The sequence below is a fragment of the Salvelinus namaycush genome, chromosome 41, assembly GCF_016432855.1.
Source record: "Salvelinus namaycush isolate Seneca chromosome 41, SaNama_1.0, whole genome shotgun sequence".
In the NCBI taxonomy this organism is placed as follows: domain Eukaryota; kingdom Metazoa; phylum Chordata; class Actinopteri; order Salmoniformes; family Salmonidae; genus Salvelinus; species Salvelinus namaycush.
The window spans coordinates 7787368-7848315 of record NC_052347.1 but is presented as its reverse complement, the minus strand read 5'-3'; the positions used below and the strand labels follow the sequence as shown (position 1 = coordinate 7848315).

Sequence of the window (60948 nt, the reverse complement as noted above, 5' to 3'; positions counted from 1 at the left end):
TACTGTGGATATAGATACTTTTGTAATTGTTTCCTCCAGCATCTTCACAAGGTCCTTTGCTGTTGTTTTGGGATTGATTTGTACTTTTCGCACCAAAGTTCGTTCATCTCTTGGAGACAGAAGGCGTCTCCTTCCTGAGCGGTATGACGGCTGCATGGTCCCATAGTGTTTATACTTGCGTATTATTGTTTGTACAGATGAACGTGGTACCTTCAGGCGTTCAGAAATTGCTCCCAAGGATGAACCAGACTTGTGGAAGTCTACAATTTTATTTCTGAGGTCTTGGCTGATTTCTTTTGATTTTCCCATGATGTCAAGCAAAGAGGCACTGAGTTTGAAGGTAGGCCTTGAAATACATCCACAGGTACTCCTCCAATTGACTCAAATTATGTCAATTAGCCTATCAGAAGCTTCTAAAGCCATGACACAATTTTCTGGAATTTTCCAAGCTGTTTAAATGCACAGTCAACTTAGTGTATGTACATTTCTGACCCACTGGAATTGTGATACAGTGAATTATAAGTGAAATAATCGGTCTGTAAACAATTGTTGGAAAAATTACTTGTGTCATGCACAAAGTAGATGTCCTAACCGACTTGCCAAAACTAGTTTGTTAACAAGAAATTTGTGGAGTGGTTGAAAAACGAGTTTTAATGACTCCAACCTAAGTGTGTCAACTTCCGACTTCAACTGTATATAAACTATAGAATAAAAAAATATGCACATCCAACTTATCAGGTGCAGGACAGAAGAACAAGACAAAAGGAATGTGCGCAACTCTGGTATGCTCCCATGGTGATTTAATCAGATGCATAATAAAGACAAAATTTCAATCAGAGTTGGATCTTCGTCAGATTGACCCGAGTTGCAGACATTCCTTTTTTCTTGCATATATGAACTACACACTGACACATCCAGCCCAAAACGGGGGGTTTAAAAAAATACTTACGTAGTGGCCAAAGTTCCGAAACATCTCTTTAATCGTTTATTTTACATGAGTGCAAAATGTGACAAGCAACCAAATAAACCAGGATTCAGTAATAGACACTATAGTTACACTACATCTCAGTGATCACATTATACCCAGCTCTACATCTGTTTCTGCTTTCCCAGTAAGGCAGCAATAATTGGCACATGAAGGTATGGAAAAAGTGATTACACTGCACTTAATTTCCCTGACTTAAATGCAGTTCAAAATGATAGGGTAGATGGTGTCCCTCTATCACAATTTGTCACAAACAGAAACAAAATATATTATATATTTTCTAATGACATGAAACCAACTTAAATATCATGAAATATCAAACTGATCTGCAGAAATCACTGAAAAGCACATTGTTAATACTACATAGCTTATTTACAATATAGCAATTTATCAAACTTTGTCATTAAGCTAAACATAACAGCAGACATGTCTTAACATTTAGAACATTGAGACCAAATTACACTACATAATTCAACATTTAAACCAATCAAACAATTGCTGTACTAATGTTATCTTCAGTGAGTTGAAAGGAACAATAATACGAACCTCAGAAACTATAAAAGGTTCTACTCAAACTATTTACAATACTGCAATTTTTTTTTTTAGGGTTAACATTGTTGAGCTCTGCTGAATTATACACTCTAATCCATGCTGAGAAAAGTAATGAGAATACCACAACCCTCCGAGTTGGTGGGAGTCGGCCTTATCCTCCAATTTGTCTGTGGCATGTCAGATACAAAGGATTTCAAAGCGCCAAAGTCTAGAGTTTGAAGTTCCTGCTCCAAAGTCAGTTGTGTCTTTGAAAAAAATTATTCAGTTTGTCGGGAGACCCAACAGAGGACTGCTGAGCAAATACTTCAAACACGCACGCAAATGCAAGAGATGGTCCTTGAAGTGTCAGAGCCAGCCACGACGGGCACGATTCCTGGGTTCCCTCCTGAAGTCGTACATTAATCAGCTCCTATTTGAAACTCACATGAATCAGAGAGAGCGGAGAACATACTTCAGCGGCCAGAGAAAAGCTCAGTCACTGCTACGATAGAGACCGAATCAGGATCAGGGAAATTACCAAAATAAAAATTGCATCACTACCTGCCTTGTCTGAAACGGTTCAGCAGACAGGCTATTTTCCCATCGTATCATGACTAGCAAGGCAGAAACAAAAATCAACTCATCACATTAGGTCATTAAAATCTTCATTCTGTCCCCTTCTTGATCTTACCTGCAGGAATTATTCATTCAATTAACTGTCCAGTGAAAATCTCACTTTTAAAAGTTCATAATCTGTTAACTCGTACCCAAATAATGTTCTGGTGAAAGCATCAATTGGAGAAAAACACTTCAAAGATCTCACCTCAAACTTGTATTTCAAACAGACCGCTTAAAACATGCTTGCCATTTCCTCAGAGGATGATGTCATCCTCCTCAGCTGGCCAATCAGCTATCTACTCATATTAATATTTTTACCTCACCATTCTATTGTTGGGGTACGCCGACACCATTCCAACACAGAAAAACTGCATACTTAAACATTTTTGGAAGGAAAACTTTCACAAATGTTGTAATTAATTATATATAGATCATATTTCATAGAAATCTGGAAACACTGGACAGTTACTTTAAAACCAGGACTAAAGTAAAGAGTTCATCTTAAAAAATGAAATGAAAGAAGATGAAAATGAACCACACGGACAGATGCTAGGTCTGACAGTGGGATATGCGGTGCCAGTGTTGTCCTGGGTGTGGTGAGGAAACAAAGACATGGATACTCGTGGTGGTGGGCGACTCCTTTAGAATTCGTCATCAGAGATAATCAGCAGGACTTTGTCAGATTTCTTGGAGCTCTTGCTGCTGCCGCCTGTGCCTGCCTTGCCGTTGTTCTGGCTGGGCTGTACCACCTCCTGGGTAGACTGCTGGGTGTACTGCTGGTAGGCTGGGGAGAAGTTGTGGATGGCATCCTGGACCATGTCCCCAGGGTTCATTGTCTCCTTCAGACCACTGGAGATGCTCTGCATGGGGGCGATGTTGTCTAGAAGAACACAACAGACACATTTTGACATGGTCATTTAACTTGTTTATCGGACATAACTTTGATCTGAATATCAAACCGCAGAAAATACAAGATACAACGTGAGAAATACAAGAGTAGTTACGCTTATGACAACTAAATTCATCAATTTTTGAAGACAAGGTGCTAACAGACTCATTAGGAAAAACTCCCTAGTCCAGAATCACAGTTGATACGAATCTCACTAACACAAATTCATTCGTTTTAAGCCTGTGCTCAGTCCTTGTGCCCAGTGTTCCACCACATGAGGACCTCTTGTTAGTGTTCCTCTATTATCAGTGTTGATGGATGAGAGCAGAGAGAGATGACAGGGAGTCTGCAGCAATTCAGTGGGAGTGAGGAAGGTGCTTCCTCTCCTCTGTCTACCTTCCCAGTCACTTCCCCGGCTGAGCTCCTCCAGTTGTGGGCCAGGCTGATACTTGACCCTATAATACCAGGGTGTCTCATCCAACGTCCCGGGAGCGGTCCGGTGCAGACAGAACCAACGCAGCCTTCTGTCTCACCTAGACAGTGCAGTCTAGGCCAGGTCTCTGGAGGGAAGGCGGCACGGCGGAGGGTTCCGCTGTGCTTCAGGGTCAGAGTCGTGGTTAGGCATGCTCTCCTGAGCTTTTCCATCACAGCTGGCCTGTTTTGCAACAAGGGATGGCCTCAGTCAGGGTTGGAGGAGGACAGCCTGGAGGTATATAAGCCTCCCAAACCTCCACAGACACTGAAAACACCTTCACAAATGGATGACCTTCTGACACTTCCCAGCCCAGTGAGGGTTGGATGGGGCTGTGACTCTACAACTCTCAGCAGCTATATCAAAAGGCTAAACTAGTCTTAATGGGAATCCTTCTGGTTCAGGTAATGTTTATGCAGTCCAGTTACATACTATAGCACTGAATTATGACCATTGAATTGGTGCTTTGGTAACAAAGAACAACTCCGTGGGGCATATAAAAAATGTAGCCCCAACACCATGCATCCCTTTGAGAGGGAAAATTTACTTTCAAAACCATACTTTTGGAAACTACTCAGTGAATAGCCTGGCTTCAGCTGCATTTAATTTACACCTTTAGACCACAATAAAAATCTAATTTGCTGCTTAACTTTCTGCAGCTATGTTATCATTAGTTTTAAATGAATATCAACTAGAGCAAATGAATAATACATTTTGTGCACGAGCATGAATGCCGAACATGGGAGAAATCCTCAATTCATTTTGATCACTCGGCAAGATGAAGAGAACACTTCTACCGGTCAAATGAAATGGACATGGAAACATTTCACACTTAATCAGCATTTAGCGATTCCGTTTCTTTCTGCACGTCTGTCTGCTATAGCCCAGGGCCTCAGCAGGATCGCTGTTGCAGGAGGGAACAAGCTGAGATGATTGATATCTCCGCAGAAGGCTTTTCCCTTGGTCTCCATTTGTCTTCTGCTCATGTGAAAGCTATTGACGTCAGAGCGGTACCGCTAGTTCCTGCGATTAAGCGTATCGAGGCTATGAAATGCTCTTTCTATAGTGGTGCTGGGCTAGCAACTTTCCTGTGAGCCGTGAGTAATGATGAACACCCTGAAGACCGTTCCTCTGCTGACCTCAGGCCTGCCTGGTTCACACTGTTCCCTCTGGCCATCTCTCTCTGATGTGTTTCCCATTCCCTGTTTACAGCCAGGGAATGGGACTGAAAACTGCATTGTCACCTACAGGTAACTTCCAAAATAAAGGAAACACTTGAGTAAATGAGGGATACGAAGCATATTGAAAGCAGTTGCTTCCACACAGGTGTGGTTCCTGAGATAATTTATAAATTAACATCCCATTATTTTGTCTACCATGGCTCGGTGACTTTGAAAAAGGGGTCTCAAAGGAGCGTAAAGGGTTTTAAAGTGTGTGGGGTCACTATATCACAACCCAAATTGAACACTTAAGGGAAATTCTGCAGCAGACATAGTGTGAGCCATATGTTTGGAACATCGAATTGCAAAGAAGTTACAGTATCGCGTCGCAATACATACAGAATCGGCACCCAAGTAGGTTGATAATATCGTATCTGGCAATTCTCAGCCCTCCTAATGACAATTTCATCAGCTCCAACAGATACAGTTGAAGTCGGAAGTTTACATAAGCCTTAGCCAAATACATTTAAACTCACTTTTTCACAATTCCTGACATTTAATCCTAGTAAGAATTCCTTGTCTTAGGTAAGTTAGGATCACCACTTTATTTTAAGAATGTGAAATGTCAGAATAATAGTAGAGAGAATGATTTATTTCATCACATTCCCAGTGGGTCAGAAGTTTACGTACACTCAATTAGTATTTGGTAGCATTGCCTTTAAATTGCTTAACTTGGGTCAAACATTTCGGGTAGCCTTCCACAAGCTTCCCACAATAAGTTGGGTGAATTTTGGCCCATTCCTCCTGACAGAGCTGGTGCAACTGAGTCAGGTTGAACCAGACTTGTGGAGGTCTACACATTTTTTTCTGATGTCTTGGCTGATTTCTTTTGATTTTCCCATGATGTCAAGCAAAGAGGCACTGAGTTTGAAGGTAGGCCTTGAAATACATCCACAGGTACACCTCCAATTGACTCAAATTATGCCAATTAGCCTATCAGAAGCTTCTAAAGCCATGACATAATTTTCTGGAATTTCCCAAGCTGTTTAAAGGCACAGTCAACTTAGTGTATGTAAACTTCTGACCCACTGGAATTGTGATACAGTGAATTATAAGTGAAATAATCTGTCTGTAAACAATTGTTGGAAAAATTACTTGTGTCATGCACAAAGTACATGTCCTAACCGACTTTTGCCAAAACTATAGTTTGTTAACAAGAAATTTGCGGAGTGGTTGAAACCTAAGTGCATGTAAACTTCCGACTTCAACTGTACCTCCTCTCTTTTTATTTATTTCACCTTTATTTAACCAGGTAGGCAAGTTGAGAACAAGTTCTCATTTACAATTGCGACCTGGCCAAGATAAAGCAAAGCAGTTCGACACATACAACAACACAGAGTTACACATGGAGATATGGACATGTAGAAGTGCAGTTACCGTGTGTCCCTGGTAGTTCGTTCTTCTTCTCCTGGTACACAGTGCAGGTGAAGGCGTAGCGCAGGGCGATAGCAGCGAAGAACATCTCGATGCAGGTGATGAAGTTCTGCCAGCCTGCTGCCACTGTGCCGGCCCCTACCTCCTGGCCGTCGATAAACAGGGCGTTAGGGATGACCCCACAGCGCTCCAGGATGGCCAGCACCATACCTAAACAACAAAAGACAACACCTTCATGTGCTACTCCAGTCTAATGTATCAATTACAATGTATTTTGTAGACTTTTCCAACCCCATCAGGGTTTGAAACTGTTGATATTAAGTCAAGGTAAGGGACCAACGCACCCTGCCAGAAGGACAGGAAGATGACAGATTTGATGGTGAGGAATTTGAGCACGGGTTCATAAGGCCTCAGCAGGTCACTGGTAGCGAAGAAGAAGAGGAAGAGAGCGTACAGGGCCAGGCTGACAGAGATGTTGTAGATGATGGTGATGTAGAGGTATCCTCCATTCACACTGCAGGGGGGAACAGGATCAACACAGACATGCTAGTGGGGATCTATGTACATTCACTTTCTGAATTTCCATCCAAATGTATTACTCAATACTCGTATTGTAAATATCAACGTCTAATACTTTCATGTGAAATGTAAAAAGCAAAAACACACAATGAGTAGTGTGAGCATGGCGAAGGGAAGTTGAGTGGGTGAAATGGAATGGAAGGTTGTGCTCACTTAAAATCTCCATCATGATATTTGCCAAAGGCCTGCAGGAGGATGGTGATGACGGCCATGATGGGTTTGACGACACAGAACTGAAGAGTGGCCTGCATGACATCAATACAGGATGGGACATGCATTGAACACAGACACAAAACAAGGAACAATGCAGGTGACAACTACTACATGCTGGTTATTGGGTTTGAAAGGTAGCCAACTGTACGTCTACAAACACTGAGTCATCTATGAAATGAATGAACATTTTGTGGAAATTGTGTGTCTATCAATTTGCAATGTATGATATACTATGTTAAAAATCTTGAAAATATGCATATATTGACATTATGCCAAAACAATGTACTGTCTGAAGTAATGTTAAAGTACACTAAGGGACATGTTATTGCGTTTCAAGGGTCAGTAGTTTTCCTTACTGGGGCTACCTGCAGACCTTTAAATGTGAAATGATATAGCAACTTTAGGACAGGCCGGTGCTTTTGGATTAGAGGTGCTCCTCTTGAAACCCGGAGTAATCTCTAAATGCAGTTATTGATCCCATTCCCTCCAACTTGTCATCTCACAGAGCCAGAGCAGATATAGTTCTATCCCTTTCAACTCTGCTACCGGAGGGAAGAGAACAGCAAGGTTGTGCTTTGAAACCAGCCAACATGGGAGTCCAGCCAGAACATGCCGAGTGTTAATCAGCTCTCTTTTCTGGACGTCTATTCACTGTTCTGAGGACATACCTTTCAGATCCAATTGCCATCAGCGTAAGACTCAGAGCACAGACTGCATCCCCAAGACACTATGGGGACAGTCTCAAGCTGACAGCTCATGTTATTTCTCTGTGCTTATTACAAAGCTGCTTTCACCTGTTCTCAGATTGCTTTCATTTTTTTTTTTAACCAGTCAACCTTATCCTCTAAAAAGTGGACAGACAATTATAATGGCTGTCATTTCTCAATAGAAAAGCGATCTTGATTAAAAAAAAGTTTAACGAGGTGACATTAAAATAACAAATCACTATTTCCTATTTCCAGAGTGCTTTCATCCCCCAAGCGGGGAGGGAGATGGAAACTCACCTGTTTACAGAATCTTAAAAAGCCAATAGAGTAGCTTGTTCCACCTAAGCAGCAGGTACCATACATACAGCTCGACCTGGGAATGATAGAAAATGTCTGGTCACAAATGTATCCTTTGAATGTGTACGAGATTTAAAAGACATCATTCTAGTGTCCAAAATACAAGACAGCATTATCCTTGTAGTCTGACTTCCTTAAAACCAGATCAAGACGTTAATTCAAGGAAATTACAGCCAGAACCTGGGTGACTGCAATACAAACTGAAAATCCCCAACATTCTGGGTGGGTTTTTTGAAAGCTACTTGTATAGCGTGTAGTATGGGGGATGGGACTGGGAGCACTCACTCAATGGACTTCCCTCGGATCTCGGACATGATGGCACTCTCTCCCCCGAGGTACTCAAAGGACAGGCTTAGGAAGTTGTAAATCACAAATGCTGTCATGGAGAGAAGGGACAAAGTCACCCACATACATTCCTGTACATTATGATGGAATGTTGTTTACAACACTGATACTAGGTTTTGCAAGTGGGGGTCATTTTCAAAAACAACAATTCGACGTCACGGGTCAGTCCGTTTGAAGATGGAATCCGTAGTAGGGGGAAACAGGACCACTGGCCGCCCCCACCACCACGGTTATTGTTTTTGTTGCTGAGCTGAGGAGCGTCGTGCAGCATGGTAAAACATTTTTGCAGTAGATATTGTGCTCTACCGCGTGTTCAGTGGTGTTGTAATATCACACACGGGTGTGGCTGTTTCACCATTAACTCTCTACACTGGTGGGAATTAGCCTACATGGATAGGGCTACATTTCTTTCAGAAGAAATATGAAATGCATAACCATGGTAGCAACTGAAAGGGAACTGTTTAGAGATAAAGGGGAAATTATTACACCAAAAAGGTGAGGACACAACAGTTCACCTGACAACACTGAATCCAAAACATTACACTGTTGATTTGATGGGCATTTTACATTTACTGTACTTTTCACCGCATCTGTTGATTACGAAATCTGAAAATACTCTTGATATATTCAGTAACACGATGAGAATATTCCTGGAAAATGTAGGGTAGGCGCAACATAATAAGCAAAACAATGACAAGGGTTTGAGTGAGAGGTCCAAGTGGCTACACACCTCTCCAAAGTGTGCACAAGTCATTTCAATGCATTTTTATGACAAAGAGGAGTCTTCCACTGTAAGGTGCTTTTCGCTCTCCTAGCTGTTCCGTTGAGGAATTAGAGCAAGCATACTTTTAGTTGTTTTGTTTGGAACACAACCCTGCCATCACTCAATTACTGATGTCGTTTACACAATTCAAAAACAGACCATTATAAATCACAATCTGCGTCAGGTGGGCATCATTTGAAAGCGTGTTCTATTGCCAACATGACTAGCTAAGTTATAAAATACGATCTTACAGTTTCAGGCGTTCACAATGCAATACAGGGAAACAGATCATCATTTTGGTGCACATAGAAAGAAGTCGTGACTGCATTCAGGTGCGTGTGCCACAGGGGAGTTTCTTCACAGTAGACAAACATAGGCACATTCTGTCCAAAACAACCCAGGGTATGACGCCATGTCACCTTGTAACTGTACAGCCAACATAGGGATCATAAACGTTGACACTGTATATGACATGAGTTTTATGATATGGAAATGTGAAGTGCACATTTGGACTCACAGGTGTTTGGCTGGCTTGTACGACATCAAAGAAGGTATTTATTATAATCCTCAACTTCTTATCTTTCAAAATACATAGAGTTCTCTTAATTTACAGCACTTCCCTCACTCAGACAACAAAAATTGCTAAAGTCATCCAATTAGGGGGAGGGATGGGAGAGACATCTTGTCACGCGTGGTGCTCAAGTTCAGCACGGATGTCAGTCAGAACCCATGCAGCACTGAAGTGCATGTATAGCATGTTACTGTACAGCCAATGCCTTCCAATTTAGCCGTTTATTGGTGCCCAAATCTGCCATTTCAACCCGTATACAGGTACGAGTGTAAAGGCTACCGTTTCCAGCTAATCTCAGTAAATATTCATGTTCTGTCTATATAAATCATTCATGATAAACACGGACTTTAAAGATAATGTGTCAATCTGTGAGCATTCTGTGCTGCAGGTAATATTGTGGGCCAGATTGTGATGATAGCACTGTAGAGATCTTACGTCCTAAATTAGAAGCGGTGGAAACTGAAATTATACTTTTGTGAGAGGGTTTCGCTTTACAATAATCGTATTTTTCACCAATCAATGTTTTCTCCCCACCGCTAAGAGGTTTAGGATGGTTCTCTGTCCTCCAAATCCTTCCTAAGCCTTGGATGCTATTTCAGGAGGGGTTTAAAAAAAAAACGAATGCAGGTTACACTCAAGTATCAGGGGCACAGAGTTTCACACAGCGCTTTAGCCCTGGCCATGCTGACTCAATGCAATAGTTAACCTGCTTTCAGATGCAGTTTTTAAAGAGCAATCTCCACCACCAATCATAAACTTGTCTCAAACACTAAATTAATCTGGTCAATAATGTATGTGAAATACTAATAGTTTTGTCCATATATCAAATTACACTTAAACAATTCTGCATGTGATTCACCTCTGCCATTGTTAAAGTACTACAGTCTTTTCTTATTGCTTCGGTACATAAGGACTATTAAAGAAAAGGTTTTGAGAGTACAATTTATGAGACGTTAATAATTTAATGTGAAGAATAGCTATGAGTAAGATGAACATTTCCTTTGTGTTTGAAGTAAAAAACAACTCTTAACTAGTTTGGATTAGAATGATCTCAACTAAAGTACATCCCTTTTCCACCTTTTGCAAAGAATAGAATACAAAAACCACAAAGCCTAAGAGGAAAAAAGACAGGTCTGAAAGTCTACACGCCCTGGAAACAGAACAACATGAACAATAGGGCATCTCTGCCCATAGGGAAGAACTGACAGGTGAGGAAAAACAGGTTGGGCCAGTCCATTTTTAACTTCAATCCTTATAGCCATCAAATGTTTTTTCAGAACTCATAATAGGTCTACCGTCATTCTAAATGTCATTACTGGCCAGACAGAACCTGCCCGGTGTCGGACTACTACCGCCTGGTACAGGTGCTTATAGAGTAAACCGCCGTCAGGGCGCCGGCTGAGATATGAGGCAACAGCGAATGGGAGGAGACGGGTGGGGTGGTTTGTTTACCGTACCTTCATAACAGTCTCGGACGGAGTCAAAGTAGACATAGTACTGGTCGTTGCTGATGAAGAGCAGGCTGAGCCAGGAGTCAAACGCATAGATTGGCACGATGAAAAGAATGCGAATGATGTAGCGCTGCTCGTTAGGGACTGTGTAGGACCTCAGGTGTGTGTAGATCTGGAAAACACAGAATCAAAACAAAAATAGTTATTAAAATAAACAAGATTACTTACTAGGCAAAAGTGCATTGGAGGTATTCAAATCCCAGTTTCAGCCCCTAGACCAACCATTATGAATAATTGAGCTGAACCTGACGAGCAGTATTAGGGGCCAGTGCTTCAAAGAGATGGGTTCTTATGAATAAACGGCACTTCCTTGGAACCCTCTCCAGGCACGATTTGGCTATCACACAGGGCCCAACAGGCTTTAGAAGGACAGCATTACAGCATTGACTAAAATACATATAAAAAAGGACAGTGTCTGTAGATTTGGGGTCGAGAGGTAAGAAAAAGATAAAGGAGGGTAAAAATGAAAACCCAGAAAGATAACACTGCATAATTGGGGTAGCAAGGTGAGCGGGATGAATTTCTGCTGATCAAGACAAAAGCTTGACTGAAAAGTGAATGTCTGAGTTAAAGGATCAACTCTCCTAGAGATGTGTTACACAGACGTTTTTACACTTGGGAGGGAGAACAGAAAGAAGAGAGGGGTGCACTGCTTCAAAACTTGTGTCTCAGACTGTTGAATTTAATTGAACTCTTCAACTTCACTGAATCATTTTAAAACATAATGCGGAATGTGAATGCTAAACGGTGTGGCATGATTCCCTATTCTAGGAACCAACATTTTTCAGAATTGGAGTTCAGAGCATCCATTACATAATTACGTTTGTGAAGCACATAATCAACTACATATTTCCAGGGGCAAATGCCAAAGGAAACTAAAAGCTCATAACCTAGTGATCCATCGTGTACAGTACACCAGCAATGGTCAGAGTTGAGTATTGCAGTTTGATCCATTTCAAGTGGTGCACCCTGGCATTTCTTGACTTCTGGTCCAACTCACACAGACTCATGCAACATGATTAAATGGCCATTAGAGGTGGCACATTAGAGGCTGGCCAGTGCCAAGGCGTGATGCATGTGGCTCTCCTGAGAAGTGAAGTGAAGCAGGCTGCAGACTGATGTCCTCCATTTCCCCTGAATGGCTGGTGGAAAGACTGTGGTCCTCCAGGCTCCATAATGCTGAGCTGACAGGCAGACAGACAGAGCTGTGCCCTGGGTAATGACTCTGCTCTAGCCTGACTCAGACTCAATACCCTTCTGTCTTAGTTGAGCAGTAGCCCAAGTCCATCCCCCAGCTAATTTCAGTTGGTCTGTGAAAGGCGTATAACTCCACCTCATAACACTCCCCAGCCCGCCCCTGGCACTGACAGCTGTGACACACCAAACGTCCATGTTGGAATGAGAAAGTGTGTGGAGTGTCTCGCGTTCATACCCAGCAGTGTCCGTGAGAAAGTGAGAGGGGCGCGCACTGAGCACGACAGTTCTATACAGAACACCCAGACAGAATGAGAAGACAACACATCACACTGACTATAGTGTGATATTATGACCCTCCTCTCTCCCTGACAAGCTTCCCCGGGAAGTGGGAGGTCTGAACAGTGTAGTGTGTCAGAGAACATCAGTAACACTCCATAGCACTGTAACACCTGGTGCTTTGGATCACAGTGAGCAGACTGGGACATCTAAGGTCAGCATCGGCCAGCATACAGTGTTAGTATGCAGATTGGGAGAGGAAGAGAAGTCTCCAGAGACAGTCTTATGGAGGAAAATCTGATGATACACCAGAATACTAAATAAAACCAATCCTGCCGGGGAGGCTGTTTTTAATCTCCCTGCATGCTTGCCTCATGCAACCCTGCAACTATCTCACGGGCCACATATGTTAATGTTTGGCCTGCTTCGATGGGGAATGGATGGGAAAACAAAGTGTACTCCAGAACTAAACAGATGGACGGAACGGGAGACTCCATAGAACGCCAAATTGACAATTTTTTTTGTGTGTAGTGAAAAAAACGAATCTAATTTAAAAAATGGTATAACTCCTTTTCTGAACAATTTCAATTTTATAAAGACATGTTAAATCTAGTAAAAAAGGGTATTCTTGCTATACCAGAGGTATGCCTACTTCTGCTTGATGTATTTTCAGTAATAAAGTACGAGCTGATGATAATGTGAAACGTATCAGAAATGTTGCAACCAGCGTATAGAAAAGGTCAGCACATAAACCCCGGGGACAATAACACCATCATATTCCTATCTCGAAATATCATGATCATCTAAATCTCCAACCAGAGCCAACACAGTGGGACTCCCTGGGGGCTTCCTGTCTATACAGCCGCTAAAGGTTGGATGGACCCATTCTCAGCAGCGCTCAGGTTTATCGGTTCATCAGCACAATATGAGAAGAGACGGCTCTCGCTCCCCAATGCTGAGCAGCATAAAACACATGGGGCCTCTGCTGATTGCCCTTCGCGAAACGTGATCCTCTCCTTTTATTGCGACGCTGGAAATGTGACCTCGACAACACCTGCACATCTCTGCTGATAATGCATGCCATTCAAATGTACACCCTCTCTGGAGTTGATGAAACCCCAGTCTGATGATAAGGATCACCATTGTCTCTACTGTAGGATTACAGCAAGAGACAGAGCAAATAGCAATAACTGAAGAAAAAACACACTTCAGTAAGCCTATACTGAATGTGAATATAATCATGGTTAGCCATTATTATGCTTGGCTAGTTATACAACTGCTCTGCCCAGCCATTTGATCAATGACGGCTCTGTTTGCATTGTGTCGTTATCAGTGGTAGTCACGGTCAACGGTAACAATTAAGAAACAATGACACACTATGAACAGACCGTCACTTTACAGATAGGAGCCAATTAACTATCACACTCAGTCGTGCCTCTCGATGATGGAGAAAGTAGGTCTGGTCAACAACAGATACTGGATCAAATGTATTGAAAAACAAAATGTATTGTCTGGCCTTTGCCCTCTGGTAAGGGTGTAGACAACCCACAACACCTTCCTAGCTCCCATTACATATTTGCATTTGTTTGCCTAGAAGCTGAGTGCTACTGACAACGCCTGGAGCCATGCTTTTTGTTTTCTAGATTCACATCAAAACAAGTACAGAGGCAGACAACTGATATAATGTAACCTACCTGATGGCAAGTGAGGAGCAGCGCTGACCAGACGAAGATCCCCGACAGAGCTTGAGCAGCGGTCGTATTCAAGAAGATATCGTGTGCCACAATAGTCCTATTCCCCGTTTGAATTATTGTCATGTTGGATATGTCTGACTTGTTAAGAACTGGAGATGCGAAACGTATCAGAGACTCATTTTGGGGGACCTCCAAGTCCATCGCCATCTCCTCTGCTGAGCTGTTCATCTGAAACAATAAAAAGTGTTGTTTGGGTAAATGAGGAAGCTTTAGGCCAGGGATCGACAACTAGCGGGCCGTTTTTTTCTTGAGTGGATAGTCAGCGGGCCGGAATATAATGACAAATCATTTCTAGACTTCAAATTGACCACAAGAAGCCCAAACAGATACAATACTTGATTAAAACATAAATCATTTCAAACCTTGCTAACATTTGAAAATGATCACATACAGTTGAAGTCAGAAGTTTACATACACTTATGTTGGAGTCATTAAAACTAGTTTTTCAACCACTCCACAAATTTCTTGTTAACAAACTATAGTTTTGGCAAGTTGGTTAGGACATCTACTTTGTGCATGACACAAGTAATTTATACAACAATTGTTTACAGACAGATTATTTCACTTATAATTCAGAGTAACACAATTCCGGTGGGTCAAAAGTTTACATACACTAAGTTGACTGTGCCTGATGTCATGGCTTTAGAAGCTTCTGATAAATTATGCAAAGTAGCCTGAGTCAATTGGAGGTGTACCTGTGGATGTATTTCAAGGCCTACCTTCAAACTCAGTGCTTTTTTGCTTGACATCATGGGAAAATCAAAAGAAATCAGCCACAACCTCAGAAAAAATATTGTAGACCTCCACAAGTCTGGTTCATCCTTGGGAGCAATTTCCAAATGCCTGAAAGAACCACGTTCATCTATACAAGCAATAGTATGCAAGTATAAACACCATGGGACCACGCAGCCGTCATACCGCTCAGGAAGGAGAAGCGTTCTGTCTCCTAGAGATGAACGTACGTTGGTGCGAAAAGTGCAAATCAATCCCAGAACAACAGCAATGGACCATGTGAAGATGCTGGAGGAAACAGGTACAAAAGTATCTATATCCACAGTAAAACGAGTCCTATATTGACATAACCTGAATGGCCGCTCAGCAAGGAAGAAGCCACTGCTCCAAAACCACCATAAAAAAGCCAGACTACGGTTTGCAACTGCACATGGGGACAAAGATAGTACTTTTTGGAGAAATGTCCTCTGGTCTGATGAAACAAAAATATAACTGTTTGGCCATAATGACCATCGTTATGTTTTGGAGGAAAAAGGGGGATGCTTGCAAGAACACCATCTGAAGAACACCATCCCAACCGTGAAGCACGGGGGTGGCAGCATCATGTTGTGGGGTACTTTGCTGCAGGAGGGACTGGTGCACTTCACAAAATAGATGGCATCATGAGGCAGGGAAAAGTATGTGGATATATTGAAGCAACATCTCAAGACATCAGTCAGGAAGTTAAAGCTTGGTTGCAAATGGGTCTTCCAAATGGACAATGACCCCAAGCATACTTCCAAAGTGGTGGCAAAATGGCTTAAGGACAACAAAGTCAAGGTATTGGAGTGGCCATCACAAAGCCCTGACCTCAATCCAATAGAACATTTGTGGGCAAAACTGAAAAAGCGTGTGCGAGCAAGGAGTCCTACAAACCTGACTCAGTTACACCAGCTCTGTCAGGAGGAATGGGCCAAAATTCACCCAACTTACTGTGGGAAGCTTGTGGAAGGCTACCCAAAACATTTGACCCAAGTTAAACAATTTAAAGGCAATGCTACCAAATACTAATTGAGTGTATGTAAACTTCTGACCCACTAGGAATGTGATGAAAGAAATTAAAGCTGAAATAAATCATTCTCTCTACTATTATTCTGACATTTCACATTCTTAAAATAAAGTGGTGATCCTAACTGACCTACGACAGGGAATTTTCACTTAGATTAAATGTCAGGAATTGTGAAAAACTGAGTTTAAATGTATTTGGCTAAGGTGTATGTAAACTTCCGACTTCAACTGTATATCACTTGGATCTGATTTGCGGGGTGTTTTTATAGTCTTATGTCCCAAAAAATAAATAACATATATAACTAACTAAATATACACACACACACAGAGAGAAATTATTCAGAACCTCTCCTTCTTCCACATATTGTTACGTTACAGCCGTATTCTAAAATGGATTCAAATAAATAAATCATCAATCTACACACAAAACCCAATAAGGACAATAAGGACAAAGCGAAAACTTATTTTTTTTATGTTTGCAAATGTATTAAATTTTTTAAACTGAATTACCTTATTTAAGTGAGTATTCACTATTCTTTCCTATGAGACTAGAAATTTAACTCAAGTGCATCCTGATTCCATTGATCATCCTTGAAATGTTTCTACAACTTGACTGGAGTCAACCTGTGGTAAATTCAATTGATTGGACATGATTTGGAAAAAAGGCACACACCTATCTATATAAGGTTCACAGTTGACAGTGCATGTCAGAGCAAAAACCAACCCATGAGGTCGAAGGAATGTTCCGTAGAGTGCCGAGACAGGATGTGTTGAGGCATAGATCTGGGGAAGGGTACCAAAATAGCTCTGCAGCATTGAAGGTCCCTAAGAACGCAGTGGCCTCCATCATTCTTAAATAGAAGAAGAGCTGGCCACCGGCCAAACTGAGCAATCAGGGGAGAAAGGTCTTGGTCAGGGAGGTGACCAAGAACCCAATGGTCACTCTGACAGAGCTCCAGAGTTCCTCCGTGGAGATGGGAGAACCTTCCAGAAGGACAACCATCTCTGCAGCACTCCACCAATCAGGCCTTTATGGTAGAGTAGCCAGACGGAAACCACTCCTCAGTAAAAAGGCACATGACAGCCCGCTTGGAGTTTGCCAAAAGGCACCTAAAGACTCTCATACCATGAGAAACAAGTTTCTCTGGTTTGATGAAACTGAGATTGAACTCTTTGGCCTGAATGCCAAGCGTCATGTCTGGAGGAAACCTGGCACCAGGATCGAGGGAAAGATGAACAGAGCAAATTACAGTGAGATCCTTGATGAAAACCTGCTCCAGAGCGCTCAGCACCTCAGGCTGGGGTAAAGGTTTACCTTCCAACAGGACAACAACCCTAAGTACACAGCCAAGACAACACAGGAGTGGCTTCGGGACAAGTCTTTGAACGTCCTTGAGTGGCCCAGCCAGAGCCCGGACTTGAACCCAATCTAACATCTCTGGAGAGACCTGAAAATAGCTGTGCAGCGACAATCCCCATCCAACCTGACAGAGCTTGAGAGCATCTGCAGAAAAGAATGGGAGTAACTCCCCAAATACAGGTGTGCTAAGCTTGTAGTGTCATACCCAAGAAGACTTGCTGTAATTGCTGCCAAAACTGCTTAAACAAAGCACTGAGAAAACAGTCTGAATACTTATGTAAATGTGTTTTCTAATGCTTTGTCATTATGGGGTATATTGTGTAGATTGATGAAAAAAAAAAACTAATAAATTTTAGAATAAGGCTGTAACATAACATTTTTTGGAAAAGGTCAAGGGGTCTGAATACTTTCCGAATGTACTGTATGCATATATATATATATATATATATATATATATATATATATATATATATATATATATATATATATATATATTGTGAAGACAATAAAACTATGAAATAACACATATGGAATCATGTAGTAACCAAAAAAAAGTGTTAAACAAATAAAAATATCTTTTATATTTGAGATTCTTCAAAGAGCCACCCTTTGCCTTGATGACAACTTTGCACACTCTTTGCATTCTCTCAAACAGCTTCACCTGGAATGCTTTTCCAACAGTCCTAAAGGAGTTCCCACATATGCTGAGCACTTGTTGGCTGCTTTTCATTCACTCTGAGGTCCAACTCATCCCAAACCATCTCAATTGGGTTGAGGTCAGGTGCAGCACTCCATCACTGTCCTTCTTGGTCAAATAGCCCTTACACAGCCTGGAGGTGTGTTGGGTCATTGTCCTGTTGAAAAACAGATGATAGTCCTACTAAGCCAAAACCAGATGGCATGGCGTACCACTGCACAATGCTGTGGTAGCCATGCTGGTTAAGTGTGCCTTAAATTCTAAATAAATCACAGACAGTGTCACCAGCAAAGCACCCTCACACCACCTCCTCCATGCTTCACGGTGGGAACCACACATGTGGAAATTATTCGTTCACCTACTCTGCGTCTCACAAAGACATGGCGGTTGGAACCAACAATCTCAAATTTGGACTCATGAGACCAAAGGACAGATTTCCAACGGTCTAATGTCCATTGCTCGTTTTACTTGGCCAAGCAAGTCTTTTCTTATTATTGGTGTCCATTAGTAGTGCTTTCCTTGCAGGAATTCGACCACAGAGGCCTGATTCACGCAGCCTCCTCTGAACAGTTGATGTTGAGATGTGTCTGTTACTTGAACTCTGGGAAGCATTTATTTGGGCTGCAATTTCTGAGGCTGGTAACTCTAATGAACTTATCCTCTGCAGCAGATGTAACTCTGGGTCTTCCTTTCCTGTGGTGGTCCTCATGAGAGCCAGTTTCATCATATCGCTTTATGGTTTTTGCGACAGCACTTGAAGACATTTTTTTAGATTTTCCAGATTGACTGACCTTCATGTCTTAAAGTAATGATGGACTGTCGTTTCTCTTTGCTTATTGGAGCTGTTCTTGCCATAATATGGACTTGGTCTTTTACCAAATAGGGCTATCTTCTGTATACCACCCCTACCTTGTCACAACACAACTGATTGGCTCAAAGGCATTAAGGAAAGAAAATAAATAATTTGGCCAGCAGGTCACCAGTTGGGGAACCCTGGTCTAGGAAAGGTTGTGGAAAAAGTATGTGATTATCATACTTGAGTTAAAGTAAATATACCTCAATAGAAAATGACTCAAGTAAAAGTCACCCAGTAAAATACTACTTGAGTAAAAGTATAAATAATTTCAAATTCCTTCTATTAAGCAAACCAGAAGATACCCCCCAAAACACTACTTAAATTGTACTTTAAACGTATTTTTACACCACTGTCTAGGCTACATACATATAGGAAAATATTTTACATTTCCTTAACATTTGCATGACTGAATCAGGGCTGCTGGTTTATGAAAAAGCACAGGTTCTATGAGCTGCGAACTTCTTAATAACAAAACAAAAACTATAAGATCACAACTACAGTTTAAAATACCATGAAAACACTTGTAGATAAGCTCCATGTGATTTTAATTTGGGAACTCTGTTCCAAAATATTCCCACGCATAATAGAGATATATATTGAATCGTATACAAATGTGGGCGTATACAAATGTGGGCAAGGGTTGAAATGATTATGTTTTAGTCTTCTTGCGGTCAATTTGCTATCTACAAATGATTTGTAATTATGTCCCGGTGTTCTGGCAGAGGGGAGATTTTAGGCACAACACCCGCCCATGACCACCCGCTCAAGAAAAAAAATCGTCCCGCGGCTGAATCTACAGTAGTTGATGATCCCTGTGATAGGCCTATGTGAATTATCAAGAAAAAAACATCCACAGCCTTAATAATCTGTCTGAGAAACCTGTTGCATGGGCAAGTCATAGCCTACACACATTTTGTCCAAACAAATATTTGTAATTACTTAGTTATATGTAGGCTACATAGGTAAAATACTGAGGTTTACCTTAGCGGTCTGTACACTCGATGGCCTTGACCTAGCGTTACTGGTATATCCACATTGAGCGAAATAGACTTCAAATGGAACGGGGTTGGTGAAAATCGTGCCGTTTCTCAAAAATAAATTTGGACTGGAACAATTAATAGAAATAAAGACGATTTAGCTGATGTTATCGAATACCATTACCAGTGAGCTTGCTATGAGAAATGGCTTCCTTTCAAAAGGTACGAACGAAGGATTCAATACTTCCTTGTTGTGAAGACAGGTGTAATGCGAGTTCGACGTCCACAGAGCCGGTGACTCAGTCAGTGTAGGTTATTCGAATAAAGGAGGATATGGGCCTATGTTTTAATTAATGTTCTAATAAAAGCGACACAGATTATACCGAATGTATCCTCTTTGGACTGTTGTCCCTTCTCAATAAACTGCAACATCAGGGATTTATTCATTGCGCTGTTTCTGTTTCAAAACGTTTCGTCGCAACAGAAACCGTTTTAAGCCAAAGGAAAAGGTTTTGCAACGAAAACAAGTTTCAATTGGACAAATTCAGATAGGTCCCTCCCAGTTTCGTTCCGTTCGCTCTGTTTGCTTCCGTTTGGTTCTTAAACGGTAAACGGTTTCCGTTGCCAGACTAATGAATACACCCCAGGTAAACATTCAGGGGAACATGGACGTAGAAGCGGTCATCGTCATGTGACATAACCACAGGCCTAGTGGCATATACACGCTTTGCATTTCCATCTAGTCGTGTGTGTATGTAATAAGTGAGAACTATGTGGTTACACGTGGTCTGTGATTTTGAGGCCAGTTGGACATACAAAATTCTCAGGGATTTTTTTAATTTCAGCTCAAGAAACAACACTTTACACTGAAAAAATATATAAACGCAACATGTAAAGTGTTGGTACCATGTTTAAGGAGCTGAAAAAAGAAATCCCAGAAATGCTCCCTACCCACAAAAAGCTTATTTCTTTTAAATTTTGGGCACAACCCTGTAATTGAGCATTCCTCCTTTGCCAAAGTGTGACAAATCAAGAAGCTGATTGAACAATATGATAATTACACAGGTGCACCTTGTGCTGAGGACAATCAAAGGCCTCTTTAAAATGTGCACACAACACAATGCAACAGATATCTCAAGTTGAGGGAGTGTGCAATTGCCATGTTGACAGCAGGAATGTCCACCAGAGATGTTGCCAGAGAATTGAATGTTAATTTCTCTACTATAAGCTGCCTCCAACGTCATTTTAGAGAATTTGGCAGTATGTCCAACCGGGCTCACAACCGCAGACCACGTGTAACCACGCCAGCCCAGGACCTTCACATTCAGCTTCTTCACCTGCAGGATCGTCTGAGGGGTGGGGGAGTTGCTGATGACTATTTCTGTCTGCATTAGCCTTTTGTGGGGAAAAACTCATTTTTAATGTCTGGGCCTGGCTCCCAAGTGGGTGGGCTCATGGCTGCATCCCTGCCCAGTCATGTGAAATCCATAGATTAGGGCCTAATGAATTTCTTTCAATTGACTGATTTCCTTCTATGAACTGTAACTCAGTAAAATCTTTGAAATTGTTGAATGTTGTGTTGATATTTTTGTTATATATTTATTTATTATGTGCATAGTGTTTATTCTAGTGTTGCATTAGCCTTCATTGTAGAATCAAGTCCAGTGTGAACTCCTTACAGCTAGGTTGTGTTCAGTCAGCCCAATTCTGATCTTTGCAACAATTATTGTTATTTTGCCAATAATTGGGCAAATATCAGAATTGGGGACATCAGTGTAAATGAGCCTCCCGAGTGGTACAGGGGTCTAAGGCACCACATCTCAGTGCAAGAGGCAACACTTGCATTTCTAAACTGTTTTTGATTTGTCATTATGGGGTATTGTGTGTAGATTGCTGAGGATTTGTATTTATTTAATCCATTTTAGAATAAGGCTGTAACCTAACAAAATGTGGAGAAAGTCAAGGGGTCTGAATACTTTCCAAAGGCACTGTAAAGAAAAATAGTGTTTTTTAAATGTAATCTTTATTTAATTAGGCACGTCAGTTAGGAAGAAATTATTTTTTACAATGACAGCCAAACCCGGGCTACGCTGGGCCAATTGTGCGCCACCCTATGGGACTCACAATCACGGCTGGTTCGAATCCAGGTTGCATCATCCAGCCGTGATTGGGAGTCCCATAGGGTGGCGCACAATTGGCCCAGCGTAGCCCGGGTTTGGCTGTCATTGTGAAAAATAATTTATACTTAACTGAGCTTCCCACAATGACACATTAGAGTGTCTGTTTCTCAAACTAGACACTCTAATGTACTTGTCCTCTTGCTCAGTTGTGCACCTCCCACTCCTCTTTCTATTCTGGTTAGAGCCAGTTTGCGCTGTTCTGTGAAGGGAGTAGTACACAGCGTTGTAGCAGATCTGCAGTTTCTTGGCAATTTCTCACATGGAATAGCCTTCATTTCTCAGAACAAGAATAGACTGATGAGTTTCAGAAGAAAGTTATTTGTTTCTGGCCATTTTGAGCCTGTAATCAAACCCACAAATGCTGATGCTCCAGATACTCAACTAGTCTAAAGGTCAGTTTTATTGCATGTTTGATAAGCACAACAGTTTTCAGCTGTGCTAACATAATTGCAAAACGGTTTTCTAATGATCAATTATCCTTTTAAAAGGATAAACTTGGATTAGCTAACACAACATGCCATTGGAACACAGGAGTGATGGTTGCTGATAACAGGCCTCTGTACACCATAATAAATCTGACATTTCCAGCTACAATAGTAATTTACAACATTAACAATGTCTATACTGTATTTCTGATCAATTTTATTGGACACTTTTTTTCTTCTTTCAAAAACAAGGACATTTCTAAGTGACCCCAAACTTTTATATCATAACAATCAATCAAATGCTATTTTGCATGGGAATTTCATGGGAATGAGATGCATTTGCTCCTTTATTTATATTTGTGTTAGTTGTGCACTAACAGTATTCAGAGTGTGGCTTTAAAATCGAGATGGTTGTCTCAAACAGAATCAGTTTGTGGCCATTGGCTCCCACTCAATCCCCAAAATTCCATAGGCATTTATAATGCATAAACTTCCCATTTATTACCACATCATGCTTAGAAGTAACAACAGATAACAAAATACATTTTTAAAGGATGGAAAAACATTGAGGAAAAAATGTGTTAAGTGTATGAAGCCTTTTCTTAAATTGTCTTTCCAGGTAGGCTATTCTGTTGCTCGTTCCCTGTACCAGTAGTTACCAGACTTGACAACTTTTGATTACATCTTTCATGGCCTTTATTGCTTCTATGGAACTGTCCTTGAGTGCCAACCCCAGTAAAACAGGCCTGTTGCCTGCCTCTTGTGACACAAATGTTGCCAAGTTTTTGGCACAGACGTGTGTCAAAGCCTGCAGAGAGAAATAAAACAAAACCATGTGTGAGGAACAGTGTAGCCAGCCACATACATACTCATAGTAGTCAATTACGGTAATATAATGCTAATATTAAGAACAATTCCAGTGGTGTCTAGCTGCTTACCTCTTCTTTTCCCAGCAATACTTTGGTGGTGAACATGGCAGTGCTGATATCACCTGATCTGGAGTCAGGTGTGATTGATACTAAAGAGCCAATCTTTCCATACTGTGTGAGAACTATAAATATGTAGTTACTGAATTCTGTGCAAACAACCTGTGTGGATATTCCATTGATTGATTTCTCGGTCTGCTTTGATCTGATGAGAGGCTGAGTTGACATGGTTTTCTTTCTGTCCTGAAACCAAAAAAAAGACATGTAAGCAACACATTGAGAAAAGTAAACATTTCGCCACATGATTATTCTATTGCAAAATAAACATCATTTTCAAAGAGTATTCTCAAGCACATATCGCTAGCATGAAGTCAAAACACAGCACAATGAAAGTGCAAGAACATTTTGACCAAGCTTTAATTCGACAATTTTGACCAAGCTCTCTATTACAACAACCAGAATCTCAGACATGTTTTGGGTTAGATAACCTTCTATTAAGCTAATGCAGGCTGAAGAGCCAAAGTTTCGCCCCGCTGCTGTGGCATTTCATATCGGCAAGCAGACCTAGGATATGCCGAGGCCGCACTAAAACATCGACAGGATTCTGCTACAGCTACCGTTGTTCGTAAAAAAAAAAGTCAGATACCTATAGATTTTCTAAATAGTGGTGAAATATTTCACACCGTGTGCACGTTGGGATCCGTTTGCCGTGAACTTCAATCTAACCTTTACTGAAGGGTGTTAATTATAAGCATAGATATCGTCTGCAGTTTCAGTTTCTCAAGCGTCCCTCTCGAAATTTCGCACATGCGCACTGCCACTGAAGAATGAAATGACGCGGCAGGTCCTGTCGCTTCTAAGGGCAGATCTGCGATCAACCATATTGAGCCTGTGTGCATTGGTTTTTACATTTGTGAACACAATCATGATTGTGATAAAACTGATTTTGGATGTGTCTAAACTAAAGGTATGGCAATGGCATATTCCATCTTCGGAGTATGAACTCTAGTCTGGGTATCAGTCTGTTTCCACATTGTCAAACTGCATATGGAAAGTTGAAATTACTGAAAGGCCAGTCTCTTTGGCAAATGACACAGAGTACAAGGAGTGGAAACAATGATAATTACCTGAATTCAAAGGGTGGGAAATACTATAGAGAAGCAGGTGCAACTCTGGGTTTACCTGTTTTCCCACTGAAAGTTTGAAAAATAGTTAATTTTGTGTGTTAAAGTAGGCATATTTATATTAAACCAGCATAGCATATTGTTTTCGGTTTAGGCCGCACTACACTCTGCCACAATGTTTAGAAGGTAATCTCGAATGCTCCTCTTGTGGTGGGGAAAGGAAAAGTAGCCTAGGGTGTGGTCCAAACACTTAAAAGACACCCTATTCCCTCAGCTCTCAAATTAAGTGGACACTTCTGATGACGTATCATGACGTCTGACGAGTATACACTTGCAGGGCAAGGGGGATGGAGGAAGGAATGATTTTCAAATGGACCACCCTTGGCCGGAAATGTGTCACTCGTTCATCCCTCGATGATTGTGTTTTCAGCCACCGGTAGCTTGTAGGTGCTTTATATGCGCTACAGTCAACAATGAGTGCATGTCTCCAAATATTAAATGTATAATTATTAATATATATGCCTACTGTTTGATAGCTAACAAATTAATTAGCTAACTAACGTTAGCCTGCCTGGCTGGAACTTCTGAAGGAAAATGTTTTATTTCAACAATTTCCAAAAGATAACCAAACAAAAACATATTTACTATTTACAAGACGTGTTTGTGCTGTCATGTGCACTAGTTGCACATTTTCGAACTTATTTGCATTTGTTTTTACTTACACTTGTATGTTGACTTCTCCATTGAGGTTGTTTTTAAGTTTTCGCAGACTTTTCTTAGCGGATGTACAATCGTCGCAAATTGAATTATGGGGAGTTTCAGGCCACGGAGTGAACATAATTGTACACTCGGAGTGAACATAATTGTACACTCGCAAAGCCAAATTAAAAACGAGGTCTGAGGGGCTTACTGTCACGCCCTGACCTTAGAGAGCCTTTTTATGTCTCTATTTGGTTTGGTCAGGGTGTGATTTGGGGTGGGCATTCTATGTTTTTCTTTTCTATGATTTTGTATTTCTATGTTTTTGCCGGGTATGGTTCTCAATCAGGGACAGCTGTCTATCGTTGTCTCTGATTGGGAACCATACTTAGGTAGCCCTTTTCCCTCCTTTCAGTGTGGGAAGTTAACTTTGTTTGTGGCACATAGCCCTTAAGCGTCACGGTTGTTTTGTATTGTTTATTGTTTTTGTCGGCGTCATTTCTAAATAAAAGGAATATGTACGCTGACCACGCTGCGCTTTGGTCCTCTTCATTAGACGGCCGTGACAGAACTTCCCACCACCAATGGACCAAGCAGCGTGGCCAGGAGTATGAGACAACCTGGGAGGAGGTAAAGAGGTGGTCGGTCGACCCAGGGAGAGTGCCAGAGCCCGTCTGGGATTCAATTGAGCAGTGCGAAGAGGGATACCGGAGAATGGAGTCAGCGAGACGTACACGGTTAGCGAGGAAGCCCGAGAAGCGGGGCACACGAGGAGATTGGCTGAGTCAGGTTGGAGACCTGAGCCAACTCCTCGTGCTTACCGTGGCGAGCGTCATCCTGGTCAGGCACCTTGTTATGCGGTGGAGCGCACGGTGTCTCCAGTGCGCATTCACAGCCCGGTGTGTTACATCCCAGCTCCCCGCATCTGCCGGGCTAGGGTGAGCATCCAGCCAGGACGGGTTGTGCCAGCCCTGCTCTCCAGACCTCCAGTGCGCCTCCTCGGCCCAGTATATCCTGCGCCGGCTCTACGCACAGTGTCTCCGGTACGTCTGCATAGCCCAGTGCGTACTGTGCCAGCGCCCCGCATTTGCAGGGCGAAGATAACCATCCAGCCAGGACGGGTTGTGCAGGCTCTAAGCTCGAGACCTCCAGTGCGCCTACACGGCCCAGTGTATCCGGTGCCTCTGCCAAGGACAAAGCCTCCTGTATGTCTCCCCAGCCTGGTGAGTCCTGTGCCTGCTGCCAGAACCAGGCCTCCTGTATGTCTCCCCAGCCTGGTGAGCCCTGTGGCAGCTCCACGTACAAGACTGCCCATACGTCTCCTCACTCCAGTCATGATCCATGGCAAGAAGCCTCCAGTGATGATGCATGGCAAGAAGCCTCCAGTGATGATCCATGGCACGAAGCCTCCAGTGATGATCCATGGCACGAAGCCTCCAGTGATGATCCATGGCACGAAGCCTCCAGTGATGATCCATGGCACGAAGCCTCCAGTGATGATCCATGGCAAGAAGCCTCCAGTGATGATCCATGGCAAGAAGCCTCCAGTGATGATCCATGGCAAGAAGCCTCCAGTGATTATCCATGGCACGAAGCCTCCTGTGTGTCTCTCCACTCCAGCGACGCCCTTCAGTCCGGAGCCTCTGGCGACACCCTCTAGTCCGGAGCCTCCAGCGTCGCCCTCTAGTCCGGAGCCTCCAGCGTCACCCTCTAGTCCGGAGCCTCCAGCTTCGCCCTCTAGTCCGGAGCCTCCAGCGACGCTCTCTAGTCCGGAGCAGCCAGAGTCTCCCTCCTGTCCGGAGCAGCCAGAGTCTCCCTCCTGTCCGGAGCAGCCAGAGTCTCCCTCCTGTTCGGAGCAGCCAGAGTCTCCCTCCTGTCCGGAGCAGCCAGAGTCTCCCTCCTGTCCGGAGCAGCCAGAGTCTCCCTCCTGTCCGGAGCAGCCAGAGTCTCCCTCCTGTCCGGAGCTACCAGAGTCGCCCTCCTGTCCGGAGCTGCCAGAGTCGCCCTCCTGTCTGGGTCCCCAGTCCAGGGTCGTTGGCATTCTATGTTTTGTTCTATGTTTTGTATTTCTAGATGTTTGGCCTGGTATGGTTCCCAATCAGAGGCAGCTGTCAATTGTTGTCTCTGATTGAGAACCATACTTAGGTAGCCTGTTCCCACCTGTGTTTGTGGGTAGTTGTTTTCTGTTTTGTGTATTGCACCTTGCAGAACTGTTCGTTTGTCGTTTTGTTGTTTTGTTCAAGTGTTCGTATTTATTAAAAGTATTATGAAAAACTTACCACGCTGCACCTTGGTCCTCTTCTCCTTCTCCTTCCAACAGTCGTTACAAGGAATATGTACGCTCGCCACGCTGCGCTTTGGTTCTCTTCATTCGACGGCCGTGACACTTACGTTGCAACCTTCCTTGTTTGGCTAATAATTTGGACCGCCCTTCACGATGGCAACAGGGATTCCCCCAAGAGCTTAAGGCGAGGGAGGTTAAGTGGACGAGGGTGTGTCTTTTAAGTGTTTGGACCGCATCCTAGGCCTACCTCACTGCAAAATAAAGGAGAAGAAACTAAAACTGAATTTTTAATTTAGGTGAGTCTGATTTGATTCATTGAGTTGATATCAAAATCTTTTGTACCGTTGGGATGTGGCCATTGTTATAAATGTTTCATAAAATAAGCCGGACATAGACCTACTTGCATTCAGTTTTCAGAATGCGTCGGACTTGGATGGATATTAGGAGTATCCAGCAGCACAGCCTGAACCATGAAAAACAGCCCAAGACCATTATTCCTTCTCCATCCAACTTTACATTTGGCACTATGGATTGGGGCAGGTAGCGTTCTCCTGCCATCCGACAAAACAAGATTCGTCCATCAGACTGCCAGATGATGAATCATGATTCATTATTCCAGATACTTGGCATTGCGCATGTTGATCTTAGGCTTGTGTGCGGCTGCTCTGCCATGGAAACCCATTTCACGGACAGCTCTTGTGCTGATTTTGCTTCCAGAGGCAGTTTGGAACTCGGTCGTCAGTGTTGCAACCGAGGACATATCATTTTTACGCGCATACTCAGTGGTCCCGCTCCAGTTCTGTGAGCTTGTTCTTGACAAGGGCAGCTCTAGCAAGGCAGAAATGTGATGAGCTGACTTGTTGGAAAGGTGGCATCCTATGACGGTGCCACGTTGAAAGTCACTGAGCACTTCAGTAAGGACATTCTACAGCCAATGTTTGTCTATGGAGATTGCTTATACACCTGTCATCAATGGGTGTGGCTGAAATAGTTGAATCCACTAAGTTGAAGGGGTGTCCACATATGTTTGCATATATAGTGTTTAATCTAGGTCTTGTGCACCTTGCACATTCGTGCAGTTGTGTAGGCTACAGAACACAAGGGAGGGAACCATCCCTTTTGTCAAGGTCTGTCATCAAATATGACAACATAGCATATAAAGTTATCCAGCTAACTTTCTAAGACTGTCTTAAACAGACAAAAAGAAAGATAAACCTGAAATGGAAATTGTAGGCTAACAACCAACCCTGTCTGTGTGACCTTTCTGATTTCTTATTCTTAGTGAACTTTGATGAAATACTTCTACTTGGAGAATTTGGTAGCCATGCTGATAATCTCACACCATACACCTTTGTACCCTATGTTTTTATTTATTTACATCAGAGTTGGACCCTTTCCCTTTCAAACAACAAGGTGTTTTTTTCTGCAAAGGCCTGCTATCTGAATGTGAAACCCCAGGTAGCGGGACTCAAGGACACTCGACTGAGGGGTGCTTGATAAGGTGAAACCTCCACGAAGAACTCTCCTTTCATGTTATCTTCGTCCTCAGTCTGAGCGTCCCTCAGGAGAGCGCATAACAATTCCGCTGAGCCTGGTCTATTTGACATTTTGTGTCATGTTCACAGAGATGACTCTTTGTGCATCATTCTGGCGCTGTACTGGCACTTGACTTCAGGGGAGTCTCGCTGTATCGCATCCACCCGAAAAAAATTGCAAAGCTTGCATTTGTCACCAGGGCTACGTTCCCTTTCATTTGACTAACATAGGCAGGCCCCTCTCTTCACTCATCTCTTCCTGACTGAAGGAGCAGCTGTCACCTTGTAGACCATATGGATGTGGCAAATATTGGGGGCGTAGTAGCTCTGCTTGCTGTTGATGCATATTAATGATTAGCTGTTGCTACATGACAGTGACATTTTTTTAAATCCCCTCAACAATTAAGATGTTTAGTCTGCTGTGAGTCTAGCCCTGCTTTGTTTGAATCTCCAATCCAAGGTGTGATGTAGATTCACACAACCCCCTCTCACAGCATTTCATATTATTCTGTATATAAATCCGACACACTTCATTTGGAATATGATACTGTATGTTACATTTCGTATTTGTAACGTGTACGCTGGGAGTCAGGAAGCAAGTTCAGGGAGTGTATTTAATAACTAAATGAACATAGAACAAAAGCAGAAACACAGGTAGCGTACAGACATGAACACTGGAACAGTAACACCTAGGGAAAGAACCAAAGAGTGACACATATAGGGAAGGTAATCAGGCAGGTGATGGAGTCCAGGTGAGTCTGATGAGGCATTGGTGCGCGTAACGATGGTGACAGGTGTGCGTAATAATGAGCAGCCTGGTGACCTCAATTGACCGAGAGGGGGTATACCTGACAGTATCCTCTCCCTGATGCGTGGCTCCAGCCTCAGGACGTTGACCAGGGTACCAGGAACGGGCCAGTTACTTCTGCTGAGGCGCGGGAGCCTGAAGAGCCGGTCACTTACACTAACAAAAAAAATAAAAACACTCCCTGATGCTTCCCTTTGGTGAGGCGTTATTCTGTAACGTGTACGCTGGGAGTCGGGAAGCAAGTTCAAGGAGTGAATTTAATAACTAAATGAACATAGACCAAAACACACAGGTAGCGTACAGACATGAACATTGGAACAGAAACAATAACACCTATGGAAAGAGTGACATATATCGGGAAGGTAATCAGGCAGGTGATGGAGTCCAGATGAGTCTGATGAGGCGCTGGTGTGCGTAACAATGATGACAGGTGTGCATAATAATGAGCAGCCTGGTGACCTCGAGCGCCGGAGAGGGAGTATACGTGACAGTATGGTATGCATTAAGTTTGGGATTTCCATCATCCATTTTGTATGATATGTTACAAATTGCAATTCGTACAATCTGTTACGAATTTGCTAAATATACAATATGTTACGAATTGGCTAAACGTATATGTTGGGAATTCTAATTTATTGTTGCTAACATTAACTAGATGGCTAACGCTAACGTTTGCTGGGCTAGGAGTTAGGGTTAAGGTTAGGGTTATGGTTAGAAGTTAGGTTAAAGGCTTAGCGTTAGCTAAAAGTGTTAAGGTTAGGGTTAGCTAAAAGGGTTAAGGTTAGGGTTAGAGTTAGGGGAAGGGTTAGCTAACATGCTAAGTAGTTGCAAAGTAGCTAAAAAGTAGAAAGTTGCTAACTATCTAAAATTGTCCGTGATGAGATTTAAATACGAAACCTTTGGGTTGCTAGACGTTCGTGTTATACGCCCACCCATCAACCCCGACCAACCAACCAACCAACCTCCTTTCGTTTTTGCCTTAAGTAACCTTTTGTCTTATGTAACCAAACCTAACATATCCTAATAATTTGAGAGTCTGGATCCACATTTACTTCACTCATCTCTTCCTGACTGAAGGAGCAGCTGTCACCTTATTTACCATGTTACGTCTAATCTATGAGTCCAGGCTGATTCATATGTAACACTGAATGAATGGTACTGAATGGCAAATGAAGCAGATGCAGTGAAACTGACATTACAGGCTTTTAAAAGGTAGACTCGGCGAAATGGGGTTGCCATGAACAGCGCCATAGATGATGAGACGTATGCCTTTGCTCTCGTACGGTCACACACAGTATCTGATTGTGCACGGGTTTGCTTCACGCTGTTACAGAGTGGTAGCCACGGGACAAAAACAGCGGAGAAGTTGAGCCTCGCGTTTCAACATTCTTAGTTGTTGCGGAAATTAATCCACTTTGCTGTTTACTTTCTTCGTCTATGTCATATCGCTGAGTCTACCTTTAAGTCCAAATGTTTATTCTAACAAAATGCAAAGCCATTTGTATTCATGCCCTCATGCAGTAGACTTGCTGAAAAAAATGATTAATCATTGCATACTGCACAGACACTGTACATAACCTTTCCAATTAGGACATTATAGATTTTAGTTTTGTGCCAGAAAGACAGCGAGAGAAAAGCATGGGAGTGGCCGATCATGCAAATTAAAAAGAAAGAACAAGCTCATGCATTGTTCATGAATACCTCTGGAGGTAAAGCACTACCATTTTAATATCTGTTTTATGTTCTTGTAAAACTGTGTATGGAATTTTGTCTCTTTATGCGCCCCCACATAGGGGAGATAAGCGTGATTGTCTGACTCTGGCAGGATTTAATTAAAAGTACATTTCATCCCCAGTGTTAACTCCTACATTTCAGCACATACCTAGCCCTCTTTTGTTCCCATTCTCAACTGCATTTTCTCATATTCATTTTATTTTAAAGCTGGTTTCTAATGAGACAGGGATTATATAGCCATGATTGACGTATTAAATCCATTGAATGACTCCATTTTAATAGCGAGGATACTTAAGACCAGGGTAATTAAAGTGTGATTGTCTTTCTTAATTGCTATAGCTGGACATTTTTAGCAGCTATTCACATTCAATAATGTACTGTACTAGGCCTACTGACAGAGTCAGGAATCATTTAATTGAAGAGAGGAGTTGGCTATTCATTTTACTGCACTCATAAAAAGTCATGAAATATTTAACAGAGTTCTATTTCCTTTTTTTAGCTGACATGTTTTGATAGGCCTACTGCATAACATGGACTGCTCACTAATGCAAGTTACTTTTTGCTAGTATTAATTCAGCCGTCAGCCAGCGTTGAAGTTCTTCCGGCAGACATTTTTGTTGGTGCAATCTAAGTACATCATGAGGTCCTTTCTCTCCTCCCCGTCAATTTAATGAAGTTCTGTATATTGATGGTAAACAATACATATCAAATGTTCACATTAACTGGAAGTTGTTTGTTGCCATTATATTAATAGAGAACCTGAAAAGCACCCTATTGCTAAAACCTGGTTGTCACCTCATCATTTGGCTAGTGCCCTAGCCGGCACAATAATCTTTCTCACTTTAATGCAGGCTGCTGGCTAAATAAGCACAGCCTTAAACCTAATAGTTGTCCCAGTAACTAAGAAAAGTGACTTGGCCCTCTGATGTAACTCTTTCATTCAATAAGCAAAGGCTATGGAGGGGTCATGGCATCCTTGTTTTGGCATGGTGCAAAATGAGCTCTGTTCGGGTTAATAGAAGCCTTGATGGGTCACCTACCTCACAGATTACATAGAGATTGAGATTACAAACACCCTTCTACCCACACATACAGTAGAGCTCAGGGACACACAGGGCTCGCTCTCTCTCTCTTACACACACACACACACTCATATGCAGATGAAAGCTTGTAGTGTCAAAATGTCATCTTAACTGTGAGTAATTATCTCCTAATTGCAGAAGTCACTTCCTTCCCTCCCATCACTACACTGCATTTCAAATGTATTCAACTGTGTTTCTTCTATGTATAGCCTCATCAAGTCTCTTCGATACTGTATGAATGGATATTATGTGTTCTTTCTTTGCATATCTTTGAATGACACCTGCCTGAATATTATGTGATGTGTGATTCATTTACTATTATCTGTAAAACACAGATTCAAAATGTAATATGGTGCTTAACAATATGTTTAATTGAAATTGCTGTCCTAACATCTGGAGTCTAACGTCAAAGATTAATTCATGGAAATGTATGGGGTGGAAATGGAGTGTACCTTCACGTCACAGTATTTAAAAACACAGCAATAGAATAAATCTCTCTCTCTCTCTCACACACACACACACACACACACACACACACACACACACACACACACACACACACACACACACACACACACACACACACACACACACACACACACACACACACACACACACACACACACACACATTCTCCTTGTGACCACTAGAGTGCTGTGCTGTATTGCTGATAGAACTGAGGCTACTTGTCTATCTTAACAACAGACCAAACTCAATGACTATGGTCTGTATTCTATGAAACCTGGTATTCTGGGTTTCCAAATAATTCACACAAAAATACATTTAGACGTGATTCCAATAGTTCAGTTGGTTGGAGCATGGTGTTTTTAACACCAGACTGGATGATTGCTGAAAGCAAAACTCTTGAGGACTTTGCTGTGGAATGCATGGGCTTCTTTTTAATTGGCTGCCCTCTGTCATGTACATTGGTTTGTATAAGCCTCTTAGCACAGGTTAGAACATATACTAGCCTTATTTACAGCACTATTACCTGGACTACTGAGCAGGGACTGGGATTACCTTCATCAATATACAGTAGGTTAAGAGTGGGTAAAATGTAATTCCCCATTATTTATTTGTTGTGGTTATTCTGAGCCATGGTACTGAGTACTTTTATTCTAATTGTGGCTGGTGTTTTGGTGTCAGGGATAGTAATATTTGAATGAATCTGCTTCACCACAATTGATGTGCAATTTGCAAAACCACAAATCTTTGTTGAACTGTACTTGTGATGAAGGAAAACGAGTGTCAATGTCAGTGTCAGCCCTAAACTCTCTGGTGTATAGAGCTCTATCGTTCACCGAGTAATTAAACTGAGGTTTGTGAATCAGCCATGGGTTTGGCCAGTCTCTCTCTGCTGTTGCTGTGTGGACCAACCGAGGAGGGGCTGACTAAGAAAGGGAGAAGAGGAGAGGAGAGCGAAAGAGGAAAGGAGGAGAGGGGAGGAGAGGAGAGAGGATGGAGAGGAGAGCAGGCTGAGTCTCTCTCTCCCTCTCAGATGGTTAGCCTGTCCCGTTTTCTTTTTAAATAATGTGCTTCTTCCCACAAAAATGCACATACAAGGTTGTTTCACTGCAGACCATACATCTTCAGCGCAAAAGGAGAGAGAATGTTAAATTCCAGGGGATTCGGCAAATGAACATGTTAACTACTGATAGTACCGGAATATAATCTATTTCCCTTTAGGAGCTAAGTGGTGGCAAAACATGAAGTCATTGTGTTTTCTTTTAACGAAATTAATTTCTGTTGACATGCGGTAGACTGTACATTCTCACAAGTGCAGGTATACTGTATGTAAATGGATGCAGCTTGGATGGAGAATAAAATATTTTCCATTTCGGTGCAGCCCACCAGGTGTGGTGTGGTGTGGTGTTATGCAATTACAATCCCCTAGGCACTTACAGTATGTTATTCAATGCTGTTACCATGAAAATGAGAATGATTAACATTCTGTATTTGAATGGTTAACATTCTGTATTTGACTTGCACATGGTATTCCTGGGCAATAATGTCTTGCCCCCATTTGCTGTGGATCACCATGCAGATGTCTAGGCCCATTAGTTTCCCAGTTATCGAGGTGTGTGCACCTCGGTGCACTGTCTGCTGGTAATGACACCCCTCATCATCTTGATTTGGACTAAGAGAAATACCCCTATTACCAAGCCTCGCTCCACACATTATTTTGACTTGCTTATATTTCGGGGCTACTAGTTATATTTCAAGGCTACTATTTATTCAATGGATCATTGTACACATAGGCCCATTTCCTTGTTACAGAACATATTGTGACCATTTCCATAATGCTCACATTGTGCATTAGAGCTGGGTTTGCAACCTTGTGTGTCTCCCAGTTTATCATCGTAACAGGCTTCTGCTTCGTCTTATCTTGGTTAACTGCTGCCTCTATTTGCTTTGCAGGGTGAGAGCCTGTGCAATTATGAAAACACAGTTACCATGAGATGGCATCAATGTCAGTTCCATCGCAGTAAGGAGAAATTAATTAGTTACTATGACAGGACCTAAATAGTTGAATAAATTTGGTTGATGAGTTCATTAACTGTAATGTATTTCAAATACCTCTTGACATATGTATGTAAATTACACCAAAGTAGTATGCCCTTTGGTATTGTTTAAACTCTTGGAGATATCTGTAATACCTGATTAATATGAATAACTTTATTAGTTTGTGCCGTTGAGTGTCTTTCTGGTTTATGATGCAGCACCTCATTAAATGCAAATTGCTCCAAGGCATTATTAATGCTTTAGTTGATACATTGAAATATCATGGACTATTCACAGCAATTAATATCAGACATTCAGTTACCTGCAAAGCTTCTATATAGTTCATTATTGATTCATTAATAACCGGTTTAAATGATTTACAAAGATGGACAGCTTCGCTATTGTTTTGCGTACTAAGCAGTCAAGTACAAGTATACCTGTTTTTAAGTATGCACATTTATCATATGATGCATTATTGCAAGGTAAATTTGACTCCAGCAATATTAAAAACACAACATAATTTCTTCCAATCTTGCCACTTTTAAGTGGTTTCACTGTAAAAAAAAAATACAGTTTTATGAAAATAGACGATTATTCTAGGTGGAATGTTTATCAAAATGGAACCTTTACCAAGGGAATATAATATTTCTCAACTCACCACAACAATTATATAATGTACTTTCACTAGATTCATGTTGCCCTTTCAGTCCTTTCAGTTGTCAGCATTGACCCATATGCAGCTGTTTGAAGGCAATTGTGTCGTTGTTTCTTTGGCAGTGTCTCCAGCATTTTGATCTCTCTCCTCAATTTTCCTCAGCGTAATATTCACACAGAATTGTTTTGTTTTATGGCACCTCTAAATCTTAATTTCAAATGTAGACAATTCAAGTGTTATCTGCAGCCCTGGGTGTACACTGAAACACCCAGCGAATCCAAAGCAGTTCACTACTCAACAGTCTCAAGGTGGCTACATTTTTAATGACTTTTGGTTTTTAATTGAATACTCTGAGACATTCTCGAAGCCCTGAAGAGGCCGGGGTGGAGGGGATTCCGAATGTGGAGCAGTGCATGCATAGTCTGTTTTGTTTCTCTTTATTATATGAAATTGGAATAGACCTCCTTTAATTCCCAGTAATTCACCATCTCCGCTTAAGATCAGCTTCCACACATATAGATACAGAATGTTATGAAATGACGATGACAAATGAGGTAAATAACATAATATAGCTTACAGCATTTCACACTTCTGAGAGGGGGATGGGGCTTCATTTTTCATGTTAGATCAAACCACACATGGTATAAGATATATATTTCAGAGAGCTCAGACTCATAGCTTAGGTCCCATAGCCTCCTGATTTCTATTTAGTGTAGATACGCATCTGATTAAACCCATTGATGAATGCCTTTTATCAAGATGCCATTAGAAAGGCTGCTGTGCACTAGTGATGGGGGGGAAAAAATAGACAGTTACATATCGGGATATTATTTTTGGGACGATATATACTGTATATGGTATCGTTTTGACAATTTCACAGTATTATTTTTGTGCTAGTTGGCTGTACCTGCATCAAAACACCAGTATTTGTCCTTCATAGCTTGTTCTGCATATTATTTTTAAATAGGGGGCCATTTTCAGCACTTTTATTTCCATATCTGATATCAAAACTTGTTTTCTCATGGCTCTCGCTTGTTCCTCTACAGCAGACATATGGTGAACAATATGTTTGGAACAACAAATTGCAATAAAATCACAGTATCGAATTGCAATACATATAGAACCGTGAAAATCGCAATACATGACGTATCAGCACCTAAGTATTGTGCTAATATCTTGGTACAAGATGGTGCCGGAGAACAAGGCGGACAATTTACGAATTCATAACCAATTGTGTATTTTTGGTTGTTTCTTTGCGTTGTTTGTAACTTATTTTGTATTTAATGTTGCTGCTACCGTCTCTTATGACCGAAAATAACTTATGGACATCAGAACTGTGATTATTCACCACGGACTGGCAGAATCCTTTTATTCACCACGGACTGGCAGAATCCTTTTTTTCCATTGCGTGAAGAGAAGGCGGAGAAAAAGGGGCCAGAAGGCGGGCTGCCTTCTGAGAATTCGTAGGCGATCGAATAAACCCCCACTTCCTTCCATTCTGCTGGCAAACGTGCAATCTTTGGAAAATAAAATTGATGACCTACGCAGAAGATTAAACTACCAACGGGACATTTAAAACTGTAATATCTTATGTTTCACGGAGTCATGGCTGAACGACGACATTATCAACATACAGCTGGCTGGTTATACGCTGTATCGGCAGGATAGAAGAGGGGCTTCTGGTAAGACAAGGGGCGGCGGACTATGTATTTTTGTAAATAACAGCTGGTGTACAATATCTAAGGAAGTCTCGAGATTTTGCTCGCCTGAGGTAGAGTATCTCATGATAAGCTGTAGTCCACACTATGTACCTAGAGAGTTTTCATCTGTATTTTCCGCACAGTAGCTGTCTACATACCACCACAGACTGATGCTGGCACTAAGACCGCACTGAATGAGCTGTATTCCGCCATAAGCGAACAGGAAAACGCTCACCCAGAGGCGGCGCTCCTAGTGGCCGGGGACTTTAATGCAGGAAAAGTTAAATCCGTCTTACCAAATTTCTATTAGCATGTTAAATGTGCAACCAGAGGGAAAAAACTCTGGACCACCTTTACTCCAAACACAGAGACATGTACAAAAATCTTCCTCGCCCTCCATTTGGCAAATCTGACCATAATTCTATCCTCCTGATTCCTACTTATAAGCAAAAATTAAAGCAGGAAGCACCAGTGACTCGATCAATAAAAAGGTGGTCAGATGAAGCAGATGCTAAATTACAGGATTGTTTTGCTAGCACAGACTGGAATATGTTCCGGGATTCCTCCAATGGTATTGAGGAGTACAGCACATCAGTCATTGGCTTCATCAACAAGTGCATCGATGACGTCGTCCCCACAGTGACCGTACGTACATACCCCAACCAGAAGCCATTACAGGCAACATCCACACTGAGCTAAAGGGTAGAGCTGCCGCTTTCAAGGAGCGGGACTCTAACCTGGAAGCTTATAAGAAATCCCGCTATGCCCTCCGATGAACCATCAAACAGCCAAAGGGTCAGTACAGGACTAAGATCGCACTACACCGGCTCTGACACTCATCGGATGTGGTAGGGCTTGCAACCCATTACAGACTACAAAGGGAAGCACAGCCAAGAGCTGCCCAGTGACACGAGCTTACCAGACGAGCTAAACTACTTCTATGCTCGCTTCGAGGCAAATAACACTGAAACATGCATGAAAGCACCAGCTGTTCTGGAAGACTGTGTGATCACACTCTCCACAGCCGATATGAGTAAGACCTTTAAACAGGTCAACATTTACAAGGCCGCAGGGCCAGACGGATTACCAGGACGTGTACTGCGAGCATGCGCTGACCAACTGGCAAGTGTCTTCACTGACATTTTCAACCTCTCCCTGTCCGAGTCTGTAATACCAACATGTTTTAAGCAGACCACCATATTCCCTGTGCCCAAGAACACTAAGGTAACCTGCCTAAATGACTACCGACCCGTAGCACTCACGTCTGTAGCCAAGAAGTGCTTTGAAAGGCTGGCCATGGCTCACATCAACAATATTATCCCAGAAACCCTAGAACGACTCCAATTTGCATACCTCCCTAACAGATCCACAGATGATGCAATCTCTATTGCACTCCACACTGCTCTTTCCCACCTGGACAAAAGGAACACCTATGTGAGAATGCTATTCATTGACTACAGCTCAGCGTTCAACAACATAGTGCCCTCAAAGCTCATCAATAAGCTAAGGACCCTGGGACTAAACACCTCCCTCTACAACTGGATCCTGGACTTCGTGACGGGCCGTCCCCAGGTGGTAAGGGTAGGTAATAACACATCTGCCACGCTCAGTCCCCTCCTGTACTCCCTCTTCACTGACGACTGCACAGCCAGGCACAACTCCAACACCATCATTAAGTTTGGCGATGACACAACAGTGGTAGGCCTGATCACCGACAACGACGAGACAGCCTATAGGGAGGAGGTCAGAGACCTGGCCGTGTGGTGCCAGGACAACCACTTCTCCCTCAACGTGATCAAGACAAAGGAGATGATTGTGAACTACAGGAAAAAGAGGACCCGAGCACGCCCACATTTGCATCGACGGGGCTGTAGGGGAGCAGGTTGAGCACTTCAAGTTCCTTGGTGTCCACATCCCCAACAAACTAACATGGTCCAAGCACACCAAGACAGTCATGAAGAGGGCACAACAAAACCTATTCCACCTCAGGAGACTGAAAAGATTTGGCATGGGTCCTCAGATCCTCAAACGTTTCTACAGCTGCACCATCGACAGCATCCTCACTGGTTGCATCACTGCCTGGTATGGCAACTGCTCGGCCTCCGACCGCAAGGTCGGCCCAGTATATCACTGGGGCCAAGCTTCCTGGCATCCAGGACCTCTATACCAGGCGGTGTCAGAGGAAGGCCCTAAAATTTGTCAAAGACTCCAGCCACCCTAGTCATAGACCATTCTCTCTGCTACCACATGGCAAGCGGTACCGGAGCACCAAATCTAGGTCCAAGAGGCTTCTAAACAGCTTCTACCCACAAGTCATAAGACTCCTGAACATCTAATCAAATGGCTACCCAGACTATTTGCATTGCCCCCCCTTTACACCGCTGCTACTCTGTTGTTATCATCTATGCATAGTCACTTTAATAACTCTGCTTACATGTACATATTACCTCAACTAACCGATGCCCCTGCACATTGACTCTGTACCGGTACCCCCTGTATATAGTCTCGCTATTGTTATTTTACTGCTGTTCTTTAACTACTTGTTACTTTTATTATTTTTCTATTCGTATTTTTTTAACTGCATTGTTGCAATTCCCAGCCCTACTGTGTGTTATGTTGGCCTGTGACTGGAAGGCGCAGCCAACAAAACTTGAACCCCACATCAATCAATGAATAAAACAACATGGTGGCTTCGGTGAGGATGGGTGCTTTTAATTTTCTTTGCGGCTTCTCAATTTTTCAGTAGTCTCTCTCAAAGTTGGCTGCTTAGCAGGGGTGTCTCCGGAGAAAATCTGTTGTCTGTCTTGCCTGTCCCAGCGCCTGCTGGGGAAGTGGCTGAGGGGAGTTTCTTTAGAAGACGAAAAAACCTATTAATTACCGATGTAGTCTCAGAGCTGGGCTACGGTAGCAGGTAAATGAGATTCAGGAGGAGCAGCTGCAGCTCATCTCCCGTGTCTAGCTATTCTTAGAGACTAAAAAGCTGAGGGGATGGCTTTGGGACAGGACCAGGACCGGAGAAATGAACACAGTGTGTTGCTATGTGTTTCTACACAGCAAATAGCGCCTGTGTTAATTCAACTTTAGTAGTGTAAGTAAAATGTATATTGTCCCACTCAATAGAGTTTCCAGACTTGTTCAAAAAAGTGTTGGTGTTTAAATCAAAATAATCTAATTGAAGTCATTACTCATTATTTCCCATCCTCTTCCTTCTCTGACAAGGAATCTGACAATGTTCCTAAAAGTAAGGGAATCACCTTAGACATTTGATAGAGACCCCCCTTAACTTAGCAATCATAACCCTAATAATCAGTACACATTCCGGGCGATGATGTTCTATCTTAAAAATGTCCTAATTCCTACAGCAAAAGTAATTCTGCATTCTGATACTATTCTAGCCTATAATCTTGACATTCATTCATCATTATTGGGTTAATGTTTTCAGACCATTTAGGTATTTCCTTTTTGAGGAAATAATGGGTTCAATACTGTACAATGACACCGCAACGCCGTTGTAGGCGGCCCTCTTTAAATTCATACATCAATCCGGTGGCCTCTGTTTGATGATTGGGCGGCATTTTGTGAAGACTGAGTACAGGTGTGATGACAGGTCTGTGATTCTGCCTTGGTGTTATTTACTGCAGCGGTAGGCACACAAATACATTATACACTTCTTGGAAAAGGTCGTGGAGAGAGATGGAGAGCAGCAGTAAATTGCCTCTCCATCACATTATTGGCCTTTCATGTTACCAAGTCGGTCATGTAGGCTCATTGTGAAGGCATGCCTCTGATTGAGTATGAGCACATCGACTAGTTTGCATTAATCTGCATTTGGGTCATTTACACTGTTCAATAACATCATTATTCGTTTCTCAATAGGATGATTGTTCAAATGATTAATCAAGGACATTTAGCAAACAAGGATGTGTGATACATTTGACCGTAAATGCTCTCGAAATGACTCTCGATCAATTAAACTATATTGCCTATTCAATCAGTCATTAGGCAGGATGTAGATTGTCATTCACACTCTCAAAGTCTTTATTTTTTCAATATCATAGAGAATATCCCAAGGTCTTATTTATGGGTTTTCATGAGTTTGTCAATGTATGCTCTAGAAAATAAAACACAGCCAAGTGGTAGCCCAGCAAATCGGGAACATTCCCAGAACATTACGTAAGATTCCCATTAAGTTCTAGTTAGGGTTTTTATCTAATATTAGGTCGATAACATCCCAAAAACATTCAAAGAAATGTTTTAAATTAAATATGCTTGGAATGTTCTCCTAACATTCACAAAAATGTTGTGCGCAACCTCTGTAACAAACACCCAAACGTTCTCATTATGTTTCCAGGTAATGTAATAATGTACCAGTTGTGGTTTTAGAACATACTGCTGCAACAAAATGTGAGAACAATAGAAATGGTTCTGGGAAAAGATTACGGGAATGTTCTGCTAATGTTGATGGAGATATTATTAAAAACAAGCAGGCAATATTCCCACAATGCTCTCATAAAGATATAGTGTGACGTTATGACATGATTGTTCCAATAATCTTCCCTGAACATACTACAGCAATATAGACGGGTTAGCTGACAACGTCACGAAAACGATGTGCGCGCTTCAAAGGGGCAAAAGGCTGTGTGTTGTTATGGTTCTGGATGGCCAGATAGCTAGCAACAATGACAAGAAACTGCCAAGTGGCGAATTGTAAGTGGCTAGTTTCAGCTCGTTTGATCTTGTTCTTGATACCTTGTCTTGTTTTGACGTATTTTGACTGATGTCACATCTACTGTATGCTAATATGGCAAACATGTGCTAGCTAGCTAGCTAACCAACAACTATAATGATGTATTTGAGCGACAAGTGCTCATTGTGCAACTTTATTTATATTTTCAATAAAATTGGAGACGAAATATAGTTTATTTAGTTATAGTTTGTTTTGCCCCATAGTTGCACATTTTTCATTAGGCCAAATCAGGTCTGAAATTTTGAAGTGGAAATTATAAACTTCAGAAGCATTTTTAAACCGTGAATACACTACACGTTTTCAATTTCTGCGGCACAGGAACATTTCTCCTGCAACAGGGTGGTCCTGTTTAGGATCCGGTATAGGCCTAACAACCAATGATGTGTATTGATAACAACAAACAGCACAGCAAACTGGGAACATTCGCATACATACCAATTAAGTTCTAGTCAGGGTTTGAGCTATCATTAGGACAGTGTTGTAGTACTCGAGAGTCCGGTCTCGAGACCACATATTGAGTGTCTCAGTCTTGTATCGGTGTTGGATGCATTTTTACTTGGTCTTGACTAGGTCATGGACGGTGATGACTCAATTTCTTGCCGAGACCAGCGGAGTAAAAAACTCATAATTATCAGCTTCCATTCAGTCGGCGCATAAAAGTGATTCGCCAGGCCAAATATATACACTCCTTTCTTGAAACATTAACATAATATTGCCTATTGAAACCTGGGATTCTTACTTGACTCGTAACATTACTGTCCTTTACTTTCATAAAAAAATATCCTCAAACTTTGTCCAAATTTCCTTGACTCGCTGGTAGGGAAGAGTGGGGGAAATTGTAGCTATTATAGACATGTTTACGCAGTGGCAAACCTATTACACCTTCAGTGTGTGACAGGCCCGTGATGGTGAAAGGACAGCAACTGTAATACCAGTGCACTCATGTAGGAGAGTGCACTTTTTGTAAAACACAAAGGGCCCTTTGGTGTAGTGGAGGTTCTACACGGGTATATGCCCTATACCACAGGAGGTTGGTGGCACCGTCATTGCGGAGAACGGGCTCGTGGTAATGACTGGAACGGAATCAATGGAATGGTATCAAATACCACAAACACATGGTTTCCAGGTGTTTTATGCCGTTCCATTTGCTCCGTTCCAGCCATTATTATGAGCCGTTCTCCCCTCAGCAGCCTTCACTGCCCTATACCCACTTTTCTTTCAGTGGGCACTGCCTATACTCAGTTCTTAATCCCTACTGTTGCGTATCAAAGTAGTGTCTTGGAAGTATACGATTTATTTATGATGTAGTACAATAGAGAAATCATGCAAAAAGTAGCCTACACAATGTCAAAGCACGTGAAATATATTCACATGTGAGCAGCACACACAGCCTAGTTTCAGCAGAATATAATCTGCAGGCAGCAAGAGTGTGCAGCTCTCAACTGGTTTTGGCATGGAGCAGCTCACAGAAGAATGACATCGGTAGCCGGTAGGGTAGGAAAGATGTTTCAACTTATGATATCTACCAGTAAATGCTAACTAAGGCAACAATGGGTATGTAAACCAGGTATTGAAAAAGTTTGGTCCATCATCTTGGTTAGTAGGATATTTGCAATGAGCAATCCAGCCATCATGCACTGTTTGCATGAGAATTTCTTAGGGCTTTCCCAAAAAACCTTCCCAATTAAATGTTGACTGCAATGTAGGCCTACAGAATGATATAATGTTGTTTTGTATCAAGGGGTAGGGCATTTATTTTGCTCAATTGAATTAAAGGGTAACTACACCCGCCAAAAATACATATTTTATTTTTCCCAGACCTTAAATGGTCTGCTAATGTGGTTTAAGCATCGTTGTGGACTTAGAACATCACATTTTCATATTTTATTTCTAAAAAAGTGTGAAAATCAGAGTGAAAATCTGATATGGGAAAACATAGGATATATCACACAGGGCGCCTTTCCTTCACATAGGACCCACTTCTCCAGGCACCACTACACCACTGCATAGAGCTGATGGAAATACCGCAGTCCATTCACTCGGACATAATACGCCAGTGGGTCCCAATCATAAGAATACAAAAACATAACCATTAGGCTAAGCATTTCCCAATCGAAATGTACGACTATTACTTCCCATTGCAAGAAACATTTAATGTTTAGCACACAAAGTAACCATTGATCTAAAGTTTAAATGCAACAATGTTTTACGCACATACTGTATGTTATTTTCAAAGAGATGGCTAACAGAATGCGAGCTGCAATAAAAAAACACAGTTCCACTCACCAGATGATGATCATATGAAACTTTACTTCTTGTTGAAAGTTATTCTTGAAAAGGGACAAGCTAACAAATTAGCAACAACAACCTCTTCGATAAATCCTTCTGCAGCCACTGTAAACTAGCCTACAACAAAAGCTAGCTAGATCATGGGAAAACTACTGCTCGCTATTGCACAGTGACCTGTTGGCCTTCGAGAAGGCAAAAGTTTACATACATTTTTGTAAAATTGGTACCACCCATTACAAGTCATTGTGATTGGTTGATTCCACTGTTACTCTAGCATTTTGCCCTAATACAGTTGAATGGCAGACGCCTTCTATCAAGCTTCTGATGGCCTAGCCAATGGTTGACTTAGCTAGCTAGATTTATCTCTGTCACGGCCGTCGTCGGAAGGAGACCAAGGTGCAGCATGGTGAGCGTACATTTTCTTTTATTTGTAAAATGTCGCCAACAAAACAAGAAATAACAAAAACGACCGTGACGCTACAAGGGCTATAGTGTCCCTAACAAAGACAACTTCCCAAAATGACAACAGAGGAAAGGCTGCCTAAGTATGATTCCCAATCAGAGACAACGATAGACAGTTGTCCCTGATTGAGAACCATACCCGGCCAACACATAGAAATACAAAAACATAGAAATCAGAACATAGAATGCCCACCCCAAATCACACCCTGACCAAACCAAAATGAAGACATAAAAAGGCTCTCTAAGGTCAGGGCATGACAATCTCTACAGAGACCACCAAAGACAAATTCAGATTTTTTCTCTTCAGTGTTAACCCTTCCCTTTCTAACCAAAAAATTATGAGATTAAATCAGAACATTGAAATTAATAATAATTGTATAAATCCTTAGCCTTTCTCTTAAAGCATAGAAGGCCCTCATTGTTCCCCACTGTGTTTGGGTTAGTAAAACATTGTAGAGTGGCTCTATTTGCCCTCAGCATGCATTTATACCCCATTCTGAATATCTAAAGAATCCATATGTTCTTCTGAAATATAAACACAGAAACACAGGACATTTTGAAATCTTATTATGCTGACGATTTGACAAAATTACAAACGTGGTCTTGAATTGGACTTGCATTTTTCTGGTCTCGGTCTTTAATCGGTCTCGGACCTCTCGTCCACCTCCCGGTCTCAGTCTTGACTCGTTCTCCCCCTCCTGTCTTGGTCTTGAATCAGTCTCGCTTTAGGTGGTCTCGAACACAACACTGCATTATGATAACATTCAAAGAATAATTTTGATCACCAAATATTTTATTTGAAGTAGTTCGAAGTAGTAATATCTCCGTGTTCAGGGAACATTATTAGAACCGTCGTGTTATAATGTCACACTATAACTTCATGAGATCATTGTAGGAATTCCCTGCTTGTCGTTATGGTCGTTTTGAATAACTTATCCATCATTAGCAGAACATTCCTGTAATGTTTCCCCAGAAACATTTCTGTTAGTCCCACATGATGTTGTGGCAGTATGTTCTAAGAACATTACCGGAACATTGTGTTGTTACATTCCCTGGCAACCTAATGAGAACCTTAGTGGAATGTTCTTTGGTAGTTTTTACAGATATCGTGAGAAACATTTTAGTGAATGTAAGGTGAACATTCCAAGGATATTCCTATTACAACACTACAAGGATCGTTCCTGCGAGACTCTTATGAAGTTATTCTGTAAGGTTTTGACATACTTCAACGATTAATGGAAGTAGTTTGGAAAACATTTCTGCAATGTCCTGCTAATACTGATGTGTAATGTAACACTATTATATGAAGTTGCCAAACTTTTAAACAAATGTCATTTCAATATTTTTACATCACTATATTTTATTAGGGTATTGTCCAAACATAGCTATAGCTTTTTTAAAGAATAGTAATCAAGTCATCTTCAAGCCCTGTAGGTTATTGAGTCTGCTGCACCACCAGGATCCCAATGTTTCAAGTGGATTTCCCTTTGTACTGAAATCAAAATCAAATCAAATTTATTTATAAAGCCCTTCTTACATCAGCTGATATATCAAAGTGCTGTACAGAAACCCAGCCAAAAAACCCAAACAGCAAGCAATATAGGTGTAGAAGCGTAGAAATCCTTAAATTATGATCCAAACTATGGCTTAATGTCCTAGTACATATTCACATCTATGTGCACATCAACGCAATCTGCCAGGCAATAATTGAACATGATTTCTGAAATTAAGTTTGTAGGGAAGATGAAAGTCAAAACATCCCAACTTTACTGTATATAAAGAAGATTGGTAGAGTAAGAAATAATAGAGTATACTTACTTATTTTTCTAGATTATGACAAAGACCACAACCTGGAAGTCAGAATAAAGGTATAAACACCTTTATATTTGTCTTAGTCTCATTGAAGTGGCGCAGTGGATTAATTCCAGGACTAACATACCAAACCTCGATCCCCTCTTGCGACTATCAACAAAATACAGTAGAACTGTTTGTGCAATAAATGTGTAATAAATTGTAATGTGATTCCAAGTAATTGTCACATGTTGTTGTACAACTCATTTCTTCAACAATAAGATAACAAGAACACATGAAAGAAACCTCAAGGACTGTTCAAAACTTCATTTTATAATTCTGGGAACATATACAGTGAATTATTGTTCTTGAATCATCAGGTGAATGTTTTTTTGCACCCCAAAAGAAACATTGTATAATCAATTGCGCTACTGGACAGTTTTGTGTTTTGGGAACACATCTTTTGGGATGTACCTACAACGTTCTCACCAGACTGTTCCCACAACCTAATGAAACATTCTGGAACAGACTATGTGCTCTGGGAACATTCTTGCAACGTCAGCCGAATGTTTTATACAAACATTGAATAATCATCGGCACAACTGGACAGTTTCTTGTGTCATGAAAACCTTTGACGCAACCTAACGAATGTTCGGGGAACTTTCACACAACCAATTTGGGTTTGCTGGGAGGATTCCTACTGACGGTATTGAATGAGCACCATACATTGCAGTATATGATTTATGTCCCATAGCTCTTATGTCTGTGGTTTGGAATGCTCGGGTCTTGATGGAAATAAAGTGCTGTGTATGTTTTACCAAGACATGTAATCCCAAAGATGAATGGCTCGATTCTATTTACTCTCAAGGTTAGTGATCCTCACCCAGTCGGTGGGGTACAGATGGAGATGCTAAATGTATCACTGAAGACCATGCTGGCCGTCCATGGTACTAGCGTAATTGAAGATCATGGACCACATCTCCAACTGCATGATGCAAAACTCCCATTAGGGTTGCATGGTAAGGAAATGGAATGCCATAGGTTTGTGTAGTCATAGCTATCCACAAAACCATGTCAACCTGACAGAATGTTGACTCGCTTAAAAGCTTTTAGATCATGTCATGCATATGGAAACTTAGACACAGCAAGACAGAGCTATAGAGACTACTACCAAACCACAGTGTTGTGGTGCATAGCTTTACTGTAAATTGTGCATTACATTTAATTCCTAGCATCAGATTGTCTAAAAAGTTTTCAAACATTCCTCTGGATTTGCTTGGACTATCTTTATGTAATGGTAAATTATTTACAGATGGATGCTCTGAAATCCTATATTCCAGATATATCCATGCAGCATTTCCATACATGAGCTACTTGAATGAGCACAGTCTTTTCCATTGGGATGGTGGGGAATTTGTGTTACTCAGCAAATCGACCCCCCCGATAGCCGGATGTTTAATTCCCCTGTAGCGCTACACTGAAATTAACAACCCGGCAGCAGCAATTTGAAATGGGAGTGTAGAGCCTGTCATCGGTCACAAAGGCATCAGGACATCTGTGTGTGTGTGTGTGTGTGTGTGTGTGTGTGTGTGTGTGTGTGTGTGTGTGTGTGTGTGTGTGTGTGTGTGTGTGTGTGTGTGTGTGTGTGTGTGTGTGTGTGTGTGTGTGTGTGTGTGTGTGTGTGTGTGTTTGCTCGCTCACATTCTTGTGTGTAAACGGTTGGTGGGCTTGGTGGGCCTTGCTGTGGTGGTTCTCTGTGTTGATTGCTTTACATCCGAGTGTGTTTTCTCAAGTGTACTTAGTGTCCAGGGCTTGTCTGGCAGCAGGAGCAGAAATCTGTCAGGTTCATGTGCTCACTGAGCAGGAACATTATGTTTGACTTCACCTGGTCATCTGCCCCTTGGTAGTATCCTTCTTGTGCTCTAATTTACTTTCTTCGGAAAGGCATTTGTGTAATTATATTATTCAAATGAAGACTACCACAGAATGCATAAATATTATCGAACATGGCACAAACTCATGTAAGAGAGTACTGTTTCTACAAGTAGGCTAGTTTACAGGGGAAATCATTCCCCACAAATCCTCCAAAGGGCCTGTTTCAATTCAAATGTAACAAGGGAACCTCGACAAAATCAGAATTTCATTAGATCTGTTTACCAAATCCTATTCACGGTGCCAGCCAGACTAAGTAGCCCCTGGCTGCAATGCTTTATTAACTTCTGAAAAGTGATATATATATATACAGTGGGGAGAACAAGTATTTGAGACACTGCCGATTTTGCAGGTTTTCCTACTTACAAAGCATGTAGAGGTCTGTCATTTTTATCATAGGTACACTTCAACTGTGAAAGACGGAATCTAAAACAAAAATCCAGAAAATCACATTGTATGATTTTTAAGTAATTAATTTGCATTTTATTGCATGACATAAGTATTTGATACATCAGAAAAGCAGAACTTAATATTTGGTACAGAAACCTTTGTTTGCAATTACAGAGATCATACGTTTCCTGTAGTTCTTGACCAGGTTTGCACACACTGCAGCAAGGATTTTGGCCCACTCCTCCATACAGACCTTCTCCAGATCCTTCAGGTTTCGGGGCTGTCGCTGGGCAATATGGACTTTCAGCTCCCTCCAAAGATTTTCTATTGGGTTCAGGTCTGGAGACTGGCTAGGCCACTCCAGGACCTTGAGATGCTTCTTACGGAGCCACTCCTTAGTTGCCCTGGCTGTGTGTTTCGGGTCGTTGTCATGCTGGAAGACCCATCCACGACCCATCTTCAATGCTCTTACTGAGGGAAGGAGGTTGTTGGCCAAGATCTCGCGATACATGGCCCCATCCATCCTCCCCTCAATACGGTGCAGTCGTCCTGTCCCCTTTGCAGAAAAGCATCCCCAAAGAATGATGTTTCCACCTCCATGCTTCACGGTTGGGATGGTGTTCTTGGGGTTGTACTCATCCTTCTTCTTCCTCCAAACACGGCGAGTGGAGTTTAGACCAAAAAGCTCTATTTTTGTCTCATCAGACCACATGACCTTCTCCCATTCCTCCTCTGGATCATCCAGATGGTCATTGGCAAACTTCAGACGGGCCTGGACATGCGCTGGCTTGAGCAGGGGGACCTTGCGTGCGCTGCAGGATTTTAATCCATGACGGCGTAGTGTGTTACTAATGGTTTTCTTTTAGACTGTGGTCCCAGCTCTCTTCAGGTCATTGACCAGGTCCTGCCGTGTAGTTCTGGGCTGATCCCTCACCTTCCTCATGATCATTGATGCCCCACGAGGTGAGATCTTGCATGGACCCCAGACCGAGGGTGATTCAACTTCTTCCATTTTCTAATAATTGCGCCAACAGTTGTTGCCTTCTCACCAAGCTGCTTGCCTATTGTCCTGTAGCCCATCCCAGCCTTGTGCAGGTCTACAATTTTATCCCTGATGTCATTACACAGCTCTCTGATCTTGGCCATTGTGGAGAGGTTGGAGTCTGTTTGATTGAGTGTGGGGACAGGTGTCTTTTATACAGGTAACGAGTTCAAACAGGTGCAGTTAATACAGGTAATGAGTGGAGAACAGGAGGGCTTCTTAAAGAAAAACTAACAGGTCTGTGAGAGCCGGAATTCTTACTGGTTGGTAGGTGATCAAATACTTATGTCATACAATAAAATGCAAATTAATTACTTAAAAATCATACAATGTGATTTTCTGGATTTTTGTTTTAGATTACGTCTCTCACAGTTGAAGTGCACCTATGATAAATATAAATATAATACTTGTTCTCCCCACTGTATATAACTTTTCAGAATATAAAATATATATAAATAAAATATATATACAGTATATACACATTTTAAAAAGATATACATATATTTTTTTAAATATATATGTTTTAATTTATATATCTTTAAAAAAAAATATATATATATATATATATACATACACACATACACACACACACACACACACGGTTGAAGTCGGAAGTTTACATACACCTTAGCCAAATACATTTAAACTCAGTTTTTCACAATTCCTGACATTTAATCCTAGTAAAAATTCCCTGTCTTAGGTCAGTTAAAATCACCACTTTACTTTAAGAATGTGAAATGTCAGAAGTTTACATACACTCAATTAGTATTTGGTAGCATTGCCTTTAAATTGTTTAACTTGGGTCAAACGTTTCGTGTAGCCTTCCACAAGCTTCCCACAATATAAGTTGGGTGTATTTTGGCCCATTCCTCCTGTAGGCCTACTTGCTCGCACATGCTTTTTCAATTCTGCCCACAAATTTCTATAGGCTTGAGGTCAGGGCTTTGTGATGGCCACTCCAATACCTTGACTTTGTTGTCCTTAAGCCATTTTGCCACAACTTTGGAAGTATGCTTAGGATCATTGTCCATTTGGAAGACCCATTTGCAGCCAAGCCTTAACTTTCTGACTGATGTCTTCAGATGTTGCTTCAATATATCCACATCATTTTACCTCCTCATGATGCCATCTGTTTTGTGAAGTGCACCAGAGGTCTTGGCTGATTTCTTTTGATTTTCCCATGATGTCAAGCAAAGAGGCACTGAGTTTGAAGGTAAGCCTTGAAATACATCCACAAGTACACCTCCAATTGACTCAAATTATGTCAATTAGCCTATCAGAAGCTTCTAAAGCCATAACATAATTTTCTGGAATTTTCAAAGCTGTTTAAAGACACAGTCAACTTAGTGTATGTAAACTTCTGACCCACTGGAATTGTGATACAGTGAAATTATCTGTTTTTAAACAATTGTTGAAAAAAGTACTTGTGTCATGCACAAAGTAGATGTCCTAACCGACTTGCCAAAACTATAGTTTGTTATTAATTAACAAGAAATTTGTGGAGTGGTTGAACAATGAGTTTTAATGACTACAACCTAAGTGTATGTAAACTTCCGACTTCAACTGTATATATATATTTTCCTTTATTACTTTCCCCTAACCCTACCACCCCTCCCCTAATCTAATCCAATTTTATCAGTCACATACACATATTTAGCAGATGTTATTGCGGGTGTAGCGAAATGCTTGTGTTCCTAGTTCCAACAGTGCAGTAGTATCTAACAATTCACAACAATAGACACAAATCTAAAAGTAGAAGAATGGAATTAATATATAAATATTAAGATGAGCAATGTCGGAGTGGCATTGACTAAAATACCATAGAATAGAATACAGTGTTTACTGTACATATGAAATGAGTAAAGCAGTATGTAAACATTATTAAAGTGACTAGTGTTCCACTATTAAAGTGACCAGTGATTCCATGTCTATGTTTATAGGGCTGCAGCCTCTAAGGTGCGGGGTTGAGTAACCGGGTGGTAGCCGGCTAATGATGGTTATTTAACAGTCTGATGGCCTTAAGATAAAAGCTGTTTTTCGGTCTCTCGGTCCCAGCTTTGATGCACCTGTACTGACCTCGCTTTCTGGATGGTAGCGGGGTGAACAGGCCGTGGCTCGGTTGGTTGATGTTCTTGATTATCTTTTTGGCCTTCCTGTGACATCGGGTGCTGTAGTTGTCCTGGAGGGCAGGCAGTGTGCCCCCGGTGATGTGTTGGGCAGACCGCACCACCCTCTAGAGAGCCCTGCGGTTGCGGGCAGTGTAGTTGCCATACCAGGCGATGATACAGCCCGACAGGGTGCTCTCAATTGTGCGTCTGTAAATGTTTGTGAGGGTCCTAGGGGCCAAGCCAAATTTCTTCAGCCTCCTGAAGTTGAAGAGGCGCTGTTGCACCTTCTTCACCAAACTGTCTGTGTGGGTGGACCATTTCAGATTGTCAGTGATGTGTACGCCGAGGAACTTGAAGCTTTTGACCATCTCCACTGCGGTCCCGTCGATGTGGATAGGGGCGTGCTCACTCTGCTGTTTCCTGAAGTCCACGATCAGCTCCTTCATTTTGTTGATGTTGAGGGAGAGGTTATTTTCCTGGCACCACTCCACCAGAGCCCTCACCTCCTCCCTGTAGGCGGTCTCGTCATTGTTGGTTTTCAGGCTACTGCTGTGTCGTCTGTAAACTTGATGATTGAGTTGGAGGCGTACATGACCACGCAGTCATGGGTAAACAGGGTGTATATGAGGGGCGAAGAAGGTGTTTAGCTTGTCTGGGAGCAAGACGTTGGTGTCCGCGACGTGGCTGGTTTTCCCTTTGTAATCCGTTGAATTGCGACTCCACTTTGTCTCTGTACTGACGTTATGCCTGTTTGATTGCCTTATGGATGGAATAACTACACTGTTTGTATTTGACCATATTCCCAGTCACGTTGCCATGGTTAAATGCGGTGGTTCGCGCTTTCAGTTTTGAGCGAATGCTGCCATCTATCCCCGGTTTCTGGTTTGGGTAGGTTTTAATAGTCACCGTGGGAACAACATCCCCAATACACTTCCTGATGAACTCAGTCACCGTGTCCGTGTATACGTCAATGTTATTCTCACAGGCTACCCGGAACACATCCCAGTCCGCGTGATCAAAACAATCTTCAAGCATGGATTCCAATTGGTGAGACCAGCGTTGAATAGACCTTAGCACGGTTACTTCCTGTTTGAGTTTCCGCCTATAGGAAGGGAGGAGCAAAATTGAGTTGAGATTTGATTTACCGAAGGGAGGGTAGGGGAGGGCCTTGTATGCATCCCGGAAGGGGGAGTAACAGTGGTTGAGCGTTTTAATTGGAGTAAACTAATGGACAACAACACTTAGGCTTCTACTTCCAGCTTATACATACTATATACATTTTACGGACACAGTATATTTTACCATAGTCATATTTTGTTTGTTTTTAGTCCCATCCTTCAGCTACCCTCAACCCCTCCCATCTATCTCTGAAGACCATCCAGTTTTGATTTCTAATGATGGAATCTTTGGTTATAACTCTGACCCGTAACACATCTACCTCATATGTTTTATCAATGAAACAGGATACTGGAAAACTATATTAATGGATTGGTTCACCACATGGCTAACACTCAAAGAGCCCAAATATCTCTAGGCTTAGTGTTGCATTCCATGTGTATGGTGTACATTTTAGGACAGCCAAACTCACTGTTTTGCAACTCACTTTTATGTAGCCTATGCATATTACTATGATGCAATTAGCTCATTACTTGATTGCATATTCTATAGAGCACATACTGAGGCTGTAGCTGAATTATATAAATTAATTCACTCCCATTGCTTATTGAAAATGACAACTTTGGATAATTGTAATTGCAATCAATCAACTCATATGAATTGAGTGACTCCCTAGTTGATTGTGTTGAAAATAATGCATACTTGACTTTGTAACATTAGCTTGGTTTCTTATTCCAAATACTTCCTTCTTCTTTGTAGTGCATTTGTATATTAGTGTGTACTTTGTATTGCTCATGTCAAGGATACACATTTAGTCAGTGTTGCTTTTAGAATGGCTCCACAGCCCATGATATTGAATTAATTATAAGTCAATATGTCAGAGGCCCAGTTTAATAAAGTAGCAGGTCATGACTAAGGCTTTACCTCTTCATTGGCTATCCACAAGCCATGGCCTTGACTTTGATTTATAATCACTGACCTCTCCCAGGGTGCACAGTAGAACATTTGCTAATCCTACAATGTCATTTGTCCATATACACACAGAGACATCGGTTAATACGTGTTGCTTTATTATTGTCCTTCTCCACCCTCGGTAGTAGTTTGTGAGGCTGATACACATACTTGTTTTCCCCTGAGGTTTGTTGTACTGGTAGTAAATTATTGGGATGTATAGTGCAGACTTGCATCTTTCATGTGCTGTACATCACAACGCTTACAAATAAAATTGTCAGAGACTCCAGTCACCCAAGTTATAGACTGTTTTCTCTGCTTCCGCACGGCAAACGGTACCGGAGCGCCAAGTCTAGGACCAGAAGGCTCCTTAACAGCTTCTACACCCAAGCCATAGGACTGCTGAATAATTAATCAAATGGCCACCGGACTATTGCGTTGACCCCCCCTCCATTTATTTTGTACACTGCTGCTACTCGCTGTTTGTTATCTATGCATAGTCACTTCACCCCTACTTACATGTACAAATTACCTCAACTAACCTGTACCCCCGCACACTGACTCGGTACCGGTACCCCCTGTATATAGCCTCGTTATTGTTATGTTATTGTGTTACTTTTAAATTTGAAGTTTTTGCATTTTTTACTTGAGTTTATTTGGTAAATATTTTCTTAACTCTTCTTGAACTGTTGGTTAAAGGCATTTAAGTAAGCATTTCACGGTAAGGTCTTGTATTACGCACGTGACGAATAAAGTTTGATTTGATTTGAAACCAGCGGACCCGCAGGCTAAAGCTAATTTGTCACAAATCACCACATCAGAATTTGCGAAGAAAGAATGTACTGTATATGGCGTTCTTGGAAACTGCTTTAGATCATTTCAGTTACTGTCAATAAGTGTCACGATCGTCGTCAGGGAAATGACCGGACAAAGGTGCAGCGTGGTGAGCATACATTTTGCTTTATTTTAAATGTCGCAAACAAAAACGACCGTGAAGCTTACTAGCTTATACAAGCCACTAACAAAGATAACTACTCACACCTAAGGTGGCAAAACAGGCTGCCTAAGTATGATTCCCAATCAGAGACAACGATAGACAGCTGCCTCTGATTGGGAACTACACTCGGCCAAGCACACAGAAATACAAAACATAGAATGCCCACCCCACATCACACCCTGACCTAACCAAATAGAGAAATAAAACAGCTCTCTAAGGTCAGTGCGTGACAATAAGTAATTAGAACATATTTCAAGATCATATAACCTGCAGTAAAATAACCTAATATGACCCGATATGACAACGTTAGAGATGCGTATTAGGCCTAAAATCTATCAAGTCAAGATGAACCTTTTCCATGCTCTGGGTCTGTTTTTGTGAAAGCATTTTGACAAAGTAGGCAACTGCTGGGCATTGCTGCGAGGCAACGATATTGTCAAAAATACTATATTGGCATCGATATCCCCCTTTTAACCCAAAAGAGTCACCCTAAAACCTTTAAAGTGGTACTTGATTCAAAGTTCACAAACATTTGAGACCGATCTGAAGGCATCCATCCTGGCCTTTTTTAGATGGTTTGACTTCATCTTTTTCAGATAAAACTCTCTTAAGGCTTGGCATTTGAGATTCATAGAGGATGTTGCTGCCTGTAACCATGCCACATATTGTGATGATTCTCAGATGTTGGTATATGTGAAAGGAACCATTTGTGCTAAAAGTGAGACGTGAATAGTGCGTCTCAAGCTGTTACCATTTCACAGTCTGTGTGATGCAATCACAATACTACGGTAGTGTATTTGCTGTGGGAAGGTAACAAGTGGTGTTGAAAATCCCTCCTGTAATTTGCATGGATGCTGTGTGGCACACAATGTCAAGTTAACACTGTGCCAGGTTTCAGTAGAATCAAGTGTTTACAGCTGTATATGTTTCACATGTTATTTTCAGAAGGGAATAGAAGACCAAAACAATTCTAAAATCCTATAAACACATGTTTTATATACCTCGGTTCAAGAGAATAACAGGTGCAAAGTTTGCACCAGAGAAATGCAGGGAATCAGGCCCTACGGCTCTTAACATTTAATTAGAGCCTCTCATGATAAAGCCACGCTCATGAATAATCCATTGCTCTTCCCATCTCATCTGCTATAGAATAAGATAGCACACGCTGCCATCAGGGAGAGCATCAGTTATGTTTCTTATATTTTGTAGGCGATGCATATCACCCTCTGCTATCTACCGTCTAATACAATCTGTCTGTTTGTAATGGATTAGTTTCCCTACAGAAGTCTCAAGAGACCAATGCTTCAGCATACAGCTTCTTGTCACTACAAATCAGGAGGACAGGTTGGAACTTGTGCACTCAAGCGGATTCTGCATGGCCTTTTTTTTTTATAATTTCAAATTTCCTCCAATTATTTTTTTCCTGTCCATGATAAAGAATCCAAAAGTTCAGGGGCCTACATGCCACATTTGAGAGCTTTCATCAGATAGTCCTGTACTTATTCTGACCCCATCACACCATGTGTGTAATGGACTGTCTGTTGTCGGCTCTTTTTTACCCATATCTCATCTCAACACTCCGCTAATATTTCATGATGTGTATGTTTTTAATCTTACCAAATGATTTGTCTTTGAAACGCTGAATCTGTCTCTGAGAGTGGTTATTATTATTATAACTCATAGACGGCTGCATTACCTGAGTCCATTGCGTCAATGTGTGTTGTCTTGAATAATTTGGCGTTGACGACTGCTGCTGAACATGCAGGTTAAATATACTGAGTCATATGTGATAAGAATAAGTTAAAAGATGTGGGTTGCTATGGTAGTGGTAGAAATAACTCTGGTGGTAAACGCCTCAAAATAAATATATTATAGAAAGTTAAGTTGAACTGACGTAGGTGGATTGAACAGGTTCTAGCTTGTTCTCTGATGATTCATTAAGATAATCACGATGAGGACCATGGGGTAGCAGAGGTTCTCGACCTTGACTACACTCAATGTAGCTACTATGATAACAACTCAGTCTGAACCCTAAACAAATCATATATTTTCATGATTTAATATCTGCCACTCTAAAGTAAAAAGATAGACAAGTCACATGCAAGCTGAACTGGGTCATAGTGTTCCTATATAAAAAAGTACTTTGTAATGATTTATGCTTTGTTACATTTTTTAAAATAGTAGCTTCATATCTATTTGCAAACAACACTCCTGCCTTCAGAGCCAAACTGTAAACTTAGTTTGTGTAATGGAGCGAGAATGTGCACCAATAAACTTAGAGATCAATAACTGCACACCCATCACATATTCTAAAGACGGACATTTACCCTGCATATGATTAGTAGCTTTAGTATATATAAATATATATATATTTATATATATATAAAATAATATAAACTGCTGTATGAAAACAACAATTGACCATGAAAGAGATTTGCTTCTCTCATGTACCTTTGAATAAAGAATGTCAGAGTACATTTCTGTGTTTCCTCTCCAGGGATCCCCGCGTTAATTATTCAGTGAATACATAACTATGGACACCTACTTCTTCCGCTCACTGAGTGTGTGTGCAATGGCGTGCCGACACCCCGCAGCCCCACAAGGTGGGGGGCCCATGGCTGACATCGATGTTAATTTACAAAATAATTTTGACAGTAACCATCCAAAAGTCATTCATAAACCTTTTTAATTTCCATATGTACTAGGAAGCTAAGTATTTGTTTGTTGGGCTTCAAGAATGAGACAAAGTGCCTCAGGCCTTGAAAAATAAATAATTTAACTGATATTGGTAAGCAAATGTTGTGTTCAAGGCTACGACGACGCCACTCGCCAGTGCCATGAGTGGAACTTACTCAGGTGTTCAAAAAAGCATATCAGACCGAGAGCCTAATGCTTCTTAAGTAGTTCTTTGTGAGTCGTTCAGAGTGCACACTGGACGCACTGGCTGAGGAGTACGGTTGATCCGAGTGTTCTGACCTCACAACGGCAGTCAAGCACCCAAGCTTACTGGCTAATGTTGGCTAGCTTGCTAGCTACTTTCAGACACAAATGAGAGAACACCTCACTCTGACCATTTTACTCGCCCTAGCAGAGCTGGTTAGGCTGTTTTCATGTTATTTAGAGCGCTTGTGACTAACTGTGCTGATCGCAACAATTGAATAACGTTTTTTTCCGCAGACGTTTACTGACACCGGTCATATTCAACAGGTGTTGCTCGTTAGTAAATGAATCAGTTATTCTGTGCATTGGCACACTCAGACGAGAGTGCTCTGAAATCAGAGTAGATAGCCTGAGTGAATTTACGAACGCACCCTTAAAAAATTATTTCTCCAGAAGCGACAGTTACAGGGATGGTTAAAAACAGCTTGATTGCCATAGCAACATCAGGGAAACTGGGTAGAAGGAAGTGGTGCTCCAAATACTAATTCTCCTTAATTGCCGTCCTCAACACGTTACGGAAAGAGATTAACTGTATAGGAAGCTATGGGGCAGGCCGTCTGGATACTGAACAGCCAATAAATTAGCAGATGCAAATAGATTATCATCTTTAGTAGACAACAGTTCTTGAGGGCTCAAACAAAAACAGCGGTTTGCTGTTTTGTTCATAATGGTGAATCTGCATTTGAGATGTGTGATTGCAATATCAACAGTCCCTTATCTCTGGTAAATCTTGGCATACATCATTCAAGATTAAGTTCAAATTGTGTGCAGTGCAATGGACATACAGTGCACAATGTCTCAGGAAAGACTGTCTGGGTTGTCAATACTCAGTATAGAAAACAGTCGGGCCTGAAACCTGAACCTACAGGCCGTGGTGAAAACATTTGCACACAAAAATGCAAGGCAACACGGTCACATACTGTAGCTACTATAGGCCTCTACATTGAATAAAGAGATTGATATTAATAGACTGGTTTTACACACAACAACTTTCTATTCAAGCTGGGAGAGAGCGTGAGGACTGCTCATGTCATGCAGGTTCAGGTAGGATAAACAGGACAGGTGTGTGTGTGTGTGTGTGTGTGTGTGTGTGTGTGTGTGTGTGTGTGTGTGTGTGTGTGTGTGTGTGTGTGTGTGTGTGTGTGTGTGTGTGTGTGTGTGTGTGTGTGTGTGTGTGTGTGTGTATACAGTGCATTCGGAAAGTATTCAGACTCCTTCCCTTTTTCCACATTTTGTCACGTTACAGCCTTATTCTATAATTCATAAAATATTTTTTTCCTCATGTTTTTTTAATCACAATACCCCATAATAATAAAGCAAAAACAGATTTTTGTAAATATATTTTATTTAAATCCCTGAAATATCACATTTACATAACTATTCATATCCTTTACTCAGTACCGTGTTGAAGTACCTTTGACAGCGATTACAGCCTCAAGTCTTCTTGGGTATGACGCTACAAGCTTGGTACACCTGAAGTTAGGGAGTTTCTCCCATTCTTCTCTGCACATCCTCTCAAGCTCTGTCAGGTTGGATGAGGAGTCGCAGAACTCCACGTGCTTTACCACATGCTTTACCGTAGGGATGGTACCAGGTTCCCTCCAGACATGACTCTTGGTATTCAGGCCAAAGAGTTCAATCTTGGTTTCATCAGACCAGAGAATCTTGTTTCTCATGGTCTGAGGATCTTTAGGTGCCTTTTGGCAAACTCCAAGCGGGCTGTCATGTGCCTTTTACTGAGGAGTGGCTTCCATCTGGCCACTCTACCATAAAGGCCTGATTGGTGGAGTGCTGCAGAGATGGTTGTCCTTCTGGAAGGTTCTCCCACATCCACAGAGGTATTTTAGAGTTCTGTCAGAGTGACCATCGGGTCCCTGACCAAGGCCCTTCTCCCCCCATTGCTCAGTTTGGCCAGGTGGCCAGCTCTAGGAAGAGTTTTGGTGGTGACAAACTTCTTCCATTTAAGAATGATGGTGTCCACTCTGTTTTGGGGGGCCTTCAATGCTGCAAAAATGTTTTGGTACCCTTCCCCAGATCTTTGCCTCGATTCAATCCTGTCTTGGTGCTCTACGGACAATCCCTTCGACCTCATGGCTTGGTTTTTGCTCTGACATGCATTGTCAACTGTGGGACTTTTATATAGACAGGTGTATGCCTTTCCAAATCATGTCCAATCAATTGAATTTACCACAGGTGGACTCCAATCAAGTTGTAGAAACATCTCAAGGATGCTTAATGGAAACAGGCTGCACATGAGCTCAATTTCGAGTCTCATTACAAAGGGTCTGACTACTTATGTTAATAAGGTATTTCTGTTTATTATTTTGATACGTTTGCAAAAATTTCTAAAACCCTGTTTCCGCTTCGTCATTATGGGGTATTGTTTGTAAATTTCCGAGGAAAATGTTTTATTTAATCCATTTTAGAACAAGGCTGGACAAAAATGGATAAAGTCAAGACCATCATCCTTGAGTCCACCTGTGGTAAATTCAAATTAT

The 60948-nt window shown here is 41.6% G+C and overlaps 2 protein-coding genes across 3 annotated transcripts; both read right to left on the bottom strand.

The window, feature by feature from the left end:
• Nucleotides 1-953: 953 nt before the first annotated feature.
• Nucleotides 954-20515, bottom strand: LOC120034152 (transmembrane protein 184B-like). Its single transcript, XM_038980601.1, has 9 exons — nucleotides 20036-20515; nucleotides 14303-14530; nucleotides 11082-11247; nucleotides 8231-8321; nucleotides 7886-7961; nucleotides 6822-6913; nucleotides 6434-6603; nucleotides 6093-6299; nucleotides 954-3014 (listed from the first exon to the last, which is right to left on the bottom strand). Exons 2-9 carry the CDS (start codon nucleotides 14528-14530, stop codon nucleotides 2776-2778), a joined length of 1269 nt encoding a protein of 422 aa, XP_038836529.1. The 5' UTR covers nucleotides 20036-20515; the 3' UTR covers nucleotides 954-2775.
• Nucleotides 20516-22572: 2057 nt separating this feature from the next.
• Nucleotides 22573-24369, bottom strand: LOC120034254 (proteasome assembly chaperone 3-like). Of its 2 annotated transcripts, none has more exons than XM_038980757.1 (3): nucleotides 24246-24369; nucleotides 23575-23805; nucleotides 22573-23444 (listed from the first exon to the last, which is right to left on the bottom strand). In XM_038980757.1, the coding sequence occupies exons 2-3, from the start codon at nucleotides 23788-23790 to the stop codon at nucleotides 23292-23294; spliced, it is 369 nt and encodes a 122-aa protein (XP_038836685.1). In that variant the 5' UTR covers nucleotides 23791-23805; nucleotides 24246-24369; the 3' UTR covers nucleotides 22573-23291. The 2 variants fall into 2 exon arrangements, with proteins under 2 accessions (XP_038836685.1, XP_038836684.1); XM_038980756.1 differs by having other exon boundaries at nucleotides 22574-23444; nucleotides 24209-24369.
• Nucleotides 24370-60948: the final 36579 nt, after the last annotated feature.

Excerpts from the sequence above, each read along its gene's own strand:
- LOC120034152 (XM_038980601.1), bottom strand. The coding sequence starts at position 14,530 with ATGAACAGCTCAGCAGAGGAGATGGCGATGGACTTGGAGGTCCCCCAA. Across the intron at positions 6,300-6,433 it reads CTTCCTGTCCTTCTGGCAGG|GTATGGTGCTGGCCATCCTG; the intron begins GTGCGTTGGTCC and ends TTTGTTGTTTAG. Across the intron at positions 3,015-6,092 it reads CGAACTACCAGGGACACACG|ACAACATCGCCCCCATGCAG; the intron begins GTAACTGCACTT and ends GTGTTCTTCTAG.
- LOC120034254 (XM_038980757.1), bottom strand. The coding sequence starts at position 23,790 with ATGTCAACTCAGCCTCTCATCAGATCAAAGCAGACCGAGAAATCAATC. Across the intron at positions 23,445-23,574 it reads TATTGCTGGGAAAAGAAGAG|GCTTTGACACACGTCTGTGC; the intron begins GTAAGCAGCTAG and ends TTCTCTCTGCAG.